Below are 71302 nucleotides of genomic sequence, written 5' to 3'. Positions count from 1 at the left end.
GCTGAGAATAGTATTTTAGGATTAATAAATTTTAACATTTAAGCCAATTCATTTGATGAGACACCTCTCCTCCCCTTTTAACAAGATTTATGTCCGTAATAACCTTTATATAATTTTAGTGCGAATGTGACAAGAATCTCTGGCAAAATTTATTAAAAATACATAAAGCGCCATATATTTCTGTATGCCTAGGATAAATTCAATATTTATGTTACCCAAATATTAATCATACATACCGCACGCGCTTCTGCTAAGGCAGCTTTGAGGTCTTCAAAGACAAACTGATAAGCAAATAATTGTTACAAAATACACATTGAATAAAAAATAAATAATAGGATACTTACTAATAAAAAAAATACCTCTGTTAGTAGCCTACTGAACCGTCCTTCAACTGACATCCTAATTTGATCATAGCACTTATCCTTATATCCCTTTCCTTGAACCTTTAACTTCTGTTGTGCCAGGTTTTTGGAAGAAGGCGCTGAAGAAGTAGATTTTCTGGAGTCCAAAAGGAAACAATCAACTAAGATATATATATACATATATACATATTTATTGATGTTTGCTCCATTCAACAAAGTTGCAATATAGCTTGAACATGGAAAAGGATTATATACAATATAAATATAAAAAATATTAATGAAAAAGGGAACTGATTTCAAGTACGAAGCAAAGACATAAAACTAAAATAGCTAGAGAGAGTTACTTGGCAGATCTTCGAGGATTTGAAATTACTGCCATTGCAGCTTCGCCCTCAGCCTCGGCGGCTTCCTCAGCAACTTGTTGATCAAAAATCTCTTGCATTTCAACCACCCTGGGGGTAGAAACGAGAAAATAATGCATTTAAATCCTTTTCCCCTTTTTTTGCAAAATTAAAATGAATGAGCATGTTTTATATTTTTCACAAAATTAAAATTTATTTTTCACACTTATATTATTCATGATATATCAAATTAATTTATGGAAAACAAGACAAATCTATTGAATTAAAAACATCCAACAAACATAAGAACAACAAGAGAATTCAATATCTAAAAATGCTAAAAGAAGTTTATCTTTATATAGAAGATAATGGTTTAAAAAAAGAAATATTGGTTTACTAAACTAAAAACAAATCCAAGAAGTGGAAAGACAATAGGAACACTTCAATATCTACGAATACTATAAAAAGTTTATATCCAAAAGACTGATTTCAGAGAAAAAAAAATATTAGCAGATCCAAAATTTTTTGGCAAACAAAATAAAATTATTATTTTTATGGTGATAATGATTATAGTGGAATGCTTTTCCAAATTGTCTAGATCACTTATCAATCACGAATCATGATATATTTCTCATCAAGATTGGAATATTTGAATTGGATACATTATTAAGAGGCCCAAGCAGTTGTCAACAACATACCTTAAAGCGCGAACAAGGGTTTGTGGGCTGCAAAAATATAGTACAAGTTTTTTAGAGTTCAGGACGAAACATTCACAAAACTTATTCTAGAATATCAAAAATATTTGAACCAGAAGGATAATCCCCAAAACTGGCAGGCTAGGCTAGTCTACCACCTAATGCTTATTAAATAAAAGCTAATTTTAAATGGACCAAGAAACAGAGGAATGAAGGAAGAAGTGGGAGGACTATATATTACAGACATCTGAAATGAAAAGAAAAGAGAGCTTTCATTACAGAAATAAGGCATTTTTTCTAAAAGGAAATAATTGAATGCAAATCATATTCAGTCCCTACTCCCCCTGGTTCATTTGGCTCTAACTTGGACTCAAGATGTAATGGCTAAACACAGGTATCGGAATTCCCACATTTTAGAAACGTAAAATAGAATTTTTATAAAATAAATTAAAAGCATTTTTAAATGTGTTAAAAAAAAAGATTTTAAATGAGTTTGAAGGTTTGACCGCCGATCCTTCAAGTTCGGTCATCGAAAGTGGCTCCTTCAACTACCTATAAAAGGCTTTCAGCCCGAAAACGTGACAACTCTTTTTTCATTTTTAGGTAGAGGTGTGTCCATGCACTCTTTTTTATATTTTTTGTGGAATATTTTTAAATCCTTTAAAAAATTCATGAGTTTTTACTTCAATTTTGAATATTTAAATTTGAATTTTAAATTTTAGCTTTTGGAGACCTTTCGGATATCGATTAGTCTCTTCTCCAAATCTTGGTTACTGTCACCCTTGTGTCTCCAAAGACCTAAGTTCAAATTCTTGTCTTTCTTCTAATTTCTGAAGGTTTTCAATAAGTTTTATGGGTGTTTTAAATGTTTGGAGATTGCATGCTAAGTTTAGATTCTTTTTCCTATTTTTGCTTTGAATCTTAGATGCTCAGGTGCTATAAGTGTTTGCATGTAGTTTTTAGGGCCTTTTAGTTGCTTAGAGGCTCCTAAAATTATTTTGGAATGTTTGTGAGCTATTGCATGTGAGAATCGGAGCATTTGGTGGCTGCATATTTAGATCAGAATCGCGTTCTGCCTTACTGGAGAACCCAAGTTCGGCCGCCGAAACAAGGCTCGGCCGTCGAACCTGCCTGTGGAGGCATCCATTTAGCTGCTTAACCTGTTTCGGAAGGTTTTGACCTTCGGATCTGTGAAGGACTTTAGGTCATCGAACCTACCGCCGAAAGTCCCCTGTCAAACATTTTAATGCTTGTTTTCTACGAATGTTCTTGTGTGTTCTTAAGGGTTATATTTGGTCCATCGTTAAAGTCCATCTCTATAAGATCGGACTTGGGAGACCGTAGAGTATTGCAGTGGGATAAATATTTCAGTATTAGACGTGCGTCAGCCAGAGGTGAGTAAAACTAAACTGAATCATTATTTAAAGAAATCAAACTTTTTAAGCATACTCATGCATCACAAATGTCATATATATGTAATTAGGTTGTTTTGCATTAAATTCCACAAATATGATGTATTACATAATTTATTATTGTTGTAGATGGATGTTGGATGACCCCTTAACCCTCGAGTATATTATGATATGTTATGATGGATATGGAAATTCAGGTCGAGACTCATTCTACGCCCTTAGCAATATGTAAGAGAAAGTCCAAGTCGAGACTCATTCTATACCCCTGACACTTTGGATATGTTATATTATATTATGTTTAAGAGAAAGTCTAGGTCGAGACCCATTCTATACTCTTGACACTATGAATATGATATATTATGTTTAAAAGGAAGTTTTAAGGAGCATCCGGTGCGGGCCGGACGCTATTGGAATCTATAGAGGGGTATTGGTGACAAGTACATCTTGATGTGAATTGTTTGTGTTGTAACGCATTCATATGATCATATATTTTATTGAACTGTTTTTTTATGTTCTGCTCACTAGGCTCTTATAGCTTATCCCTTTTCTCCTAACCCCAGGTTTGCAGGATCAGAGTTAGCTTGGAAAGTCTGCTAAATTGCTGATATAGCCTATTGTAATAGTATAGCTATGGACATGTATTAATTTATGGATTAGAATTGTGTTTTATCCGGATTTTTCCTTGTAATCTCTGCTTCATGATCCTTTTATATAAAAGTTTTTAAATATAATTTATGTTTGAACCGAATTTGAGGCATGTTATGTTGACCATACTGGAGCATTTGATGAGAGATTTGGTATGGGTTTTATATTTTCAGTTATGATGCATGCACAGGTTGAGTCTTAGTTCATGTAATGATTATGTTTTTGTTGTCCGTGTGATCATGTATGATATTATATCAGATATAACAGGATGTATAGTAAGCATGCTACCGGCTCTGGCGATCTTAAGTTGATCTGAATTCTAGTGCCAGTAGCGGTCCGGTCCTCGGATCATTACACTAGAGTCCTTACAGCTCTAGAAACAAAACCAGTTCCACCAAGCTAAAGATCAGAGGTCCCTTACTCCCCTTCGAATTTCAAAATTGACAACAGTGACCATACCTGTCTTTTGCAAGTTTGTAAAAGTTGTCAATATGACCCCATAGTGTCTTCTCAAAGTTCTCCCAAGTTCGATCTACATCTTCAAAATATTCTCTGGACATTGCAAAGATGTCTTAAAACCTCAAGCTAAAAAACAATGCACAATAAACATAAGAGTTAAATATGAACAATTTCAAAGGTTCTGCCTTTGTGGTTATCATCACAGCCATCTTCCAAGCATTGTTTGACCCCCCATAGTTAATGATTTACACTTTGAATACTGTTAGTGGACATTAAGAACAAAAGTATAACTGTTTCTCTTAACTAACTAAAGCAAATAGCCACTTAAGAGGCATTTAGGGCAAGAACATTAAAATTGTCCACTAAACTAGTTAGCAACTTCTTGATTCACTCAAGCATTGTGACTCCTAGTTCTGCATAAGTAGATCGGCAAAGTTTACATACAGATGTGCTACTTCAGCTTATCATCAAATTTGAATCTCCGCAATGCAGTTGAAGCGCTAGCAATAGCATTACAGAGTTATATCACAAACCAATCTTCTTTTATATTCTAAAGGTTTAATCACCTATTGCTGTTGACATATCTGCACAAAATGGACAGGAACTTGCAGCTAACGCAAAAATGAGACTTGGAGTAAGATAATACCTTAATCTGCCAACCTCTTCTTCATGAGATGCTGCAGCTGCTAGTGCAAACCTTCGCTTCCCATCAAGTGCCTTTAGCCTCTGTGAAAAATGGATGATTACTATACAGAATCGCATATAAATAAACAAGTCTAATGTGCAAGATCTATTTAACTCAGAATTTAAGATGATGAGCAGCATTCAGTTTACCTCATAAGTATTAACAATCTCTTTATCATCACTCAAAGAATTTCGTGCCTCGGCTGCTTCAACAGATATAGACATCATACCCTCAACATCCTAAAAAAAGCCAGCCATATAGAGAGAATAGATTGAAATATTGATGTTAAAATATTCATAGAAGTTGAAGCTATAGACACCAGAACTGCAGCTTACAAAGAATGTGCATTATTCCAAAATAAGTCAACCGCATAACAAGACCAGCCACCTTCTAATCCAACAATGCAATCCCGCCTATTAAATTTGAAAATTGAGTTTTATAATTTCTTGTTAGGGTATTTCAACCACACTTGCAGCGGAACCTTGCAGATTGCATCTTAGCATAAGTGTTAAGGAGCACAATTGCAACAAATGTAGCCACTCATTTGTTATTTTACTTTTATCAAATTTCAATATTGCAATCATGACTGAAACTTTAAGAAACTAAAGATTGAATGATAATGCCCACCTTTAATGTTCTATTTAGGTTATTCCTTGCATTGCTAAGAAGCTTTATCTGATCATGATTTTCAATTAAGTTTTGACATTCTAGGCAGTACCTGAAGCACAAGCCAATTATAATTAGACAAAAAGGCAGTGTAATCTTAGTGTGTCTCATCAAGAACATACTTTTCAATGGAAATAAAGTTCTCACGAAGCTGATTTATTATCTTCTGTGATGAGGCAAGGGCTTTCAATCCACTTTGAGCTAGCTCAACCTGCATTATACAGCAAGGCATCAAATTGTAGAACACAAAACATGATCCACAAGCAATACCCAATTTGAAATCTAGCTTTCTTCCAAAAGTTTCCGGACAATATCCCGTCTATATACCTGCTCCGCCACCATTGTACTGAGTTGCGCATCATTTGCCTGCAAAAAGAATACAATCCAAGATACATATGAGCATTATTCCTCCACATTTCGTGAGCACAGTCACCTCGTCACCTTACAGAAAGATCAAAAAACCATTGGCAAGTAGTCATACAATCAGTAAGCCAAACGTAATTAATATTTAAAAAAAAAAAAAAAATCTCAACAACACTCAGAATTCAATAAAGAAAATCACCATGGGAGACGCATTGAGATAAGAAACATCAGAATCCCAAATTTGAGATAAGAAACGACGACGAAAACGCAAAGATACCTGTTGGCGGGTAATGTAATCGGCCTTGATGGAGGAAATTGACTGCAAGAGCTCAGGGAGCGGCAAGAGCTTGGCAACCTCGCGCACGGAGGCTTCTTTGGCTTCGACTCCGAGATCCTCCCCCATCATTTTCGCAGAAGGATTAGAGAATTATTAACTGATAATGTTGATTTCTCTTTAAGAATCTTCTAATTAGAAATGAAAATTCAGTGCAAAATTAGCTGTGTGAAAGCAAGACGTAACGTGAATTGCAGAAGCGTAACTGCCTGGCCGGTTCGAACGTAGAAAACTTCAATAGTTTTTGAAAAATTTACTGTTTAGTACCTTTAATACAAGAAACCTCCTTAATTGATTCATAATTTTGAAAAACACATCAAATTTTTTTAAATATTTTTTACATTTTCTAACAATTAAGATGTATATATAAATTTGTTAATTTATTTTATTTTTTAATTAAAATTAAAATTAAATAATAAAAAATAAATTATTTTATTAAAACATATTTTTTATAAAAAATATTTTCTAAATATAAATTATTTTTCACCAATAAATAAAAATTAAATATTTTATTATTTATTTTTATAATATAAAATTTTAATAATTTTGTAAAAATATTTATTATTAATATTTTAAGTATCAATTAAAATTAATATAAAAATTTATTAATATATTTTAAAAATTTTAAAAATATTTTAATATATTTTTTAAAATAAATTAATTAATTAATGAGTGACAAAAGACTATATAATGATTTTTCTTTTTTTCAAGAAATGAAGACTTCATTAAATTGACCTTTTTATATCGCTTGTTTAAATTTTCTATTTTTTACCAATTAATTAAGTTAAGTTTTAATAATTTATTTAAAATAAATTTACAAATTCTATAAACTTTCTATAATAAGAATTTTTTTTGAATTTTTTCAATAAAATTTTGATTTTGTTGAAAATGGTACTTAATATGATTTAACAATCTCCGACAAATAACATGAATGAGGTGATTAGTGTTTAAAAATAATCAAATTTAACACTTAAATTAGAAAAATATTGAAATAAGAGAGCGGAGTAATAAACGAGTGAGATGAGCATGCCTAATGATTGTTTTATAACAACTTTCAACGATAGTATATGTGTTTCAAGAAGATGCTGCCAATGAAAAGAGGGAAATGCTATGTTCCAAGAAGATGCTACCAATGAAAAGAGGAAATTGCATGGAAGTCTGTCAGGGTACTCATTAGAAACTCATTAGGGCTAATTAATGCCCGAAATCTCATGAGACCTGAAAAATGTATGGAAACTCATTAGGGTTTGAGAAATATCTAGAAATTCACTAGGGCTAGTTAATGCTCGGAAAACCGTCAGAGCTGAAAAAATACCTAGAAGCTCGTAAGGGATAGAGAATGACCGGAAATGCACTAAGACCAAATAGCCCATCAGGATTAGAAAATACCCAGAAATTTGCCAGGGCTAGTTAATGCCCGCTAGGACTAGAAAATACACGGAAGCATGTTAGGGCTGAAAAATACCCAGAAGATTGTCAAGGCTAGTTAGGGCAAGAAAATGACCAGAAGCTCGCCAAGACTAGAAAATACTCGAAAACTCGCTAGGGTTAGAAAATGATGGAAGCTCACCATGGCTGGGTGAGGCAAGAGGAAGCTCAAAAACTCACTAGGGCATTGTCATATCGCTTGAATTAATTTTGGCCAAAAGATGGATAAGATTTTGGACTGGGCTGGTCGGCAGGGTAAGTAAAAAGAAAGCGAGGGCAGCGCGCGCTTAGCCCGAATAGAAGTTGACTTAATTCGACAGACTGCATTAAGGCTGCACAGTTCCACTTGAGACAATTAGTATGATTTACACTCTAGACTGTGACATATTTTACGACCAAGCCACTAGGAGGATATCCGCAAGATGACTGTCATCTTCGAATCTAAAGAATAAAAAATTAGCGAGGGACTTTTGATATTATATAATAATAGCCCAAAGAAGGCCATGTGTTGGCACTTGAAGATAGAGTCATGTGGCAAGAGTCTGATCAAGTGATATTCGGTCCCACCTCACCCTCTCAACTACAAGGCGCAATCCGATCTATGGAAAGAAAACCCGAACACCAAGACATCTAGCTCTTCATCAAAGACTCACCCTCCCCTAATGAGGCTGAGTCTTTAAATAAAGTTACTGTTGGCAGACATAATTCAACATATCCCCATCAAGTATGTAATCACGGGATACTCGATCAATTAGCCGACGAGATCCCTTATTAATTAGCCGAACACATATTGCCGAAATTACAGGAAATACTATGATTAACTCTCTCTTCTTACAGTATAAAAATCAGTGATCACAGAGACAAATATATGCAATTGTTACGCAACTATTCTTGAATTCTAAGTAATTCCTTATATTTGCTCTATTCTCCAATTTATTGACTTGAGCGTTGCAGTGACTGTCATTGGCACTCACCACCTTATGTTCTCTTTCTCGTAGATCGCCCAATCATAGTACAGTTTTGTTCCGACTAGGCGCTGACCACCTCATATTCTCTCGTTAACTAATCATCGCACAATTTCATTCGGGTCACATTAGAAATTAACTTTATTTTAAATTTATTGTTTCTACTCTTGTAGTCATTAATTTACTAGACAATTTGCTTTTGTATATAATCAAACTATTTTAATCTTTTATCATCTCTTATATTTTATATATACTTTATAGTCAAATACATATTTTTTAATATAATAATAAAATAATATCATAAATGAAATTTTATATATTATTTAATTAAATTTAATTATTTTCATAATTCAATAAAAACATATTAATTTTTTTTAAACTCCAAAGTACATTTCAAGGCCCTAAAAGGGCAAAATACAGAAGAATAGACTTAGATATTCGAGTAAAAAAAAAATAACCCAAACACCTCACTCAACAGAAAGTTCATATAAAATAAAATCAACCAACCCAAACTAAAAATCAAAAACCAGAAGTTGGAAAACCGAAAACTAGAAAACAACGTGTGAAGCAAATTGAAAACTGCCTCTGATTCCAACGTCGCTAATAACTACCAACTATGTCATAATCAAACCTACTATAAGCCAGATGGTTCCTTTAAACACTCAAAGGCATCAAATAGAAATAAAAAAAAACCCAATCAGGGTTGCAATATCCACAACCAAGATAAATACAAAGCACAAGTCAGATGGACAGTAAGGATATTTAGCAGTCCAGCTCTCCACGGCCTATGGAAAGCCAAACACATCTTAGTCGGACCGATCACACCCTAGAGCCACCACTATTGCAACACATTCAACAGAGCTCTACCGAGCCAAAAGAAAGATCCATTCGCGAACAAACTCCAACAACAGAAACAACCGGCTATATCATCTGTCTGCAATCTCAAAAGATACCAACCACTGAAGGGGAGAAAGAAACACAAACTCAAATATATCAAAACAGATCTACTTCTTCCATAATCTCTCATACAAACTCAAGATCTGAAAATAAAACTATACAAATTGTAATAATATAAGAAATAATTGGACAATTTCAATATATTTATCCATTGAAGTAAGTGTGTATATATACAAATTACAAGACCTTGTTAAAGCAACTCCTAATAATCCTCTATCAATTAATTAGTCTATAATTATGTAATCTCCTATAATTAGCCATTGAAGTAAGTGTGTATATATACAGATTACAAGGCATTGTTAAGGCAACTCCTAATAATCCTCTATCAATCAATTAGCTTATGATTATTTAACCTTCTATAATTATATACAAATTATGTTTACACTCTAACACTCCCCCTCAAATTGGATCATAGATATTTATTATGCCCAACTTATTAGAAAGATATTCTATTCGAGGCCCATTTAGAGTTTTGGTGAGCAAATCATCCAGTTGCTCTCCTGTCTTCACATAACTGGTAGAGATTAAATTTTCTTGAATCTTCTCATGGATGAAATGACAATCAACTTCAATATGCTTAGTCCGTTCGTGGTATACTGGATTGGAAGCAATGTAAAGAGCAGCCTGATTATCACACCAAAGTTTCGTGAGTGACACAACATCCATACCAACTTCCTTCAGTACATGATTTATCCATAGAATATCACAAGTGGATTGAGCCATAGCCCTGTATTCTGACTCGACATTGGATCTTGATACCATATTTTGCTTCTTATTTTTCCAAGATACTAAGTTTCCTCCAACAAATATACAGTAGCCTGTAGTAAACCTTCTATCACTTTTGGATTCCGCCCAGTTAGCATCAGAAAAAACACTCAAGTGCAGTATGTCCATAATCACTGTAGAGTATACTGAGTTTAGGAGTCCCTTTTAGATAATATAGAATTTGTTTTAGAGCAGCCCAATATTTCACCATAGGTGCAAACATGAACTGGCTTATAACGCTTACTACAAAAGCAGTATCTGGCCGAGTCATCACCACAAGGTAGTTCAGCTTTCTAACCAATCTCTTGTACCTCTTTGGATCATCATAAGGGTCTCCATCAATTTTTGTAAGACATATATTAGGAATCATTGGTGTTACATGGTTTAGCTCCCATCTGCCCAATTTTTGCAAGTAAGTTAAGGACATACTTCTTTTGAAACAGAAAAATTTCACTTTTACTCCTTAAGACTTCAATTCCTAAGAAATACTTATGCTGACCCAAGTCTTTGGTATGAAAACTCGTATGCAAGTAGTTTTTTAGAGAAGAGATCCCTATACTATCATTCCTTATAATGACAATATCATCAACATATACAACAAGGAGAATAATACCAGTATCTAAATTTCTATAGAAGACTGAATGATCACACTTGCTTTTTTTCAACCTAAATTTTTGAACAACTTCACTGAACTTGCCAAACCATGCACGGGGACTCTGCTTCAAACCATACAAAGATTTCTTCAAATGACAGACTTTCTCATACTCTCCCTAAGCAACAAATCCTGGTGGTTGCTCCATATACACTTCCTTTTGGAGGTCACCATATAAAAATGCATTCTTGATATCTAACTGGTATAAAAGTCAATGCTGAGAAGCAGCTAGGGAGATGAACAAGCAAACTGAGGTCATTTTTGCCATAGGAGAAAAAGTGTCAAAATAGTCAACGCTAGGGGTGAGCAGTATTCGGTTCAAACCGAAAAAACCGACCGAACCAAATTAATTTCAAAATTCGATTCGATTTTTTATTCAATTCGGTTGGGTTCGATTTTTATTCAAAAATTTTGATTATTTCGGTTCGGTTCGGTTTTGATTAGAAAAAAATTAAAAAAACCGAACGGAACCGATTAGTAATAATAATATGTTATTTCCAATAATACAGAGAAATTAAATTATATTAAGATTAAAATATTTTACTTAAATTTTAAAATATTAAAAATAAAGTGTAAAAACTAAAAAATTTATTAAAAATCGAAACCGATCAAATCGCACCGAATCGACCTGAATCAGACCGATTCGATTCGGTTTTTGACCAAAATCGGTTTGGTGTTTATAAATACTAAAATTTTAATTTTCGATTTATTCGGTTCGGTTCGGTTTTGAACTGAATCGACCGAATGCTCACCCCTAGTCAACGCCATAGGTTTGGACATAACTTTTGGTGACAAGACGGGCCTTAAGCCTCGCTATGGAACCATATGGATTGACTTTGATGGCAAAAACTATTTACAGCCCACAGCCTTCTTGCCAGAGGATAAATCAACTAGTTTTCAAGTATGATTTTCATCTAGAGTCTTGATCTCCTCAAACATTGCATCACACCATTCAGAATGAGTCAATGCCTCTTTAATTGTCTTAGGCAAAGAAATGAAATCTAGAGAGACAATTAAGGAGGTAGAAGGAAACAGGTGTTCATAAGACAGAAAGTTAGCAATAGAATAGATAGATTTACACTATTGTTTATCTTTACAAAAGCTAATGGGGAAGTTAAGGTCACTTGGTGGTGGATCTAATGGCGAAGAAGATTCTCATGCAAGACATGTATCATCAGGTACTGGTCTCCGAGAGTAAACTTAAACAACTGACGATTTAACAGGAGGCTGAGTATTAGGAGGAATGTTACCATCAAATTGTACAGCAGAAGGCATACTCGAAGAGGTCTCACCATCATATATAATTCTATAGATGAACCACTCATCGTCCTCCTCTTGATCAGGAGATGTTTGAGTAACAGGATAAAAAGGAACTTGCTCGAAAAATATTACATCTGTTGAGACCAGATATTTGTTGAGGTCTGGAGAGTAACACCGATACCCCTTCTGAAGCCGAGAATATCCCAAAAAAAACACACTTCAAAACTTTATGATCAAGTTTAGTCACATGAGATCTGACATCCCAAACATAGCAAGTACTGTCAAACAGTCGTGGTTTGAGAGGAAATAATAGTTTCTTAGGAAAGAGGACATTGTAACAGCCCAGAAACCGAACTGCTACAGGCGCTAGGATCCAGATCGGCTTAAGGCCACCGGGACCTGTAGCAAGCCTGCTGTGAACTCTGTGTACCTGTGAAATCCCATACATGATCATACATTTTCTGTAAACATTAAAACTTTCTCTGTTCCAAGGCTTAACCTATGCATACACTATCTTTACACTATAAACCCCTGCTAGAGCTCTCGTCTTTGCTCTAGGTGGGCTAACTCATATCCTGTTAAGCCTGGATTTTCATACATATAACCATAAAAGATCATGTATACAAAAGGATTACAACTCTGCTAAAACAAGACTCGTACATACACATGTCCATGCTAACTATTACATAACCCTTCTCTTCATTTGTACCCTGCTGACACCTCTGGACTCTGAACCTGCAAGACTGGGGTTAAGGGAGAGGGTGAGCTATACTAGCCCAGTGAGTAGTACATATAAAACATGTTATAAAACATGATCTCATGGAGTGCATCACAACACAAGTAAATCACATAATCTCAAACGGACTAATTCAAAATTCCCCCACATTGCCCGGCCTGCGAAGGAGCTCCTCAGGTCTTCATTCAGTACCCTATGGTACCGTGTGCCCGGCCCTTTCAGGGCTCCTCAGGTCTTCATTTAGGGGGCTAATGAATCCAAGCTACGCCCGATCTGTACATGCACTGATTAATGCAACATCTTCATGCTCACTAATGCAATACTATAAACATGGTATAAATGATGCATGAAACATGCTAAAAATGTTTGAGTTCTCAGATTAAAAGATTTAGTTCCGTTCCACTCACCTCTGGCTGACTCTGTACTGACTCTGCAGGGTCAGAAGCAGTGGTCACTACTGAACTCTTTGGTTCCTCTAGTCCGTTCCTACACAAGTGGACTGAAATGAGGGACCAAACTAACTCAAGCACATCTCTAAGAAACTCCCCAAAAACCCTCTAAAGCATCCTAGAACAATCACATAAAACATGCAAAAGAAAGCTGGACAGGGCACTTTCGGCGGCAGGTTCGGCGGCCGAAACTCCCCTCCAGAGACGAAACTCATGCATGTTCGGCGGCACCTTCGGCAGCCGAAAGTCTCGTCCAGAGACGAAACTCAACCTTCGGCGGCACTTTCGGCGGCCGAACCTTGCCTCCAGAGACGAAAGTCCAAATGTTCGGGGGTAAGCTTTGGCAGCCGAAACTGCCTCCACAAGGGGAGTAGGTTTCTGCCCAGCAGGCAAAACCAGGTTCGGCCGCTGAAGGAAGGTTCGGCCGCCGAACAGGTTCGGCCGCTGAAGGAAGGTTCGGCCGCCGAATGAAGGTTCGGCGGCCGAACCTTCCTTCGGCCGCCGAACCTGGTTTTGCCCGCTGGGCAGAAACCTGCTCTGTTTCATGCAAACTTCACCCAAAACCTATCCAACATGCATAGCAACTACTCCCAACTAGCATATACCATATAACATGCATAAAGAGGTCGAAACCTATCCTAACACCTCCAACAAACATATCAAACAACACTTAACCATGCTGATACACCAAAATCCTCAAAAACCTCCCTTAACCTAAACATGCATAACTACCCACAAAACTCCCATAAAACCTTCAAAATCAAGAAAGGAAGTTCAGGATCTTCACTTACCTCTTCCAAACAAGAGATTGAACGATCCCTACGTGGAGATATGGAGAAATCCTCTCTCAAACTCTCCAAGCTTCCAACCTTACTCTATGTCTCAAAAACTTCAAAACCACATGAAAATCCATCAAAACCATGAAAGATTTGAGAAAACACATAAATCACTCAAGGAAGATCAAGTCTCACCTCAGCTCGTGCAAATGGAAAGAAAATCTTATCCATTTGACCGACCTAGGGCCTTTTATAGTTGGCTGGCCAGACCAACTACGGCGGCCGAATGAGAACCCGAATGCCATGCACGTTCGGCGGCCGAACCTTGGCTTTTCTGCCTTGGTGCTTTTCTTGCAAAACCTTACTTCTTTAAACACTTTAAAACATGAAAACGCTTTCAAAACATAGGAAAACATAATCCGTACCCTTCCAGAGGATTCCGACATCAAAAATTCCACCGGACTACAGGACTTCCGACGTCGGACTCTAGCCGGGTATTACAGACATTATAAGGAGTATTACCATTTAGTACTGTGGAGGACATGCGATTAATGAGAAAGCATGCAGTAGAGACAACATCGGCCCAAAATTGTTTAGGAACTTGCATTTGAAACAACAGAGCTCTAGCAGTATTAAGGATATGTCGATTCTTCCTTTCAACTATCACATTTTGAGCGGGTGTATCAACACATGATGATTGGTGAAGAATACTATGTTGAGTCATATAAGCCTGGAATGATTTTGACATATATTCTTTAGTATTGTCGCTCTGTAAAATTTGCAGAGAAACATTAAATTGAATCTTGATTTCAGCACAGAAGGCAGAAAAATGAGAACACACTTTCGAACGATACTTAATAAAATAAATCCAAGTCATTCTAGAGTAATCATCCACAAAAGTGATAAAATATCTGAATCCAGTCTTAGATCTAACTGGGCATGGGCTTCAAACATCTGAATGAACTAATTCAAAAGCAGACTCAGCTCATTATTGACTCTAGGACTTAAAGAGCTTCGATGATGTTTTATAAAATGACATGACTTACATTCCAGTAAAGATGCCTTATGAAATTGAAGGTATAGCTTTTTCAAAACTGGTAAAGAAGGGTGTTCCAATCGACAATGTGCTTCAAACGTAGACACGACACTAGAGCAGGCAACAGACTGCGGCACCCATGCATCCAAAATGTAGAGATCCCCATATAGATGTCCTTTACCAATAATCTACTTTGTCAAGATCCTGAATGAGACAATGATCAGGAAAAAAGAAAACACAACAATTTAAGTCTTTGATAAATTTACTCACAGAGATTAAATTAAAGACAAGATTAGATAAACTTAGCACAGATGATAGGGTAATAGAAGGAGTAGGTTTAACAGTTCCAGAACTCTCAACATTATAGGTTGACCCATCAGCTATAATAACAGGAGAAGGTGCTTTATGAGATTGAAAGCTAGTAAAAATATGAGGATTACCTATCATGTGATTCGTGGCACTAGAATCAATGACCCATTTATATGAAGAGAAAATAAGACATGTTTTACCTGTCTCAACCGCTACTAAAAACGTTGGGATGATTTTAATAATATGAGTCTTACTATCAGAAATCATTTCAACCAAAACCCTATACTCCTATATCTTCAAACGGATTAAAGGAAGATAACAAAACCTAACCCAGTGAATAGTAGCCGTCGTGAACAGTACCCGACGTGAACAATATAAAAAACGCCTCCATCCAACAATCAAATGACAAACGAACCACAGATCTGACAAAGGGGCTGCAAAGCGATTTCAGCGTCCTCCTTAGATGGATGGTGAGGGACAAATATTACTCTAAATGGGTAATACAAAAGAATAGGAGTCCTAAATCTCTAAAAATTTAAAACTTAACTGAAAAAAAAAAATAAATCTCTACGGAAATGATTCTGATATCATGTAATAAAATAAAAAATAATTGGACAATTTTAATATATTTTTCCATTAAAGTCAGTGTATATATATACATATTATAAAATTTTCTTAAAGCAATTCCTAATAATTTTCTATCGATTAATTAGTTTATAATTATATAATTTCCATTAATTATATATAGATTGTATTTATACTCTAATACAAATAAAAATCATGATTAGAAGAGTTACCGAGATAAAGCGAGTCTCATCGCCAGAGTAAATCCGTTTATGACTATGGGCTCCTAATTGAAATTCTTTTCGATTTAAAAAAAAAAATTAAAATTAAGAAAGTTATGCAGAAGACTATATTATTTCAATTATACACATGTCTCCATCTTATGATGTAGAAAAGTTTGCCGAGGGCATGTGGCCATGAAAAACACATTGGCGGCTTAATGTCAATTAATGAAATCATTTGAAAAATGTGTTATTTTACTTTATTTTTTAAATATATTTATATATTTTTATTGTTTTAATTTTAGGTAGAAAGGAAGAAAAGAGGTAGAAAGAGGTGAGGATAACGTTGCTTTGCGAATATGATTACCATATAAAACAAACAATATTGCTTGGCGTAATGATTATTATTTAGAAAAATACATAAGTTTTGTGTTTTGGTTGTATCCTAATAATTTTATCGTACCCGTCTCCAAATTTGACTATAATCGTTATATATAATCATTTAATAAAAAATTTAATTTATAAAAAATATAATTATTTTAAAACAAATTATCTAATAATTATTTTTTTATGATTTTTTAAAATTTTAGATTATCTGTTTAAATTTTATTGAATTGTTATTGGCGGTGTGGAAAACGCACTTTTGTAATGAAGCTGGCGATGTCCCATTTAGAATAGTGCGATGAGCAGGTATAAAAACACTGGAGAAGTTGTCAAGTGGGATCTCAGGTTTCTGTTCAGTGGTCCTGCCAAGATTCTTTCTTGACAAACTCTACATCCTTATTTTCTACGACAGTACCATGTTTTTGTCAACCAACCAACAAATCACATTCTGTTCCATTCAAAAATATAATTATTTTCCCTTCTTAAAATATGCGAATATTTTTTATTTCAAGTTTTTTTTTCTGTTTATTTAGAACAAGTAAATGTAAAGAAAAGGAAAGATTGAAAAGTTAGATTCAATTAAGATAAGGTTATATTTTTTATAAGGCTTGGACCTAAGGTAGCCATTAAAAATTATTATTTTATATATTGAAATTATAGTTATAAATTAATAATAATAATTTAAAATATTTATACTTATTTTTATTATTATAATATTGACAATAATTTATTTATTTTTTCATAATGAATAAAATATGCAGTTAAAATTATAATTTTATTTAATATAAAATAAATTATTTAAATTCCATAAAATAATTTGTATTTAAAAAATATTTTCTAATGAAATAATTTATTTTTTATTACTTAATTTTAATTTAAAAAATAAATTTTATTAATAAATTTATATATAAAAATCTTAATAAGAATTTTAAAATGTATGATACATTACAATAAATTTAATATGCTGTTAAAAACTTAAAATATATTGCTATTTATTTATTATACTATAAGAAATATTAAAATTAATAGCAAAAAATTTTTATTATAAAAATTATAAAATTTACCGTTATATATGTACTGTAACAATATATATAATTGTTGTATGTTATATCATAAAAAATTTTATGATAAAATTGATGTAGTTAAAATAGAGCGATAATCGGTCAATTTATAAAAAAAAACGTAAAGTGGTTAGCGCTTATAGCAGCCATCTCGATAATTAAGTCAATAAATTAAAGATAAGTTCAAGTTAATAAATTAAAGATAAGGGCGAATGTAATATAATATTTTGAACTTAACCATAATTGTGTAATAATTGCTTGATCTTTATGATTATTAATTTTATACCGTAAGAAATTGGTGTTAATTAATGATTTATTTAAAAATATGATTAGTACTGATTAATAGATAGATTGTGTGATTGTAGGTGTAATAGAGATATAATATATAATATCTTTTAACGATAACTTTTCATGGACTATCACTTTGTAGGTTGAGAGGACGAATTTTAATGAACAGTGAAACCTAAAATGTCCGGGTCTTTTTTTTACTGAGTGGGATCCAGTATTATATGATAAGACTCTATATGACTCTATCTTCGAGTATCAGTACATAATTTACTTTGAGCGATTATTGTATTATATAAAAAATTATAATTACTGCTAAAAAAATATAATAATAGCAAAATATTATTATTCAAAAGACTTTTTGTTAATATTTAAATTTTTATTATTTTTATATTTTTTTATGCATTACCTCGAGAAATAATTATTCATATTAATGTTGCTATAAAATATTTTTCTCATTCTAATATTTATTAGTGTCGGTGCATATATATAGTCATACACAAGGATTACTAATATTTTCAAAGCATGCATAGAAAGCAATATGAACACAGTATTTTCCAGACCGGCTAAAGCTAGCCCTTCCTCCAATTCTTTTGTTTAATAATATTATTACCTGTGGGATGGAAAAATGGGTACGTAACTGTAAATTCAATGTATAAGCATTAAGCATGTGCAAGATAGCACTCAAGCTCCTTCTATAAATTACAGCTAAATTCAACGGAAGCAATACACCCCCAACTGGAAAGCAAGGCATAGAAGAAGAGAAAGCTTCATTACCATTTATTCAAGAGGAAATAAAAAAATGAAGGCAATCCCATGGTTTGTATTGGTAGCTTATATTTGCCTAGCTAGTAGTCTGCATTTCGGCTTGGTAGAGGCTGCTACCAAATACTATACCTTCGTCGTAAGTACTCTGTATCGGCTCGAGTATTGATTTTAGAGTTGTCTCGATCAAAATCTCTTAAGTCGATTTGGTTTGATTTCTCCTTACTTAATTTATTTGTTCTTTATTAATTCAATACTTTCTGTAAAATATAATTGGATTCGATTTTAAATTTATAGATTTAGTTGTCGTTCGCAAGTGTCACAAAATTTTTTCTGATTTATTAGAAATTTAAATATTTATCTAATTAAATTATGTTTTGGATTGATTATTGCAGCTCAAGGAAAGTAATTTTACAAAGCTGTGCAGCACAAAGAGCATGTTGACTGTAAATGATAGTTTTCCAGGGCCAGAGATTCATGTTCACAAGGGAGATACTGTGTTCGTTAACGTCCATAACCAAGGAAAATATGGTGTCACTATTCATTGGTATATATAATTAATAACTCTATTTATTATGAATTCAATTTTTTTTTCAAATATTTATTTTATTTATAAATATTAAATTCTCGACTTTACTTGAAAATAAATGAAATTGTAATTTTATCTTGAGTTTGAGCATGTGTATTTATCAATGTAATGACGTTTCAATTATTGAGTTGAGAGTTGTTAAAGACACAAATGTTACTTTGTCAACTCCTAAAACGTGTCGTAATCCGTTTAGCCTGTCTTTATTTTTTTGAAAAATTATTCACTAATTGTTCGGTCCAATTAATGTGCAAAATGCAGAAAAGACTATATATTAAATTATTAATGTCATTTTCTTTAATTAAAATCCTACAAATATTAGCCAGTCTATAAAGTAAAAAAGAATATAGTGCCTTTATTACCATGCCCGAATCCCTTGGATGTTATTTTAACTGCTTGCATTAATTTTTTAACCGTATAGATTCCCAAACGACTTGCCGTATGTGTCAAGTAATCAACCTCTAGATATATTTGCAGGCATGGAGTGAAGCAACCTAGGAATCCATGGTCAGATGGTCCTGAAAACGTTACGCAGTGTCCAATCCCAGCAGGAACAAACTTCACCCAAGAGATCAACTTTAGCTCAGAAGAAGGAACTCTATGGTGGCATGCCCATAGTGACTGGTCGAGAGCTACAGTCCATGGAGCTATCATTATTTACCCTCAAAATGGAACCACTTATCCTTATGTTAAACCTCATCATGAAGAAACTATTGTGCTCGGTATGATAAAATTAATGAGTGCAAATATATAATTATTAAAATTTATTTAATATATTATTTATATAAACATTTTAATTTAAGAATAATATAGCTTTTTTTCTTTTAACTTGATTTTGGGGGCATGCAGCTTCATGGTATAAGGCAGATGTGATGGAGGTGATCACCGATGCCCTTACGACTGGTGCAGACCCCAACGTCTCTGATGCCTATACAATCAATGGAGAGCCTGGAGATTTCTATGATTGCTCCAATGGTATGCCTGGATTTTGTTTTTTTCCTTTTTTACGGTGTTTTGCATATGCAAATTCTTTTAACAAACTTATTATCAATTGAAATGCAGAAACGACATATCGTTTGTCAGTCGAATATGGCAAGACCTATCTCCTCCGAATTATCAACGCCATATTAAACGAAGAAACATTCTTCGGAATTGCAGAGCACAACCTCACACTTGTAGGCACAGATGGCGCATACGTGAAGCCTGTAACTGTAGACTACATCGTCATAGCTCCAGGCCAAACCATGGACGTCTTGCTCACAGCAAACAAAACTCGTAGCTACTACTACATTGCTGGCTCACCTTTCGCTGATTCTATAGCCCCATTTGACAACACCACGACTACTGCAATTCTTGAGTATAAGGGCAATTATACTCCTCCATCATCAATCCCATTTCCAGTTTTGCCTTTTTATAATGATTCTGATGCTGCAGCAATCTTCACAGATAAGATTAGAGCTTTGAACAGTGCAGAACATCCTGTTAATGTCCCACAAAACATCAGCAGACAAATCTACATGACAGTGTCCACAAACATTTTGCCTTGTCCCAACAATTCATGTTCAGGGAATTCTAATGGAGATAGGTTGTCTGCAAGCCTGAACAACGTCAGCTTTGATACTCCTTCTATATCAATTCTCGAGGCATATTACTGGTATGTATTGCTTTTTGTGTTCCTGTATTAAATGTGTTGTCTCTTATCAGTTTGCGCCATGTATTACTAAACTGGTGGTTTCGATTTCAAAAACCGTAAAATGGCCGGATCGAGTTGAGCCACCTCTTGGGGTGGAGTTAGGCCTTGTGATGCATGAGGTTAATTTGAGATATTATTAATCTTGGAGGTCTTTAATTTGTGCAGGAACTTGACTAAGGATGTTTACACTACAGATTTCCCCGAAAAGCCTCCAATGTTCTTTGACTTCACTGGAAATGTGGACAACATTACGTTGTACACAAGCTTAGGAACCAAGGTGATAATGGTAGATTTTAATGAAACGATAGAAATTGTTTTCCAAGGGACCAATCTGTCGGCGGCCGAAAATCATCCAATGCATCTCCACGGTTTCAGCTTCTATTTGGTTGGAAAGAACACAGGAAATTTTAACAATGCCACTGATCCCTCAACTTACAATTTGATTGATCCGCCAGAAGTTAACACCATTGGCCTTCCCAAGAATGGATGGGCTGCTATCAGATTTTACGCAGATAATCCTGGTACGTATATATCTCTCTCTACATAACAAACAAGTTTTCCGACACCGGCAATCTTTATTTCACGGACGCCTGTGGATTCCAATATTATTTTACATTATAAATTTGTATAAACTTGATTTAAGTATAATTTTTCTTTTAATACCGATATATTTAATAAGTGGATTTCACTGTATAGAGATCAATTTCAGCAAAAAATCCGATATAAGAAATGTTTATATTTGATGATAAATGTGTGATGATTTTTCAGGGGTGTGGTTTATGCACTGTCATTTGGAGCGTCATGCAAGTTGGGGAATGGACACTGTGCTAATAGTGAAGAATGGGGGCACAGAAGCGACAAGCATTCGCCGGCCCCCTCCTTATATGCCTCCTTGTTCCAAGTCCTAGTTGTGAGAGGTCTTCATGCCTTGATCTTCTATTGTTTAAGTCTGTCGGAAAACTCTTGAATAATTATTTTATATATATATATAATTTAGTTACCATAATGTTAAAATGGTCAAGCCCTGTGTTGTAATTTTCTTCTTATTTTTATTTTTATTATCGACTATTTATATTGAGATGAAGGGCAATACAGTATAAGGTTTGGATAGCCCAAGAATTTGATTACGATGGTGGAAAAGAAAGATTTTTTTTTATGTAAACTATTTTCAATTTAAAATTTTATTAGTCTAATTAATTTAAATTTATATCGAATACTGAATATTCTAACACTTTAACTTTTTAATTAGTGTTCAGACTCTCAATTTTTTAAAAATTTCTTATAAAATTTTAAATATGTATGTCTCTACTATTTAATTTAATGTATGTCAAAAAAATATGATAATAACTTTTTATGAATTTCTTTATAAAATTATTTTCATTTGGATGATGTATTAATTCTTTAATACATTTGCGCATTTTCATAACCATACATAGAAAAGAGGCTTTCATATATTTGTGATCATCACAGTTACAATATTATGATAAGGAACAAGTAGTGTGCCCTAGCACACACACAAGTAAATCCCCTTCTATTTATTTATTTATAACTACACTATAGAAGAAGGGAGACGCCCATCACAGTACTTATGTTTCTTTATTATTTCTTAGTTCCCATTGCCTTGAGCTCTGCTGATGCTGCTCCAACAAAAAAAAAAAAAAACACATTAATTGAATCAAATCTTATAATTTTAGAAATCAGAATCTTGATAGAGTAAGAAAAAGAAGCAATTACCTGTTACAGTTGATGTTTCTGGAGATGGGAATGTTCATAACAATACCACACTGAGTTGGGAGTGAGGCAGCAGCCTGATCCTTCAAATTTGGCATACTATTGGCGGCTGTCTTCAGACATTCGCATGCAGCTCTCTTGTCGGAGACACTTTGTGTAAGTCCTTCCAAATTCCTTGCCCCTGAACAACAAACGTCTGACGGAGTTGTCGTCGATCCTGTCAAGAACGGGATGCAGCCTGACATGAGCGAGTTCACTTGCCCACAGCTTAGCTTCAGGGACTCTCCTGGCACCACCATGAACGTCTGAACCATGGCTACAACAGCCAACACACAAATCACTGAGCTGCACTTCATGGTTAATTAATTTCTTTGCTAGATTGTGAACTGGGAAGATTGTTTTGAGCTTGTTGGTGACTGTGATGTGAACTTAGAGGCTGAGATTTGATTGTATATATAGGCTGTTGAGAGATTACGAGGTTAGGGTTTTGTGGGACATGGACTGACGCATAAGAATATAATATTAGCTATAATTTTTTGGCTGATTCTTGTGGTTGGAAGCGTGAGTTTCCTGCCTAGCTGCCTTTTGGCTTTAAATGGCAAATATCTAAAGAAGATGAGCTCATGAGCTTTTGGATCTTATTTTCATTCTCCTAAACTAGACTTGGCATGGGTCCGGTTCGGATCATGATCAGATTAAAATCGAATCGGTCAATTTGTTTCAATTTCTGAATCAGACTAAAATTTTAGATTAAACAAATAATAAATCTAATTTATATTTTTTTATCTCATTAATTTTATATTAATTCTCTTCCTAATTAACTTTTAAAAATTATTTTACTTAAATTTATATAATTATATAAAATAAAAATTTTATTTCTCTTACCAATTTTAAATTTATTGATTTAGATATATATTTATTTTTGTCTGATATGTTTACTTTTACTAATTTTTAATTTCTATCTCTTTTTAGTTTTTTTTTTTAAAAAAATATATTATTATTTCATATATTTAAGATTATATTATCTTTTATTTTTTAACTCTATAAATTTTATACAATAATTTAGTATAATACTTTCATATAAAATATATAATAATTAAAGTTATAATTATGTAATTCTTATTTAAAATTTTTATAATTTTTATTTAATAAAAATCTTATAATTAATTTTTCTATATTTATTTCTATATATAGTTATATCCAACATAAGAAGTTAAGTCATTTTGATGCGAATACTTTTAGTTCTTTTGAATAATTTTAAAATTTTTCAATTTTAAAATTTTTTGTTCTCGAATTTGATTAATTTTTTCATTTGATAATTAACTAAAAATTTATTGATAATAATAAAAATAAAATAATAATAATAATAATAATTACGAATTTCAAAATTATCGTAAATAACCATTTAACAATTAATAACCTATATTTTATTATCTGTATTTAGAGACATAAAATATGTAGGTTATAATTTTATAACATGAATTTTAAAATCTTTAATCACTATAATTAGGGTAAGTATTCAGTCGGTTCGATTTAAAATCGAACCGAATTTAATACTGAAAACCAAAATTTTAATATTTATGAAAATCAAATCAAACTGATTTTAATCAGAAATTAAATCGAACTAAACTGATCTGATTCAGTTTGATTAGTATTAAACCAAAATTTTAATATTTATGAAAATCAAATCAAACTGATTTTAATCAGAAATTAAATCGAACTAAACTGGAATCAATTTGATTCAGATCGGTTTAATCGGTTTAAAATTTTAACAAATTTTTTATTTTTTATATTTTATTTTTAGTATTTTAATATTTAATTGAAATATTTTAACTTTAATATGATCTAATCTCTCTATATGATTGAAAATAATATATTATTATTATTAATCAGTTCGATTCGATTTTTTGAATTTTTTCTGATTAAAATTAAACTGAACTAAAATAATTATAATTTTTAAAATTAAAAATGAAATCGAATCGAAATAAATAGAAAACTGAATTAAATTTTAAATTAATTCCGTTCAATCGATTTTTTTTTATTTAAACCGAATAGCGATCGCACCGAATTATAATAGAAAATTTTAAATTAATATTGTAATAGAAAATTTTAAATAATTAATTTTTATATGAGATAAAATTTTAATACTTAAAACTTGAATATTAAAATAAATGTAATATTTAATAAAATAACTTAATTTTTATATAAAAAATATAAAATAATAAGGATAAGAAAGAATTTGCCACATATTTATAAGAGTTTTTTTTTATTATATATATGAGCAATATGTAATTAAATAATTTAGAAAGATAAGTGATAAATATATCATAGTTATCCTCAAACTGGTGTTGGATAAGATATAATTAGACACAGCTTGTCCTAGTGTTGTTGCTCAAAATAGAAAACTCTAGATCCGTATAAAATTTCAATGTTTTCAATGTGCCAACACCGTTATTTTTATGAATATTTACAAGGATTTTATCAAGTCTGACCGAATCCATCGTAAATTCACTTTACAAAATTAAATACTTTAAAAATTAAGTCAAATCGACTGATTTTAATTTTTTAATTCTAAATAGTAAATTTATATTAATTTTTAATTAAAATTAGTTTTATTATAATAGTTTTAAATTACCCTGAGTAATTTTAATAATTCAATTATTTCTTTTTTTTTAACTTATATATATATATATATAATTTTGTTAATTTTATTTTAACAAATAAAATAAAATAAAAATTATATATAAAAAAATATAGGTTATTAAAAAAATTAATTTTATACTAGCTTTATTCAACAATTAATTTGTAGTTAAGAAACTTTTATTTATAAATTTTGAACAAATTAATATATATATATATATAATTATGAAGAGTTATTTAATTATACTTTTAATATTCTCTAAATTTTATTATTCTATGAATAAATTCATTAATAATAATAAATAGAAATTTTATAATATCATCTCTCATAATAAAATTATAATTTAATATATATCCTTATTTAAAAAATTTAATCTTATTATATTTATATATATATATGTTTTAACATTCCCTTAACTAACTAAAATTAATTTAAAAATACAATTATAATCTATTTCAAAAAAATTAAATTTTAAATAATTAAATTAATTAATTTATAAATAATTTAAAATTTTAAGAACATCCCTCTTTCTATTTTTATAAATAGAATAGATAACTATTTAAATAATAATTAATGAAATATTAAAAAATTTTGCATGACACAACAAATTGTGATGTATTAATGTTGCTCGGCTTTATGCTGCCGATTGAGAAAAGGAAGGAAAGGAATGATTAACAATGGATGGAAACCAAGGAGCTGAGACTCAGTTATCTAAAACCAAATGGAGACACTTCATTATTACAACTTCAAGTGTGGCCATGTGGGAAAACAACAGAATCCATCCTGGTTTTGAACTGGCAGAGGTTGTCCAAACTCAAGAAGCTCTGAAGATTGCCGACAACGAACAAGAGCAAACAATGTATAGTCACGCTACTCACCACATGTTCTACACCTTCATTGAGTCTTCAAGTTTTCTTTCTTTATTTCGTTTTCCTTTTTTAGAATATTTTGTTTTTTTATATACAGCACGTGGATAGAATTGAGAGTACTATTTTAGTAAAACCTTCCTTATAATTGAGCGACTCATTCATCGGGTTAGAGTTGTGTATCAAAATAATAAAATTAAAATTTAATAAATTGAAAAAAATTTATTAATCTAAATAATTTAAATGTTGTTGTTAATTCATATTAATATCCTAAATTTTTAATTTTGAATAATTAAATTAAAATTTTAAAATTCGTCACAATTTTAATTATAAGCCTTATTTTATCTTAAATATGAAATTGTCACTTGTTATTTCATGTGGCTTTCTTTATTATTTTTCAATTAACTAATTTTTTTAATTTATTAAATAAAATAATTTAAATTTTTATAAATTTATATTTATATTTTAACTTTTTTTATTTATTTTAAAATACTCTAAATATTTTTATAAATTTATGTTTATATCTAAATATTCAACTAGAAATACAATTAGTAGGATATACAAAATATGAGCGGTGGGTCGTAGAGTTAGCTAATGCATCAGTACAGGAAAAAAATCAAATTAATCAGTGTATTTCTTTGCCGCTTTAGTTGCAAGGGAGATGATAAAATTTGACCAAACAACGTAATACAATGCGACGATAATAAAAAAATAATGAATAAAAGAATTTAAATTTGAAAAGAAAATAACTATTTATTTCTTCCTAACGGTTTCTTCTTTAAACTAATTTTTTTTATCCATTATTTCTTTCTTCGCTTCTGTTTATTTAGATTTTATTATTTTTAATTCAACCAAAACTGTAACAAAAATTATGGACCGATTTAGTATTTTATTTTTTATCTCTATCGACGCCTTGGCCAAAGAAATGATCAATAATTTTATAGATATTTTGATAATTTTTTTCTCAACTATTAAATATTGAAACATTAGGTTATAAATTTGAATTACTAAAAGGTTTGAATTATTTTATCTAATAAATGAAAAAGATTGGAATATATATATTCATATATAAAAATGTTAGAATTATTTTAGTCAATAAATAAAAAATATAAATTAAAAAAAATTGTCTAATAGAATGATAGGGTAGCAATATTAAATTTTGATGAAAAAGCAATTTAAGTTTTTAGTTAAAATTTAACAAATCTTAAAAATTTGATTTAATTATTTAAAATTAAAAATTTAAGATTTAAATGTGAATCAATGAAATTGTTTAAATTATTTGGGTTAATTCCAATTGGAAAATTGTTTATATAATTATTAAGTTTTAACATACTCTTTACTAGAAAATTATTTGGGGGAGAATATAGAAAGCCCTTGAATACCTAGCTATACTCCTGATTCTTCCGGCAATGGTCTGAAGTCTCCATTTTACTCTATGTTTTGTTGCATGTCTCCATATTTCTCCAAACTTAAGATGTTTGAGTAGGCAGCTCTTCTTTCTCCTTCTTGCTTGCTCGACCTTACGATTAATCGTAAAAAATGTAATAATTTTTCCAAGCATTGAGCCTTTTGGGGGCTAGAAGTGAAATGTTGATAGAGATGAAGTGGCTGGCGATTGGAGTTTGAAAGTTTTTGGGTCTTTTCTGTTGCCCTAAAAGTCTTTAGGTTTAAGTTTGGGTTGGGCTTAGAGATTTGTAACAAAGTTGTTTTAATGGTTTTGGGCTTTATAACTTAAATTTCATAGCAATATATTTAGATAACTTAATATTATTGGAATACTTAATATTCGATGATAATAAATATACTGTGATGCGATAAAAAATGAGTTCAACTGCAGCTAGTTAATCTATAAAAGAGAAAAAGTAAGGTAATTAGCGTCTATGAACAACAACTATGACGTTCAAGTCAGTAAACTGCTAGAAAGGGTTATAGATATCTTTAGCTTAGAATGAGTGTCTAGAATGTGTATATTGAATTCTATATATATTTACTTTTATACCGTAATATTATGGAGTTAGTTATCGAATCTTCTAAAAATTCTATTAGTATCGGCTAATATATAAGCGATTTTGTGATATAAATAAAAAATTCCGCTATTATAGTTGTTATAATAAATCCATAATGGATTCGGTCAGTCTTGATAAAATTCTTGAAAGATTTGATTTTGAATACTAAATTTGAATTTCTTTTAAATTTAATATTAAAATATTAAATTGGATATCAAACTCGTATATTTTTTAATTATTTTTATTTGACATTTGAGTGTCACTAATATTGCAATAAATGATGGCATTGAGATCAGTCCAAGGAAAGAAGCTGATGAGCACCTTGTAAATATCATTTAACAGTAATTTTGTTTCATGAAAGAGTAGGCCGATTTAAAAAATTACAAGTCTTAATATACAGATTTTTTATTTTATAAATGAGACTTTTGCGATCACATATCATAATTTATTTAGATTTTATCGTGTGATTTTATTCTATAATAACAACTCACGACTTATTTTCGATTATTATTATATATTATAAAAATATTTTATACTCAACATTCGAAATTGAAAATATATAGGAAAGCTAATATGGTAGCGGATTATCTTGCGAATAGTGCGCATGGTGGAGTTTTTGATATGAATCTTATTGATTTGCCTTCATCTAGTATTAAACTCCTCTTGAATGCTGACTGTATAAATGTTTTTCATGATCGTATAATAAATTAAAGGACTCTAAACCTCTTTTTCAAAAAAAAATAAATAAATAAATTAAAAAATTCAAACTCATCTCACTTGCATATTATCCATTAAAATAACAATTAATCATTTTCTGATGTAATTAATTAGACATTTAATTATTAATATAAAACTAATAATAAATAATTATATTTAATAAATGTAAAATGAAGTTGAAAAATTAAACAAAGGCGGAGAGAATGTCCACAATTAGTTTGACTACATGGCCGCCTTGTACTAAAAAAAACCAACATTTATGTGACCTTAAATATCTGTATGATTAGTCCAGCTATGTCACTTCATTTTGTTTTCTATATTCTCTGCTTATTGGACTATACTTTTTTTTTTTTTTTTTATATTATGTTAGTTTTTTTTTATAATAAAAATCCATTAGTTGAAAGTTTGAGACTAAAAAAATATAGCCAACTCTTATAGAAAATTTAAGAATAAAGGCCCACAATGTAAAAGAAGCATATTAAAGTCTAAAGAAACTCTAGATCTGAATGATAACCTGAAAAAAAAAAATTCAATTCAGTTTTTTGTATTCACAGCATCACCTTTTTTTTCTCCAAGAGATCACTAACGGCTCAAAAAGTCAATTGCCAACTACAATTTGTTAAACTTCAATGATAGCTATAAAAGTTATTAACAATAAACTGAAGTATCGGAAAATGTACTCTCGCAATCTGCCGTTTCATTTGGAGAAGAAAAATATATCCAAAACTAGTTGTCGTATTGAAAAAGAGGTGCTATGCTTCTTGTGGCTCAAGAACCGGAAGCACCATTGCTCTAAGAGAAAGGAGTTGTCAAACACTACATGCGCTAACATAATGAATCTAGAAAACAAAGAAAGAGAGGAGGAAAGAAAACTCTCGCAATCACGTTGTAAAATCACCACACAATTCAGTAGAGGAACTCATATACAACTACAAAAGAGAAGAAAATGCTCTTTTTCGTTGTTATCAGTAAGAAAGTTTGAATTAAAAAAAATATTAAAAAAAACACAAAAATATAACACACAAAATAGAATACAAAAACAAACTTTCTCTCTAAACTCACATGCCAAAACGAAAGGAAAAATAAATAAAAAAATTAAAAACAAACATATTCAAACGAGGAAAGAAAAAGTAAACAAAGCTGTCCTATCCAAAATAAACCGGAACAATTTATATTTTCGATAAAAATAGACCTCTAATCTTAAAAATAAAGAACTTTCATATAAATTCTCCCTCTAAAAATTTAAAAAGAGATCTAAAATCTTGTATTAGGTCAATTTATTAAAGAAAATATTTACAATGAATATTTATTTTATCATCAAAATCCAACTCCCGATTTTATTTAAAATAAAAAAAATCAGATCACCGATATCATGTCATTACTTCATAAAATTAATGTCTTAAAATACATATTATAACGTAAAAACGATGGGCCATTTTCTTCCCACGTTGCTTGCTGGAGCTAGGCAGCTAGAAGCAGCACCGACAATTTTGAAAAGCTAGCGGATCATCTCCCTGGATTACATATCTACAAATGAAATAATACATTATAATTAATTAATTAATTAATCAATTAATTAACTAATTAATCTATATTTTGGTGTGTAATCAGTCTGCACCCTTCAACGAAGCATGAGTCAACAAAATCCCACAACACTGATGTCGGCAGGCAGCCCAACAGGCCGGATATAGGCCTGCATTAATATTAGTAATTATTATTAGAAGTGGCCGGAACTCGGGGACGGTTCTAGAATGAACCGACCGGCCTATGCACCTACTTATCGACTATAATCAAAAACCCGCAGGAAGAGTGTAGAAAAAATATCCTATTTTTTATAAATTAATATTTAGTATTATAATCCTTAATTAATATTTTTATATATCGATTTCTAGTTCTTTAATTATTTATAAATAATCTTATACTTACAAATTGATTGCTAAATAATATTGTAATTATTAATCTTGAGAATTTCAAGACTTATTTGTAAATAATTATATTATTAAGGGATCAACATGTAAAACTACAAAGATTTATTCATAAATAATTATAATATTCATGAATCAATTTATAAAATATAAGAATTTATTGATGAATAATTATACAATATTTAAGAATCAATTCATAAAATATAAGAATTGTTCATAAACAATATAGATCGTTCATAAATAATATAATACAGAGGAATCAATTTATAAAATATAAGAAATTATTTATAAAAAATTGTGATTGATAAAAATCTAATAATTAATGCTTTTATTAATTGTAATCGTATTTTACTATTTAGTTTATTTAATATAAAAAATTTATTAATTAATTTATAGTTTTATAAAAATATCTATTAAGTGTATTTTAAAATTTTTATAATATTTAACGATTAAAATTATAAAAAAAATTAATTAATATAATCTATAAAATTTTAATAATATTTTTATATATTTTTTAAAATTAAAATACTAATTAATGACAATCTCGTGTTAAATAATATTTTTAAATTTTTAAGAAAAGGGAGATCACCTGACGAATGGCAAAAAAAATAAATGTATACATATAAAATTTCCTGCACAATTGAATTGCTTGAATTGAAATTCAAAAGTACTTAAATTTAGAATCGTACTAAAATTATAGACGTTAATGAATAAGGTATTTTTGGATATTTGATTTAATATAAAATAGATTTAATTAGTTATAATTAAATTTAAAACGGTTTTAAATTTAAAAAATAATACTTTTTATGAAAATCGGATCGAATTAGAGTTTTATTTATAAAGAATACATTTATATAAATAATTAATTTAATATAAAAATATATATTTTATAATAATATTTATTTTTAAAAAATATTAAACTTTTTAAATGAAAATTATTAATAAATTTTTTATATATAAATTATTAATTAAAATATATGATATAAAAAAGTTTAAATTTTATTCTATAATAATAATTAGATTAAAAAATTAAAATAATTTATATTAATTTTTAATTAAATTTAAAATAAATTCAAATATTATTAATAGAAATGAAATTCGAATTCCAATGGTTTAATTTTCACATTATACTAACGTTTAAATCGTTATCTAAAAACCAGGTTTCTTAAGATCTAATAAGGCTACTTTTAAATTCTAGTCAGGCAATAGATTTTGTTAAGTAGCACAATATAATAGTAATACAACAATAAGAATCACAAACTTTTCTTACATAGTCAAACTTTTTTCTTACAATATAAGACACACACACTCTTCTAAAAACAAAGAGATGAAGACCAGACTAATTCAACAACTTAAATTACTTAAAAACTTCAAACACCATTAATTACTATGTCACCCATCTCACAGACATTCTTTTTTTCACAACCACAGTATTTAATATTCATACACATCGATCATCATCCCCAAATCATCTTAATTTCTTTATTTTTCTAGGCTTTCACAACACACAAAAGCCCCCAAAATCTCACAAACTCAATTCTTTTATCACTGTTAACCCTAGAAAAACTTGAATCCATTTCTGGGTATGGCCACTGCAGAGAGATGGTTCTTCATTTCACAAGACAGCTTCAATACCTCACTTAGGTCAACTGGGTTCGCAGTGTCTTGAACCCATTCAAAATGCTGCACCAGCTTTGCCACCCACAGGTTCACTGTCGCGAGCCCTAGGTTCTTGCCAGGACAAACCCTACGCCCTGCACCAAATGGTGCAAGCCTGAGGTCAACACCTCTCACATCCACATCTGAACCGCTTACACTTTCCATGAACCTTTCTGGCTTGAAAACCAATGCGTCATCCCAAACATTTGGGTCATGGGTTATGGCCCACATGTTGACCATTGCGACTGTGTTGCTAGGGATGACCATGCCATTGCTTAGGTGGACGTCCGACGTGGACAACCGGGCCCATGATAGGAGGGGCCCAGGAGGGTGCACGCGTAGGGTCTCCTTGACCACTGCCTGAAGGTAGGGTAGTTTAGAGATGTCAGAATCTGTGACACTCCTGTCTCCTACAACGAAATCAAGCTCGTTTCGAAGCTTGGCTTGAATATCAGGGTTCAAAATCACCTCCGCCATCGCCCATTCAGTTAGAAGTGCAGTTGTATCAGTGCCACGAAAGATCATTTCCTGCAAATAACAAAGCTCATTAATATTGGGGGGAGGTGGTTTGATTAAAGGAAGTAAAGAACTGAATACAAACCCATAGAACAGCCACCATATCATCCTCTTCAAGCTTCTCATCTCCTTCTAAAGAGAGCAAGACATAAACAAAATCAGAGTTATCAGTAATCTTTTTAGACATTTTAGTTTGATCATGTTCTTCTATAATCTTCTTTACGAGTTTCTTGACCCGAGGAACAAGAGCTGAGCATCTTTCTTTGATATGACAAGGATCGTAGAAGTAGTTCAGCAATGGAAGATAATCAGACCAGTTAAAAGCACCCAAGAGCTCGAACCCTTCCCTAACAATTTCTTGCAATTCTTCAGCCTCCTCGTTGCACTGCGTGAGATCATATCTTTTGCCGAAAACAGTCCCCATAATGTTATTAAGAGAAGCATTTTGGAGGTGTTTAAGCAGATGCACAGATCCATTGAGGGACTGTTCATTATGAATGTCACGTAACATAACAGCACAATCAAGCTGGCGCCAAGGCTCATGAGCCGCTATGCGCTTGGGTGCAAACAAATGAGTTGAAGCAATTCTTCTCAGCAGCCGCCAGTACGCCCCATTTGGAGCAAACCCAATAGCTCGGCTAAACATAAGGCTCTTAGCAGACTGCTTAATGGGACGATTAGCGAAGTGAGGAGAAGTCAAGATTTCACGAGCAATTTGAGGATCAGAACTGACAACGGCAGGCGTAGATCCTAAGCTAAAAGCCATAAGCTTGGTGGCTGAAAGTCTTGAAGCCATGCAAGCAAGAGTACGGTGAGCCAAGCCATGGCTCAAACTAAACAAACTACCCAAGAATGGCAGACCTTGAGGACCCGGGATTGGAACATCCCCCATTTGGCTCCTACCATTTTTCCATGCTAGGCCACCATTTGAAAAAGCCCAAGTTGAAAGCGTAATAACAAAGAATGACATAAACACAAAGAACAAGAACAAAGGATTAAAGAGATTTTGAGTCTGCAACATAGCTGGGAGCGTAAACACCCACCAACTGGAATCCAAAGAAGGGGACATATCCATTGAAGGAGAGAAAACAAAGGGGAAGAAGAAAGAGAGCACTGCGAAGAACAGGCAGATGGAGCTCGAGAAGAGTTAAAAGAATGGTGGATAATGCAAGCAGAGCTTGGTTTAAATAGTTGAGCTGTGCTGTTACGTGTTTGCGTGAAAATGAAGGGATTTTGCACCCAGTTATGAGAAAGGACAGCGGCCAAAATGTAATTAGAGGAAAATTAGGGGGCTTTTTGAAAGAGTTGTGTATATCTTACTCTTTCAAAAATATCTTCTTGGTTTATTATTGGTTAGGGAAGACTAGTCAAAGTTGGTCAGCGAGACCAGTTCAGTTTCAGCTTTCTAATTTGTTCCTATCTTTGCATTCATTTTCTGTTTATCAACTATCTAAGAATCTTAGTTCTCTCAAATAACAGAAAATTCAAGACATTTAAAATCTGTTTGCTAATATTGCTTAAATTACTAATAAAAAATTATGTTAGACATATTAATTATATTATAAAAACTAATTCTAATTAGGTTCTAAGCCTTTTTGCTACCGTTATAATACTACACATATTATTTTAATCTATGATATTATAAGTAATATTTTAATTTAAATGATAAAATATTTATTTTATATTTTTTCGAATTGTAACTATCTTTGCTGTTCCAACAAAACAAATATATATATATATATATATATATAGACCACTGACTTCCACCTGTGGAAGAGCTTTTGACAAATTGTATATGCTATGATCACTCGTTCTCACTTGCATGATTCACGTGTGGAACCTCTGTCGACTCTCAAGAATGAATATCTCAAGACTGGCAGGGGCAGATGTGCCCATGAATGTAGGATCCTCACCCTCCCATCTCCTAAAATATCAAAACCTAGCTACACCATTTTCTTCTCTTTCTTTCACTTTTCAGTGCGTGTGTTAGGGCAGGAAGCGAGGTGGTGGCGTGTTGTGTTGGGTTTGCTAAAAATTTTCAGTCCAAATATAAGCTGATGAGAGTTGCTGCATGCACGGCTCTCGAGGCCCCCCTCCTCACCCCAATCCTCGTTCTCTATATACTCACGTGCACACCCTCCGGCCTCGAAGCTTGCTTGCTTGCGTGATTCTCAAGTTCTATGTAGATTTTGTTCACTCTCTCTCTCCCAATCAACCTACTCTAATCCTAACTCTTAAGGAACCTATTCTGTATAGGCTTTAATCTTATGTCTCTGCTTTTTGTGCCCTGTTCATTAGCAGTTGAGCAAAAGATCGAACAGGGAGTGGGGGCTAGAGAGCGAAAGAAGAGATGGATATTTCACTTAGCGTAATCTTACCCACATCTTCACATGTTGCACACAGTAGTTTTCTTTAAGATCTTTTCTGTGTCTGTACATCTCCCATAAATCAAATGTCCTGAGTGTCGACAGAGAGCAAGAATTAGTCCTCATCTATGGTGACACTCTGATCTGATGGACACTGATCATGAAATTTACGTCCAATTCTCCATAATTGGTTATTAAAACAAAGCAATATATATTCTAAGCTGTCTTTCAATTTAAATATCAACTATAATTTATTATAATTTATACTGCAACTGCATAATTTTGCAATTAAATATTAAAAATCTTCACTAAATTTTTATAATTAAGATTAAATATTTAGTCTTTATATTTTAAAAAATCCAATTAATTTTTTTATATTTTAAAAAATTATACTTTTAAATTATTCTATAAAAAAATAACTGATTTATTTTGAAACTGATTAGGGAAACTAAGTTATATAAATAGTTAAAATAGATAATTAAAATACAAGAATTAAATAATATAGATTTTAAGGTTAAAATAAACATAGTTTGATTTTATAAAATATAAATATAATAATTGTGTTTTGAAAGGATAAAAACTACAATAATTATTTATTTTTTTAAATACAAACGCTTCATAGTATGCATTTTAAATCTAATAAATAAATTTTAAATAAAAGTAAATCAGATTTAGTTTAACTATGTTCTTTTTTTTTTGTTAAAATTTTATTTTTTTCGTTAAGATAACGAAAATATGAAACACATTTTTAGGCAAGCATACGACGAGACATAATTTTTTAAAAAATATTTATTAAAAAGTTATAATTATGTAAGACAACAACCATTATGAATTATACGCACAATATAGGTTAAGAGTCTAATAAGTTGATGCACGGTCTCACCTATGAAAAAATAGATTCAAATAGCACCCGATTTTTCATTAAGACTCGCTCTCTTTTAAATAAATTAAGTTATATAAAATTTCTATTAATAGAAATAATTTAATAAGATCCTGTTATATCTTTAATTAAGGGATTCTTAATTAATTAGCTCGTGGAATTTTTTATAAATTAACGAGCATCGGCTGAATTTATAGAGAATATTATAATTAACTTTATTTTTATATAGTATAAAAGTTAATAATCGCAGATATTAAAATACACGATTATTACACAATTACTCCTGATTTTTAAGCGATTTATTATTTTCTTTATTTTTTTCAATTTACTGAATTAAATATCAGAATAATTATTAATCATTTCACTTTGTTTACAAATTGATTAATTGTAATTCTATTTTGACCACATCAATAATTAATCAATTTGAATCCTAAATTTAAAATTAAAATTTTAAAAATTAAAGAAAAAAAATATGGAAATATGTAGCAACTTGCCTTTGCTTGGCTTCGAGGCACCGTAGAAAATGATGATCAAGCTTAGTATTTTGATATATGTGCTCATCAATTTTTAGATTTCCCAACTGTAACTACTCGGTTTTCAACCATTTTAATTTGACTCCAGTACAATCTATATATATAACAATACTCTTCACTTTTGAAAAATCAATAAATTAATAACTAAAATATTATAAACTAATAGTATAATTTTAATTTTAATAAATTGTTAATTTTAAAATTTTAATCTGAAAATATATTTATAATATATTTTCATACAAAATAATATTGCCGAAATGAAGTTGTATCATCATGGGCTAATTTATAAAGAAAAATATATGTATTTATGACAATCACTCTCACGCTCAAATCAGTAAATTGAAGGAAAATGTGAATATAATATAATACTTAGAATTAAAGAGTAGTTATATAAAAATTACATATGTGAATATAATATAATACTTAGAATTAAAGAGTAGTTATATAAAAATTACATATATTTATTTATGTGATCGTTATTTTTTATACTATAAAAAAATAGAATTAATTATAATATTTTTTAAAAATCTGGTAATAATGTGACTAGCTAATCGGTAAAAAATTATCGCTAGCTAATCGATAAAGAAATATCGATAGCTAATCAATTAAAAATTTTGCGATTACAGGTGTAATAAAATTTGTTGGATTGTATCTGCTAACATAAATTTTATGTGAATATCTGATTTTTTAAGAAGAGTACGAGTCTTAATAAAAAATTAAGCGTAACGGTATTCAAGTCTTTCTTTCCATGAATGATTCACGAATGAGACTGCATATATGCTTATTTTATCCTCTCACGTGACCCTATTTTATATAATGCATAATTTATTTTAAATTATTAGATACCATCTATTATTAAAAATCAAAGTGAACTGCGAAATTTTTATTTTTGTATTATTTTATAATTAATGTAAAGTAATTACTGCAAATTATTTTTATATATATTTTAATTATATTCATAAGTTAATGATAACCATTTAATAACTATTATATTTATTTCTATTGTATAGTGTAGATGAGAGATTTTTTTATAGTGACTAAAAATTTGAGTAAATTTTATACTAAAATTTTAATTTTATTACACACAAAACTTGTCATTTACAATAACATGTTATTAGGTAAGTATAAAAAAATTGAATTTTATGCATACCAATTTTAGATTATTATCAAATTATATATTTTCTTATCCAATAACAAATTTCACATTTACTTTTAAAATACTATTTTCTAAATTCTAAAATGTAACAGAAGGCTTTTTTTGGATGGTTTAATGTTCAGATCGAGTCTTATGCATGGGCGTGATCTAGGGGTGCCCAGTATACGGTTCAAATCGAAAAATCGATCGAATTGAATCAATTTAAAATTTTGATTCGGTTTTTTATATATTTCAGTTCGGTTTGATTTTTAATTTCAGAAATTTCGGTTATTTTAGTTGGATTATATTTTAATTAGAAAAAAATTAAAAAAATCAAACCGAATCGATTAGTGATAATAATATATTTTTTCAATAATATAGAGAAATTAAATCATATTAAAATTAAAATATTTTAATTAAATTTTAAAATATTAAAAATAAAGTGTAAAAAATAAAAAAATTATTATAAATTAAAACTGATCAAATCGAACCGAATCAGGTCGGTTTGGTTCGGTTCGATTCGGTTTCTGACCAAAATCAATTCGGTTCAATTTTCATAAATACTAAAATTTTAGTTTTTCGATTTATTTGATTCAGTTCGATTTTAAATCAAACCGACCGAATGCTCACCCTAGCGTGATCACTATTCTTCAGTCATATATTTTCTCTTTATAATCCTTTTGTGATCTTGTTTTAGTGTAAAATTTTAACAGAAAAAAAAATATTACACTAAAATTTATATTAATTATAGTCTAGACTATAGAGATGAGAGTTTAAATGCTGAAGGTTAAGATATAGACGTAAATTCAAAATTTTTATCAACAATATTATTATTAGTCAATGGATTATGAAAAGTTAGCCACCAAACTTTCCTTGTAAAGTGTGGGTTCAACTACTGTGTAAATATCTAGGCCCTTTTCATCCCAAGTAAAGAACCTTCTAGGTACGCTTGGCAAATGGTTTGATTTAAATCGAATAGCCTATAAATCAACCGGAACATGCCGGTGGCCGGCCTACTTCTAGGGGATGGCTATAATTCCTAGATCCCACCATCTCTACTCAATGTAAATTGTAAAAGGGGTTGGAACTCCAAGTTCTTGGTTTGATAAAAGAATTCATAAGAGATTGCAGGAAGATTCAAAGGCCAAATCCTCATCTCAAATTTCCATTTTTTGCCTTTTTGTATATCGAACTCTTCTTACCACTCTGGCCAAAAAAAAAAAAAAAAACTCTTCTTACCACTCAACCTTAAGCTAATTGGCTCTCTCCCTCATATAATTTGCTCTATTTTCCAAAATAATTATTTTATTAATACCATGATCTCATAGATTTTCCAAACTTTTATTTTTTTTAATGTCAAGTGTTTAATTATATAAAAAAATAATGAGCATAATTAACAATCCAATTAAATTAATAAGAAGTTACAATTAAATTTAAAAAGAATTATAAATAAATAATCTCAATTTATTATATGTTTTATTTTTGTCAATTACAAGTACAAACTTGGTGGGTTAAGGTTGAGTGGTAAGAAGAGTTTGTGTTTTTTTATAATTTATTAATTAATAAAATAATTTCTCTCTATATATAATTATAGTATTAAGGAAGAAAGTAGTTTGGAGTAGATTAAGGCCCAAGGGAATGAAAAGTAGTGAATGTGTGTTTTGCCTTTTTTTTTTAAATTGTTGAAATGTGTGTTTTGGCTTTTCACATGACACATATTCTTTTATACACACACATACGTGTCATCTCGTGCAGGCCCACACGTCAACTTTATGTTGTCTTTACGGCATCTTAAAATAGATCGATGTTAATTTCAGCCAATGAGCTTTGTTTAGTAGTGATGCTAAGTTGCTTTATCAACAACAAAAGAAATTCTTCCCATCAGCAAAATCAAAGTTACTTGCCTTCTCCAAGTCCAAACAACAAGTAACCCTCACCTAGAAATAACAAAGACTTGCAAGAAAAAGGGAAAGAAAACAAAAATAAATCAAAATAGTTGCCACCATCCTCCACGACCAAGGTGAACTATAGAGAACAGAGACACTGTCCAAATGCAATGCAGAGAAAAAAAACACAAGTAAAACTAATGACTTGTTTGGTTGGGCGTAATTCAACTAGAAAACTTCAAGTTTTCAAAAAGTACTAAAATTGTGCATATTTGGTTGACATTTTTGCTTAACTTTCTAGAAAGTTGAAAGCATTTATTTCCTTTGTGTAGGGGAAGTAAGTTACTTTCCCTCACTTAGTTAAATTACTTTTTGAGAAATTCACTTCTCAGAAAGTAATCAATTTGAGCCAAACAAAACCCAACATAAATCATAAAGAAAAACACAAACAAGAAAATGGCAAAATCCTAACTAGATCCCAAAGAATCGATCAAACTTTCCTTTCTTGCACAGTATCTCTTCTCGCACTTTTTCTTTCTCGCGACTCTTTCTCTCTCTACCTTAAGTTGCTTTCATATGCTCATAGTCTTAACAAAATAAATATAACAATTAATAGAATTTGGATCTCAAGAAATTATTTTAGAAAGGGAGAAGCAAAGAAGTAAAGTAGTGGTGTTATTCGGCTTTTTCTGTTTTCTATGGCAAGAAAAGTCAGGTTTTTATTCCATCCAGCAACAGTTTCTTTCTAACTTTCACTCAATTAGATTTTGTGAATATTGCTTTGTTTGCTAGCTCCAGTAATTACATGTTGTGAATTTTTATCATTTTGCTTAATTTTGGGTTTGATGAGTGTTAATTTTGCAGTGTTAGTATGGATGCGTGATCACTAGAAAACTGCTTCTCTTACTTTAATTGATTGCCATGGATGTTTGCAAGAGCTAGTGGAATAGACATTAAATGCGAGTTGTCTCAAATATGATCTCTTCACAGCTATGACAAACTAAGAATATTGTGGCATTGTTTCTTTCCTAAAGCCTTGGGCTTCTATGTTAGTTTTCTTCCCTAGTTTCGTTTACTTGCTTGGAGTTGTTTTTTTTTTCTTCCTAATTTCTAGAGCTGGAAACTGAGCTTATTGTTGTGTTGTTGTATCATATTTCTTTACTCTTCCATCTTCCCTTTCGTCTGTTTGTCCGTGCCATAATAGACGATCGTTGCTGTCAATGAGTTGTTGGGCGCTTTCCAGAATAGCATTTTCTTGAATACTCAAGATCTGGTTTGGGCTCTCTGTGGGCTTTCAGTGAGTTGTTTTCTTCTTATCTTGGCTTTATTTTATGGGTCATGGCGGGCCGAGTGTAAGAATCTTTTGTTCAATTTGGGTTTTCAATATAAGACTTTACATGATAAAAAAAATCAATATATTAAATTAAATTTATTTATTAAATTTCATTTATTTTACAGAAAAGATTGGGTTTGGCTGAGAGCAGTAGACCTGAGTGCACAAAACTCACAAGCCTCAAATACAGCTCATCCCTGAGCTTGGAGACTTTGCCAGTGATTTGTGCACCTGAGGCCCCTCCCCACCACCAAACTTCTCCTTACTCCAACCAGCATAGTAGCAGCCTTTCAACTTAGGCACATGAAAATAATCAAAGCAACATTCATAGACTAAAGCAGATACAACTGTTTCTACAATACCACTTGAAATGGCACATCGAAACTGGCCGTCGGTGGCCATTACATCCAAAGATGTTACGATTTTGACAGGACAACAACAATCTTACTTGCATCAAAAAGATTATTCATATTCAAATGAACAGACACGTACAGGCAAGATAAGCCACAATCAATTTGCAATCTCAACAGGCTCGAAACCTTTCTCGATTGATGTCTTTATTGCATCCAGTACGAGTTGTGTCTTCCTACTGCGAGTCGGCCACGTTTGGTCAGGTTTTGCTCCATGTGCCTTGATATTTCCAACCAACCGAGCAAATTCTCTCACCATGCAAGCTTCCTGAGGGAGATCTACGAATACCGTGTTCTGGCTCGGCAATGGTACCCATCCTGTAACGAGTTCATTGAACCAAGCTTTTGAAGTTGCTGTGTAAGAGGCTTCCTTCTCAGTAAAAGGAATGATGAAATCATCAACATGTAAAGTTCCCTTTGTGCCAATTGCAGTAACAAACGTTGTCAAATGTGTTAAAAAAGAGCAATGCAATACTGCTACTTTGCCATCTTCCCAATGTAGAGACGCCCCACAGGCCAAAATCACCCCGGCTTCATTTAAAACAGACCCGCGCAAGGCTATAACAGTCTTTGGCAGTTCATAATCAGCGGCCCAGAGGGTTGCTCGAATAGTATACCACCCAGCATCTCCAAGAGCACCAAGACCATCAAGATCTGGCTTGACACGGATGTCATTCTTCAGAAAATCCTCATCTGCGGCCAATGTAAAGGTACTGTGTATCTGGAGTACCAACATAAAGATTTTTTAGAAGAACCAAAACTTGAACACAATATATTCCTCATCTGAAGTTTGAAAATATAACTCACAGAACAGAATAAGCAAATATCTTTGCAAACTTTAGCCTGCAAACTACTTTAATTCATACGAAAATTTAAATCATAACACACAGGCCACTTAAAAAAATATTAGTTATAGAATTATCATGAGATTAATCAGGACAATCTAGCCACTATTTAGGACATATTTCTAAAAATGACACATGCCTTGATGAAACATCAAAGTAAAGATTTTCAGCAAGATTTCAAATCAAACCTTCATTCATCTCTCTTCTAGAGCACCAGTGGTCAGGGGCCCCTTATGTTTTGGTTCCAGTTCAATGCAGTTTAAGAAAATCTGACAACTGACCTTTTTTCCCTTTCTCTAAGGAAAATACGCCTATTCCAACCGAACTGGCTCAGTTCCAGTTCAGTTTGGGTCTAATTACATGTTTGAACCAAAACATGGCCAGGTTTACCACCATATATCTTGCACACAGGCCTACCTCATGAAGGCTCAAAAACACATTAAACATCCTAAAAAAAGTAGTAAAGGATAAATACACCAGAAAAGGAAATGCCCACTTAAACAAGAGAGTAAGTATGCAGAAATAAGCTACATAATGACCATAATCAACTTATCAAACATTGGGAGAAGGGGCTATTGCCTCCACCAGGCCACACACTCGATGTAAAAAGTCAAAACCATTCAGCAAATCTTATACCCTTCATTTGGAATCAAGAATTTCATAAGAATTCAATTCAATTGTTTTCTAACAATTCTCTTGTTTGGAATGAAAAAATTTTAAATCCTTTTAACTTAAAAAATTTTAATTATAAATGAAGTTGAAATCATGTATGATTTTTCAAGAATGTAATTGAATTCTTTTCTTACAAATGAATCATGCCAAACAAAAGGATAAAATCCAGGTTCACAACAAATTCGGGTAAGTTAACCCCATATTGTGCTTGCTTTGGCTTCCAACCCACCAAAATCCAACATATTATGCTTTCAGTTCTGGATAATATCAAGCATGGACAATGAAAGCAGGTGCTTCTCAAAGGCCAAACTCAATTAAAATGAAATTTCGGACAGCAGAATTTAGGAAAAAAGACTCCAAGCCAAGCATAGGGCATATTAACATACTGGTGGCAGTACACAATATGCATATGCACATATATCAAATCACTACAGGTGTACCATATGCATCCAATCCTACCCCATATGTGAAACCTCCAGATTAAAGAAGAAAAAATTTACCATATGTGACATCCCAATGCTTCAGAATTCTTCATATGCATAAACAGGGTGTTCAACACATTTAACATGTAATAAACTGTATCTTACCTAGGTTATTTAAGAAAAAAAGCCATGAACTTAACCAGAAAAGACCAAACAAAATAATACCTTCACACCCCCTCCCCCCCACCTCCCAAAGAAAAAAGAAAGAAAAAAAGAGTCTACATAGACCTGCTGTGCACAAAAAAGAACTGATCAAGATAACGGAGATGCACTGGATGACACACTTCTATTTCTCAATTATTGACAAAAAACAATCACACAAAAATTATCATAATGATCATAGAAAAGGAGAGAAGCAAAGAGAGAGACAATGAACATTAAAAGAAATTTTCCATTATACGGTCAAATGCCTATATTCCAGTCAAAGCCGCTTGTTTTTTCACCATGAAGCATAAAGTCACATGCACCTAGTTAGAGCCGCTTGTTTTTTTCACTATGAAGGATAAAGTTATATGCACCAACTTGTATAGTTGGTAGATTTTACAAGAGTGAATGGGAGAAACTCAACAATATAAAAGTATCCCCAATAAATGGAACTTTGCTAGACTATCTGAAATAGAATATCATTCCATTTGTTTGATTGGATGGAAATGGAACTATCTATATTTGATATAATTAATAAAAGATGAAACTGAATATGCTAATTTTCTCATTTATTAACATTTTTTTGAATCTCTTGCATCAATTAAAGGAAAGATTCTCAGAAAATGAACCAAAGAAATCATTTTTTTTAAAAAAAGGAGAAAAAAGGAATCAAATTTTTCATAATATACCTTCCCAGCACGTCACATTTGCAGGTTGGTTATTAATCTACACTGATCTAGTTTATGATGTATTTGGAAACCCATATTCAAAATGAAGAGCAAAGCAGACCAAAGAATAAAACTAACAACAGATGACTGTTTTGATCCTTCGAATAACTCAACCAATTTATGAGATCTCATACATATCATACAGTATGATGGATATACCCATAGCACGTGCAAGAAAATTCAGGAAAATTTTCAACTTTACAAGACTTAGACAAACAGAACAAATTAAATCACATTGTTAAGCTCTCACTAGTCATTACAAAATCAACTTAGACATAATAAAACTAAAAAAAAAAAAAAGGCAGGCAATTTCAAGTAATTGCTTTAACTAATGAGCTCTCAGTGATACTGTTGCTGTCTTGAGGCCATGAGATATCCACTTCAAACTCCAAGAGCAATTGTAACCCAAAACAAAAAAAAAAAACTCACTTGAAAGCAGAACTACCAAACCTTTACCTTCCATTCTACAAAATACTTTTTTTTTTCTATTTCCTATAATTGAGCAGAAATTCAGAAACTATAACGAAAATAAAGAAACCCAAAAACAGAAAATAGAAAAGCGCACCGTTCTGAGTTCTCCAAAACGCTCCTTATCAGATAAGAACTCTCGCATCTTCTGGGTTCTGGGATTATGCATCCACATGGTACCATCCATAATCTGCACTCCATTAGCCTCGCAAGCACGCAAAATCTCATCAAACTCGGCAACATTGAGTCCCACAGGCTTCTCCAACAAAATATGCTTCTTCTTCTGAGCAGCCAAACAAGCCCATTTCACATGAAGGCTGGTGGGTAAAGGTACATAGACGGCGTCGACAAGTGGGTCGTCGAGGAGGGACTCGTAGGAGCCATATATCTTGGCGTCGGAAGGAAAATTATTAGCTTTAGCAAAGGCCGCCGCTTTTTCCACAGAGCGGCTGGCAACGGCATAGAGGTGGGCGTTGGGAGCGAGGGTTATTGCTCGAGAGACCTTTCGGGCAATCTCTGCGCAGCCAATTATGCCGAAACGGATTAAGGTTTCCGCCATTTATTATCTGGGGAGCTCCGACCAAAATAAAAAAATCTATTATCTGGGGAGAACGATGAAGGTGTTGTATTGTTGCTTGGGTCTTGGCTGGAGGGAAAGGGAGATTATAAGGTATCTTGTCATTATCAATATCTAAGGCCTCGTCAGTTGAAGTTTCTCCATTTCCTGAGAAACTATATTTTCCGGGAAAAACATATGCAAAATTGGTTACTCAATTTCCTGAAAAAGTACGCAAAATGAGTCTCATGTTTAATAAGAGCAAATATCAACGAATTTAATTTTAAATTAAGATGAAAACTAAATTATTAAAATTAAAAAATTTAATAAAATTATAAAAATTCGTATAAATTTAATTTTTAAAGTTAATTGTATTTAACAAAATCAAATTTAATTTTATAATTAATTTAACAAGAATACATCCCACCTTGATTTATTTCATATTTTGAATCTTTATTTTATCTTATTGATATATTTTTTAATTTATTTTTAGTAACATAATGAAATTTTAATTAAAAAACGGTGAAAAAAAGTTTAGCTAGCATTGAAATTAAAAAATATATATATAATAATTAACAATAAATTTAAAAATCATTTTTATTTTAAATATTAAATTGTTATATGAAAAATTAAATATATAAATACATTACTTATATATATTAAAAGTTATAATAACATTAAAATCGTACCGGATTTCACCTTCGAGTCAAAGGAGCCGTCTCTAGACAAACACTAGAAGCAAGAGGAAAGGGTTAACTATCGTGCAAGCCCTCCCATCCTGCTTTTACCGGCATACAACGGATAAGTCCAAACTAGCGGCAGCTCCATATGAAGAAATACTAAGAAAACAAACAAAAAGTCAGGGCCAAAAACAACTTCCTCTAAATGAAATTAACCTATCGAAAACAAGCAAAATCAATAAAAATATTTAAATCCTCATCTGGGTGAGAGGAAGAAACCCATTCTGAGCAAAAGAAGGAAGTCACCTCTACACAGTAGAGCATGAGTAGCCACGAAGTCTGACAGAAGATGATGTATGTGCCTTAGAGAAACTCTCACCATTTATAAAGAAAAAGAAAAAATCCTCTATCTATAAATAGAGAGATAAAGCATTTCATGTGCCCATATTTATAAGAGTTGATAGCAAAGTGACAATACCATTTGTCCCACAAAATATTAGCGTCTGACTTTAGGTCTCCCAACTATTTAGCAAGTCGAATTCACCATTAAATTTTGTATCAAACTAAATCGTTTACAAAACTCCTCTAGTTGGAGCATGATATTTTGACTAATCACAACAAATATACTCTAAAATAACATTCTTCAAGATAATTTTTCCTAATCCGAATTTATATAAACCTGTAACGACCCGAAAATCGGACCGCTACCGGCGCTAGGATCCAGATCGGCTTAAGGCCGCCGGGACCCGTAGCAAGCCTGACATGTAACCTGTAAACCTGTTTAATCCCATACATGATCAACAATATACATAGAAATTAAAACTTTTCTTTCATACATTCTATCATACACCAAACTCAACCTGTGCATGCACTGAACATAGTCATAATCATAAACTTGACCCCTCTGTGGGATCTCATCAATGCCCCCAAAGGGTGACATAACATGTATTGAGTTGGTTTACATAAACATCATAAAACATCTAAGATCATGTATTAAAAGGGATAACAACATCATAAATGCAATGCAACATATTCGTGAATTCTAATGCAAACAACCTAATTCATCACATGGCATTCATGATGCATGAACATGCTAAAAACTTTATAATTTATTTGTTTTAAATCGTAAAGGTTTATTCTACTCACCTCTTGGCTAGCTTTGACAATGACTGAAGTAGTTGACTCACTGCTGGGGTCCTCGGTTTATCGGGTCCGAACCTACACAGGTGGACTCAAATGAGGGACCAAACAACTAGAACATAACTCTAAAAACGTCCCCCCAAAACCCCCTAAAACATCTTGAAACAATCATGCAAAAACATGCAAAGGAAGGCTGAACATGGCACTTTCGGCGGCAGGTTCGGCGGCCGAAAGTCCCTCTAGAGCCGAAAGTCAGGCAGGTTCGGCGGCACCTTCGGCGGCCGAAACTCCCAGACAGAGACGAAAGTCTCCTTTCGGGGGCAGGTTTCGGCAGCCAAAAGGCTTGCCTCCCCAGCCATGTTCGGCTGCCGAAAGTCCTTCGGCTGCCGAACCTGGTTTCTGCCAAAGGGCAGAAACTTGGCTCTTCTATGCACATTCGCCCTCCAAAACTTCCAATCATGCATAAACCTATTCTACAACACACATACTCAAGCATACAAGCTCCTAGGGGCTTCAAACCATCTAAAACCCCATCTACAACACATCAAACAACGCAAATCCAACATACATTTCCCATAATCCAACAAAAACCCAAAAACTCATAAAACCCTACACATGCATTTCTACTTCAAGAATCAACTTAAAACTTGTTAAAAACATATAGTGAGCTCAAGATCGGCCCTTACCTTTTGAAGATCGAGAGGAAAACGACCCTAGCTCGAAGATGGGAGATATTTGAGTTCTTAAACCTCAAAGCTCCAAAACTTGCTTTAAACTCGAAAATCTTCAAAACAAGGTGAAAACTCATAAGAAAAGCATGAAAACTCGAAGGGAGAAGCTCAAAACAGAGGAGGGGCGGTGGAGAACTCACCTTGGCCGAAAACGGGAAGAAAAGCTTGTCCGTTTCGGCCATGGGGTCCTTTTATAGGGCTGTCCTTACCACCTTTCGGCGGCCTAACGTGCCCCCACAACGCATGCAAGTTCGGCGGCCGAACCTTGACTGATTTAAACAAGGCTTTCGGAGGCCTCCCAAAACCTCCCCACGTTCGGCGGCCAAACCTGGCAAAGTCTCCAAGGCCCTCTCCACTCAAAACTTAGATTTATTTTCATTAAAAACCATAAAATACATCAAAACATTTTATGAAAACACGGTTTTACCCTTCTAGAGGTCTCCGACATCCGAGATTCCACCGGACGGTAGGAATTCCAATACCGGAGTCTAGCTGGGTATTACAAAACCCATAATACTATTTTTTTCAAATATATTTTAGTTATTTTACGTTCTTATTTGTTATTTCTTTATTATATTCGAATACATAAATCACCGGTTCTATATTAAAAAATAAATATATTTTCGAACTAACTTCACCATAAATCACGTTAGCTTATGTAAGAAAGATTAGGTATTCATGCACCATTAGCTTTCTCGCTTATTATGAGTAAGCTAATTAATTTGTTAACCTAAGATTCTATGATAGGACCATCTACTTTGTCTTTGGCTTTACCTCCTAAACTTTTGTGTGTTGGATGGGATGAAAAATATTTTTTATAAACTTGTTTGGCTAGGAATAACTCAATTAAGAAATTTTAAAATTTTAAAAAATGCTAAATTTTATTTGTTTAGTTAGCAGATTTTTTTTTTATTTTTCAAAAAGTTAAATTTTTTTTTTAAATTGTAAGGAAAATGATTTATTTCACTAATCTAATTAAATTACTTTCTATTGAATCTCACGTTGATTTAGTATAAGGGTAATGTGACATTTATAATAAGGTTTTAATTACTCTATTTTTTTGAATTAAATTTTAAATTTATAACAAATTTAATAGGGTATGAGAGTTTTTCACCGATATTGTTTTTTCATAAATATGTTATATTTTAATATAATTCTGAATCGATTTGACATAAAGGTAACATATCTTTTATAAATTTATTTGAATTAAGCAAGACCTATGATAAAGCGAGATGAATGACGATGATGTTTTAAAATTTTTCACATCTACTAATTTCTTAGATTGAAAAAGGGGAGATTTTGAATGTTATAACAATATTGTATCTTTTAACATAATTTTCTAAAAAATAAAGTGACTATTACTTTACTTGCAAAGACTTCATCCAAAATATAATATTAGTATATATATATATTGTGAGGAAAATTACAGTTAACGGAAACTCAAAATATTAAGATTATTTTAGTATTTTTATACGTCAACTTTAATAGTTATTTAATAAATATTTAAATTAAAAAAATATTATTTTAAATATTTAAATTTTAAAAAATTACATTTAAATATAAATTTAAAATCTCATGAATTTGATAAGTTGGATTTAAAATTTTTTGTTTTAAAAAATTAATATTTATTAAATTATAATTAAAATTAGCATTTATGCAATTTATCCTGTAGCAGTTGTCTTTTGCTTATGCTTCTTCAACTGGAAACTGCAAGGGCGACATCTCAAGGTTGGCCTACTTGCCAACGAGCTCTTTGTCATCTTCTGTTCCTGGTGAGAGTTTGTGTCTATAAGCAATGGCAACGCGAACATCTTTCAATAAAGAGGATATTAATACTTCTTTTCCAATTTAAAATGGTGTTTGATTTGGCCAAAAGCTTAGCATGTGATACAGACAAAAGAAGGGAAGGAGAGAAGAAAAAGCTATAGAATAGTGTAGTTAGTAGTTGAAACAATCCCACATCGGGAAGAAAAGAAGGGAGTTAGAAAGAGTAGTAACTATAAATAATAAGCTACATCCAACTAGTCTCCATACTTACCTGGACGGGGTCAATGGGCGATCAAGAAGGCTCATGGCCTAGGTCTGTGACCTCCATTGCACTTTGGAGGGGTGCAGGCCTAAGGTCTCCTCAAAGTAGGAGAGCCTACGTCATAATTTGTGGCAGTGGGGGCCTGCGTTCGCGCGGCCCCTATCAATTTATTTCAAGCTTTTAAGTTAATTCAGTACAGTATTACTAGAAATAAATTAGATTTACTTTATTTCTTAATTCGAGGGCAAATAATGTTTTACTTCAAAAATTTTACGGAATTTAGTTTATAAAAGTTAATTATATGAATAGATGCATCTACATTATTTTCCTGTAAATTAATGTAATAAGATTACATATTTTGTTTATTTTACTATTTACAAAATTATATTATTTTCTTAATATTTTAAAGTGTTATTATGTTGCTAATTTCTTAATTTAATAAATTTTCATAGGATAACTATTTTATAAAATATAAATATTATACTTTCAAAAAAAAAATTACAAAGACGATTATGATTATATATATTTTTCAAAATTGCTATTTTTTGTTAATATTATTTTTTAACATAATTAATTATTAAAAATAAATTCACTATAAACTTTTTGAAAAATTTAATTACTATTTTTTTTTATAATAAAGTAATTTTTAATTTATTTGAAATATAGTTTAAAGATTTATGACATCTTCAAATTTTAAAAATTAAAAAATCCAAATAAATGAAATAAACTATTTCTATATAAATAAATTCGTAACTTCAATTTATATTTTTCGTTATAGCTCAAATTTCTTTAGCGTGCCCCATATTCTCTCAGCTATACCATTTTTCCTCCCATCAAAAATTAAGAGTTGCTAAAGATTTCTAAGCTGGCTTAGCTCGAGGTGGCAATAATAGAAATCCATTGGAAAGATATCTCATCCAGGTTGAAAAATCAGTGCAGTTGGGACGAAGCCTTTCATCGAGATAACCTCCAGGAACGCTCATCGATGATTAGATTGGCTCTTGTTGGTCTTCCCTTCACCATCTGGAGGAGAACTCGAAATCGAAGTGATAAATAAGAACCCATAGCTAATAAAAAAATAAAAAAATAAATCGGGAGTAATCAATTTTTTTTATTTTAATATTTATAAATATTAAATTTATAAGTTAATTTGATCAAGTACAGTTATTATATTACTTTTATTTAATTTTAAAATTTTATTATATATTTTATTTAATAATTTAATAAAATAAATGTATTTATAAATTGTGTAAACATCGTCCGCCCTCATTTGATTTGTTCCATTTCCGCTGGCTAAAATCAAAGTCACCGAGAATATCAACCAACAGAGGAGTCGAAGCATCTATGTTTACTCTTCATAGATGCCACACAGCCAAAAGAAACACAAAGGTTAACTTAGAAAAAAAGAATAGCAACTCCGTCACTAAAGATCCATCGTGGGTAATTGTTAGACAGAATGAAAGTAGGGTCGAACAGAATAAAAAAGAGAAGACAGAGCTCATAAGGAACCAGATGATCCTGCAAAAAGTGTCATGAGCGTCCTAGAGAAATATTCAAAACTCAAAATGCTGAAGAAGGGCGAGTCACTAGAAGAATGATATTATCGACCTTTTGGCTCCACCTGTGAGAACAGCAGACAAAAACCACTATTCTCCCTGTGCATGTAGTTAGCAAAAGGCCATGAGGTGGAAAATGAGAGAGGGCTCTAGCTCTTCCTCCTTTGTTCTCATTCTCTCTTCCTCTCCTTATCTCTTTCTTTTAAAAGAAAAGACTAATTAGTTATTTGTTGTATTTTTTTCTCCACATGTACCTGGGTAATGCGATGTTTTTTCTAGGAACGTACGAGCATGCAATAACTTCTCAATTTATTTACGGAAAGTAATTACGTGTCAGCAGAAATGATTACGTGGCATTGTCCCGTGAACACGTGTCACCAGAGACTCCTACGTGCCAGCGAAGAACACTAGCGCTCCCATGCGAAAACAAACAAGGGTAAAGCTCAAGATTCTTCCTTTGTGGCTAACCATAAAAGGAAAGCGAAGCAATCTTCCATCTGTAGGCAAATCCACTTTTGGATTCTAACCATCTAACAGGAACGATGGAAAGTCCCTTTGTGGGTTGGGGTTGGAAACGTAGAGGAGACTTCTCCTCCGACGACATGTGGAACCCATATGGCGGTGGATGGGGCTCGATAGATTATCGTGGTGATCTCGGCGGCGGCACCAGAGATGAAACCAGTTCCCTGGCTCATGTTAATGTTGACTGGCGTGAGACCGACAATGCTCATATCTTTCGTGCTGATCTTCCTGGTTAGCGATCCCTTTCTATCTCCCATACCATATATTTACGTACTTAAGGATTCCTGCCGAGGTTTAACTTCTGGGGTAATTTTTTAAAGGTGAATTATAGAAAGATATAAAATTGGGAACTTTTTGGCCGTTTCCCAATTTATATCGGCGGCCGATATGGTTTGAAAATAGAAAATATTTTTGATGAGGGATAGAGAAGCAGCTTGTATTGGTTGTGCAGTAGGTCTCTGTGCGTTATTATCACCTGTGTTAGAACTTGCGAGGACTTTGTTGAGTAACCTGAATGAGGTGTGTAATGGACGCAGGGGTGAGGAAGGAAGAGGTGAAGGTGCAGGTGGAAGATGGCAACATACTGCAAATAAGTGGGGAGAAGGTGAAGGAACAGGAAGACGCAACCGACAAATGGCACCGTGTGGAGCGTCAGCGAGGTGGCTTTGTAAGGCGGTTCAGGATCCCGGAGAATGCTAACGCTGAAGACATCAGATGCAGCCTTGAAAATGGAGTCTTGACTGTCACTGTGCCTAAGAAACAAGCTGGCCAAATCCAGCGTGATGTTAGGTACATCAACGTGGCCTAGGTTTTTGCATCCCTAAACCTGGTCTAGGCAAGTTTTTTCATGGAATAAGGGAGATGTGGTCTAGTAGAATATGGACAAGTGATTTAGTTTGTGCATGGAATAAGGGATGTTTATGTGTGTGAAGGTAAAGAGTGTTGTGTTTTGGCCAGTTGAAGAGCTGTTACATGAATTATATTGATAATAATAAGCATTGGCCTTTCGTTATTTATTTAATTTTTAAAATTTTTATTTATTTGCAATAATTTTAGTTTTAATTTTACTTGTTTTTCTTTCAGAATACTTGTTATTTAAAATTAAATAATTATGCCAAAGTATTCTGCTCAGGAAGAATGAAAGAAAGAAGTAATAGGGGCATGTACAGAGATCACTACAAGAAAAAAAATATTATAATATTAAAAATTAGTCATTTAAAAACATTAGGTTATTTGAAATATGGGCGGCTCCTCAAAAGTAGATTAATGTCTAATTTTGATGGACTCAGAAATTTAAAAATATTTACATTATTTTTAAGTATTTATCGATAAATTTAGTAAAAATGTAAAGTTTATTAAATTTAGTCTAATTAAAATTTTATATTAGTTATATAAAAAAAATTTAATTTTCTATTTATATAAAAATTATGAAGGAATTTATTAAAAAATAAAACTTCGTTGAATACTAATAATTTATTATATAATGAAAATATAATTTTTAATAAGATATAATTTATTCTTTTTATGTATGCGTGGCAATAACTTAAGGACAAGAATTTCATTGTGTAGGGTAACTTAGGCTTCTAGGATTATTACATTAGGTCACAATGAGGATACTCAAGCATTGCAGCATGCAAGGTTGGTATCGACCATAAGCCGCAATAACTGCGAGCTTCACCTCTTGGCTTCGCATTTGATTGGTTCTATAGGAGATCTGAGTGTATCGGATCTACTCAAGGGGCTCAGTACAAAAGATTCATTCACTTTGAAAAGCTCATATTTGCTATCCATTCTTAGTAACTTTATATATGTATATGTGTATATATATATATATACTTGATAATTCAAGTGACTTTTTATTTAAAAAATTGCTTTAAAATCTAAAAATCGGTTCAAATTAACAACCAAGAATTCGATTGAATAGAACGAAATAGTAAATGAATCAAAATCATATCAAAATTTTGATTTGATTCCAGTTCTTTTAAATTTAAGGACCTTTAAATTGGCCTAATAAATTTCTTAAAAATTCAGATATGTCATTGTAATCCTCCTCGCTATAAAAGTTTGGTAATTTATATATTTAGCCTTCACAAAAGTCACTAAAATCTAGGTGGCCAAAATACCATAAAAAGATTCAGGTTGGGTTACGGGGATACATTACATTCTTGGTAGTCATCAATTCAGGAACTCCCACGTTATCAAACAATCTTGTCCATTCTGGTCCCTGGTTTAAGATGGCTTTTTTATTATTATTATTATTTATTTATTTATTTATTTTTGTTAAACCCATTTAACACAATCAAAGAGAAAACAAGCAGTAATCAGATAAACATGAAAATATTTCTTTATGAAACATAAAAAATTACAAAACAGAAGTCAGGCAGCACAAATAGAGATTATAAATCAAAGTAGCAACTAGAGAAGTTCTACTCATTAGCAAAATACTACAAAGTGAAGCTAAGCTAGGACACCAGTTGGCAAAGCCACTCCTTGGAAGTGAGAAAATGTTCAAGATAGACAAGAAGGTTATAAAAACAAAATTTGAAACTCCTGCCGCTGATAAATAAGGTTTACAAAAATTTCTTTTCCTTTTCTAATAAATTATTCTTTCACATATGATTATCACAAGCTAATTAATGTTACAAGGATGATATAATGCTTGTGCATTTCACATCCAGAACTGGATATTACGTGAACTGCCATTTTACATGAGTAGAATATTAGATGAATCAATGGCAGGCAATTTTCTTCCAACTAGGAAGGATCCTGCAATGTCAAGCAATAAATGGTCAGAGAGTTACCGTGTGACCCCCTGTCATGCTTGCTATGATGACTGTTGGTCTCGCCGAAGTGCTTGTTGGAGCTGAATAACTTGTTGTCGCTGTTCTGGTGGCAGTGAATTCAACTGCTCTGGTGTGAGGTTCAGCACTTGCTGAAGTAACGCAGACTCCACATCTGGTGGAAGCTGCAAGTGAGCAAGACAAAGCACTTTTAGCTTTTGCATCAGTGGAACCACAAAAGCATTTTCATTTTGGGTAAACCATATTAATATACATTGCAAAAAGCACAAAAACACCGCAAGTAAAATTACTATTATTCCTCCAGATTGAGAGGCATAGAATGCTTATAGACATACAATATACTAGAAGCCATAACTCGGTACAGCAGGTAATCCTCTATTCTGTGGAGATGCAGGACTCAAACTACTCGACAGGCTTCATTTGCACTTCAATTATAAATAGTCAGGAACTCAGGATAAGAAAGATTTACCTCCAAAGCACCAAAATATTTCACATTAATTAGACAAAATTTTCGCAATCCAACCAAACCAAGCATGCAGACCCTCCAATAAGAACATAATGCATAAAAATCTTCTACCGTCACTAGAAGGGTGTTCCTTTTAGAAGAGATAATCTGAATCTGCTCTGATCTCAATATTTAAGATAGGACACCTTTCAGGAGTTCAACCCATGTAATTGCACTTGCTGCAATTATGATAGCTATAGTAATTATTTTTGCAGCAAAGAGCTTTACAACTTACTGCTTTTTAGGACAAGATTGCTATTGTCCATAGCCAAATGTGCATAAAAAGAATTTCAAAACAAGAAAGGTTTACGAATGCATTCAACAGTGATTTATCTGAACTTTTTTCAAAATTATATTTTGACAAGAGAAATTCATTGTAAAAAATTACTTTCTATAGCTAAAGACTAAAGAGAATTCATTCTAGCGTTTATTTAAAAATTGCTACTAGGAATAACATGTTTCTCAATAAAACCAAAGTAATAAATGTTGAACAGTCCTAGTCTCCTAATCATGATCCCTTTGCTACACCACTTCTCTGTGCCTAAACTCAGTAAATTATATTGAGAGAAAAAAAAGTACAAATTTCAGCGCTGCTTAATGCATTATTGGAACAAGAATGATACTAGGAAACTTGGGAATTATATTCCACGTAAAATTAGGAAGTTGTCTTTCTAGTATCTAGGAATTCTATTAGTATGATTACAATTGTTATCATTATTTAGGAAAGTATTTTAATTGTTTAGGAAGTTTATCATCTTATTAATATTCCCAATTAATGCTAATCCTTATTTGATAAAGGTTATAAGCTCTATAAATAGAGCTAATGAATAATGTCTATTATTCAGTAGCTTTGGATTACAATAACTACTTGCTAATAATACATTAAGAATTAGTCCAAAGAATTTGTTCATTGTTTTGCCTTTTTACTTTTCTGGTGCTGCATCACTATTACCATCTATCTAGCTAAATTCCAAGTCTGAACACAAAAATATACCATGTGATTGCCAAATAAAAGATATAAAGCATAAATGTATATAGAGAGAGTATCTATTTCAGGACGGCAATACAGTATGCAGCAATTGCATTGGGAAATAATAGTGTTGGTGAAGTTAGTGCTACGACAAGGAACACAGTATTGGCTAGGAAGATCCTTGAGAAGCTTCCATCAGGAATTAACTAAAAGCTGCACTTGTTGCGAGCCTCCTGCACAATTCTTTTCCTTTCCTACCATTACTTCCTTCTTTCCTTTCAATATAACACCTAAATATGTTGCTAGACTTATTAGAACAGATAAATCATTCATTTATTTCAATTCCAAAATTCAATCCAAGCTATCTGCATAAAAAGTGATTTTCCTTTTTCTGTTTTTGGTTTCTGAATTCTGAGTGCCACAAAATTTTCACTTCATCAACATGGGGAGGGAGGAAAATGGCTAAGAACTTTCTCAGCCTAAATCATGTTTTGAACCAATTAGTTAGGTTAATGTTGCAACAGGTTTGTCTTCCTTTTTTTCTTCTCTCTCTCATTTTTCAAGGATTTTGTCTCACCTGAACAGAAGAACCAATTATCTTAAGCTCATGTCTACATGACCACAATTTATAAAATGAAATGCAGTGGCAATGAGAAGGCCTAAAACTTCAAGCTTTTTGACACAAGCCCAAAGAAGAACTTCCAATCAACATTTAAGAATCAGAACATCCGAATATACGTGTATGCACCACTGAGAAATTCATGGGCATCACCAGAATAGTGCATCAGAAAAACATAGAAGAAGACCATTTGCTATTTGGGAGATTCAAAAGGTCAACGAATACTGAAAAGCAAAAGGAAAGGATTGTAGTATTACCTGAGGAACTTGTTCCTCAGAATGATGCAACTCTTCTGGCTTAGAAGGTGGATTTGCAGGAACTGAACTGACTGCCAATGCTTGGGAAGGTCCTGATACAATGGCATTAGACACACCCAAAGTCCCTGATACGCTAGACATGCTCCTTCCATCATTCAATTTTACCAGCTTTGAAGGGCGAGTAATTGGTTCTTTAGAATCATTAACAACATTTCTTTGCATGTTTAAAAATGCATTACTTCTGTGGACCGGAGCTGTATCGTCAGGAGCATGAACAGATCTATCAACACCAGCTCCAGTTGCATCTGGAATGCCTGATGATTTTGGGGGGCCAGGCTGTTATTGTAAAGTACATTAGATATCAATAGGAGTAATAGTGACCAAAATTTAAAAACAGATTTTCACATTCGTTCATATCTATCATTTTGATACTAATCATAATTCAAAAATTACCTGTTTGTTAATGGAGGAGGATTCATTTTTCCACATGCAAACTCTTTAATAAGCAAATGAGAATTACCATCATTTTCACCTCACTTCCTCTTGAGAGATTGATTTATGGCATAAAATTTCTTTACATTTTCTTTGTCTATTTTCTATTCATTATCCCAAACAATGTACAATAATACCTTTCCCCTTAATTTTTCTTCCATTCCCCCCTCCCAAATATAGTGCAAATGTTTGTCTAACACATGAATAGAAAATTTTCACTAGTTAAAAAAGCATTCAGTTGCTGCCCATAAACAAAAGAAATATACAAAGTGAGAATGACCTTACTTTTCTTATTGTGAAAATAAAAAATGATCATTTCCAAATTCAAGAATACCTCCACATATTTAAAATATTGAAGTAAAAAAGAATTGGAATGAGCCATTCAGTATAACTTATGGGCAATTTTCATCCAAAGTCACTCAACTTTTAGTGTATTTGCAATTTGGTCACTCAACTTTAATTTCTTTATTAAAACTCCTCAAACTTTGTTTTACTTTCATTAAACCCCTTTTTACCTACTATTACAAGTTTCCAGGTTAAAATAAATAAAAGAAAATATTTTTCTCTTTCTCATCATCTATTTTCCATTTTTATACTCTCTCTTCCCTCTTTCATTTTACTTCTCTTGTTTATGTATGTACTCGCACAACTTATTGATTATTTATTATTTTATTTCAATAATTTAATTAATATTTTTATATTTTATTTTTGAATCACACTAAAAAAATTATTAATAATAAAAATATTAATTAGATACAATTTTATTTTAATATTAATGAATAATTTTTAAATATTAATTTAGATAATTTTATAGATGAAGTTTTAGCATTTAAGCAACTGTATTGTGCATATTATTTATTAATCTATTTTAAATATATAATATTTTTATATTTAAAATAACAATAAAATTTTATTAAAAATAAATTATTTATTAATTATCATTTTATTTTAAAGATTAATGAATAATTTTTTCAAATAGTTATTTACATAATTTTATACATATTTATAACAAAATTAATTTTAGATAATTATTATTCTATTTTTATGGAATAAGACTTTAATATTTAACATTTCAAAATACTTTAAAATAATAAATTATAAAAAAAATAGAATAAAATAGAACCTATATATTATATATATTCCTTTGACTTTATTAAAAAAATGTAATAAGCGATGATTATCAGAAATGTGATGTTATTTTTAGCTTTTTTTATTAATTAATGCATAAGGAATATTGGTTCAAGAACAAAACAAGAAATTATTCTGACTATCTTCAATTTTTTTGCTCTTTTGTTATGGGAAGCAGTAATAATTTTCGGTAACTCTAAATTTATTTATTTTTTTATACACTGTAAAATGAAATTGTGTATTTTTAGGAGGGAGAAACGAAGAGAAGAGAAAATATATAATTTTTTTTTTTTGTTGTTGATAGAGAGAAAACAATGGAAGAGATTAAACTGGAAACTTGCAATTACAGGTAAAAAAGAGTTTAATGAAAACTTAATAAAAATTTGAGGAGTTTTAAAAAATAAATTAAAGTTGAGTGACCAAAATGAAAATACACTGAAAGTTGAGTGATTTTAGGTGAAAATTACCCTATAACTTATATATCTTCTTTCTTTCATCCCTTCTTAATCCAAGGTTGGGGTGCAACCAGGATCTTTCATCATAGAAAACAAGACTCAGAGAGAGAGAAGCGGGGTGTTACTTCCTACCAACGTATACACATCTGATTCTTCTTCCTAAGCTGGATAAAATGAGGTGCTAGCAAATTTCCGTACCTGGAATGCATCATCTGCAGAAGGATGAGATGCAACAGATGATTGTATTGATGCACTTGGAAGGACCATCTGAGAGGTATGTCCAAAATTTGCAGTTCCAACCCGTTGTCCCGAGTGTTGTAGCAACGAAGGTGGTATTTGTTTGTTCAAAGATGAGGAATTCGCCACCTGAGTTTGTGTTCTAATAGAGTGTATAGGCAGAAGTGGTGGGACTCCAGACTGGCCTGGTAATGAGGATTGTTGAGGAACATTGCTATTTGCATGTTGTGGAATCTGAGTTCGAGGCTGCATGGGCTGTGGAGGTGCGGAAAATTGGTTTTGAAGCAAAGAATTTTGCGGCAAAACAGAGAATTGGCCTTCTTGCATTTTGGACACCAAGCCAGATTGTGACCTCTGTGCAAGTGGAGGTAACCCAGGAAGAGTTTGGATTGATGACTGTTTACCCTGTTGAGTATCTTGTAAGGTATGGAGAGCAGGTTGACCTGGAGGCTGCCGAATATTTGGCATCTGCAACTGCATAATCCAAAAGCATATCTTAGAAGCACAACTGCTAAGAAGTGACGACCAAATTAAATTATTGTTTGGGTTATTGAAACAAACCACTTGTGGTGTCACCATTCCTAACATTATTTGTGCCTGTAAAAATGTTAGACAAAGGTTCATCAAACCAAACAGTATATATTCATCACAATAAATTACAAAAGCAATAAATAATATCAGAATTATAAGCATATCAAGTTGTTGAAAAATAATTGCATGCATAAATAAACTCAATGCAATATCACTCCTGATTCCTGAAGAGGAGATTGGACCAATGACTGCAATCTTCTACTGCAATTAAATATAGAACAGAGAACATCCCTTAATTTCCAATAAAAAATAAATTAGCCAGTTTAAATGGCTTCAAGGACTAGGCTAACTGTACTGCGTTTTAGTTAATACACAGTTCTGGAAAGAAATATGCATAATAATGGGACCTCTAAGCTTATTAGGAACAGCCAGTAATGAATGAGTACCTGAAAAAGAGCTTTTGGCAGCTGTGGTCTCGCAAGCAATAGCTGGCGAGCTTGCTCCCTGTTTTGTGAGGCCATTACCTAAGCAGAACAGATACAAAAGAAAAAAAAAAAAAAAGAAAAAAGAAAAAAAGAAAACATATAACCAATAGATGCAATTAAGGAAAACAGATCAATTGTGTGTTTTACTTAAATCCATACCTTCAGCTCTGACATGATATCATTCAATTGACTCCTAGACATTCTGGCCAAATGAAGAGTTAAGGGATCACTGGCTAATGCTGACTGACTCTGTAAACCATTTTGATTTGACTGCATGCCAGTCTGAGTACCACCTAAAGTTCCTGCCATGACAGTTGCAGCAGTTATAGCTATATGGAGACCAATCGGCTGATGCTGAGCGGATTCCCCAAGGATTGCTGGACCCCCTACTTGTTTCTGAGGGTCTGTGATGTACAAATTGGATATATTACTTATTTATGTGAAAGGATAACTCAGCATATGAAATTTGGAATACAAAGATACTAACCAGCAGTTGCAGCTAGTCCAGGCCCCCCACGACCCTGCAGTAAATGTAATCCTTACCATTAGTATTTTGACCCTACAATAAAACTGGCATTTGAACAACCACAATTACTCCAAGCATGATAGATTAAACAGATAAGGGATTTAACAAGTCTGTAGCAGCGTAGCTACAATAATCCAAGTGTCACCAACGCTTTTGAGGAATACTAGTTTCACAAATACTGCTTGCTTATTCTTCCTTTAAACCAGCTTTTGACATTGTTGGATCCCACGTCAGTTGTGGAAAGGGGTAACGTGCCCCTTATACGGGCCATAGGCACTCCTCCCCCTTGAACTAGCTTTTGGGGTGAGTTAGGGCTGACCCAAATTTAACATGATATCAAAGCTTCCCCATCCGATATTGGGCCTCCTATAAATATGTCACGCACCAGTAAAATTCTGGGCGTGAGGGGGTGTGTTGAATTCCACATCGGTTGTGAAAAGGGGTAATGTGCCCCTTATATGGGCCATAGGCACTCCTCCTCCCCCTTGAGCTAGCTTTTAGGATGAGTTAGGCCTGATCCAAATTTAACAGACATCAACCTCCCTCCAGCATAACTCCAGACAAGTCTACACTACCCTTAAGATCACCGGCAAAGCTAGCGGGCCTATACCTACTTACTTTTCAAGGTTCAATGTCAAAGTCTTAAGCACTTGAGGGATCTGCTGTGGTGTGGCTTAATTACTTCGTCATATATTATTATATTGCAATTTATTCTAGATAATCATGATATATCTGCAGCCTCCACTGGTGCATCTATTATTCATGACCAAGATGGCACTACGCATCCCAAATTTTAGTTTCTTCCACAAAGTACATTAAGATTTGATAGCAGAAGGAAAATATTACTTCATAATTCATTTGTTAAAATTTTATACTAATTTTAATGAATCTGAAAAGTTCATTGTTGATTAAAACTAGCACGAATGCTTTCAAAAAATTTTTGAATACATTATTTCAAACTTGCACAGGCCTCCAACTCATTATTGTTAACTTTTCCAAGAGAGCAGAATTTCAAAAACATCTTTAGCATAATTGTGCATTGATTACAGCAAATCTATTTCCATATCATGTAAAGGGGAAGCAATGACTTGCCAACCCCCCCCCCCCCCCCAAAAAAAAAAAAAAAAGAAACCTATGTTGCAAAAAAATCAAATTCAATACATAAAGATGCATCTCAACCACCTGTAACTGCAAGCAATCACTACCCAGATAATCAGTGCTCTGTTAGGACCTCAATCTGTATTTCAGTAGACACTGGTGCCCCCTTTAAAATAATTGTTCCCATAGATCAAGATAATATCTTTGTGAAAATATTACAAGCAACAAATGCAAAGGAATGCTTTATCCTTGAAAGAATAAAGACCACAAATAACTCCTACTTAGCTAACAGCAGAAACACAATTTCAAGCAAATAAAAAAAGCAGCAGTGGGAAGTGGCAGCATACTTTTTATTGTGCTACTTGTGCCAAGGGCTAAAATAAACTAGAGAAATACAACATCCATCATTAAGGACATTGCTCAAAATCTAGTAACAGATTTAAACCAGTTAAAGCATCTATCCATATTTTTACACCATTCAAAAGCCAAAGTATGTATATGCATCAAACAGAGTTGTCATATTGAGGAATAGTAATAGTAACTATATTGTCCCCGCAAAAATAAAAGCTCCAGCTTAAAATATTGAAGCAACAAAAAATTTAACTAAGGCAAATGGATCGAATAATATCCAACCAAGGTAGTATTATCATTGCTATTGTGCATCTCTAGGATACCTCTATGGTAAATGAGTGCCTACAACTCAGGTAGTGCAATGGGTCATAGCATTAGTTGATGTTTTATGCTGCAAGCCAACTTCAAATATAATTCAACCTTCAATATCAAAATAATCAGGTACATCTCAATGAACTTGAATTGAAAAAATTCAAAAAGCTATAAAAAGAAAGGGAAAAAAAAAAGAGCTCCTTAGCAAGGCCTTAAACTTAATAGCTGGGGTTGGCTTAGTTGATACCCGGACTTAATTCCAAGTAGGGATCAATGGCTAAACCCTAAACCTTTTCCTGAAACCACAAAAAGCAAGAAGGATAGATCTTAAATTTATAACTTTACCTGTTCTCGATTTCTGTCAGCATTTTTGTCATTTTCAGCAAAATCAACCCGTAATTGCCTGCCATTGATCTCATAACCCTGGAGATTACGGCGAGCACTTAGAGCTGTCTCTTCATCCTTATATTCACAGAACCCATAACCTTTTGGTTTCCCAGTTTCTCTATCAATGACTAACCTGAAAAAGATAATTATTTAAAAAACTATTGCCATGGGAATAAAAAAGAAATTAAAATACCGAACAGTTCAGTTTTCTCATAGGCAAACCACCCATTCTACTGGATAATAAAAAGCCAGAGATTTTGTTGAATTGCCATGTGTTTCTTATAGTATTGAGTATAACATTCCCTAGCAGACACGTCTTGAAGAATACTATTTAAAAACTCGCAATACTATTAAATAATGGACTATAGACTGCTCCCCAGCTATCCCTCTTTGTATTGAATTGTGACCCTTATTTCATGATCTGTTGATCCTGCACAGATTTTCTCAGTGGAAGGGAACTTCTATCATTGCCTACATACATTCACCAAGTCAACAATTTTATTAAAGGCACTGACTGCACCTACTGTTTCAATAATAGCTCATCCAGCCCCAGTAACTTTACTAGTGCAGCAGAATGTTGGATTTGCTAAGTAGATTCATTTGATACATTTCTTTAGACCTGGTGATACGAAACCAAGTACATTCCAGGTGTGTGGGAAGTACAAATCTGTGGACAAGCTGCGCAAAAATTCCCATCTCCTATTAGGAGAACTGATGAGCAGGAATTGAGTACAACCATTTGAGATGTTGCATATTGCCGTTGCAATACATAGTAGTCACCAATCCTTTCACTCTAAGCATCTACCAAGGCATTCTTGAGCATGCTGATCAGTGCTCGAGCACAATCATCTAACTTAACAATAGTTGCTCATCCTTGTTTAACAATTAAATTATTCCTTTTACTCCTCCCTCCTCTTCTCAATAACTTGTATAAAACAAAAAAGTCCACCAAAAGTAGATCCGGCATAAATAATTTCACGTGAGAATTCCAGTGGGGTTTGCGCGTTTGGTGAAACGGTACTGCTAATTTTAAGTTGCCTAACAATTGAATTGCATGATGAAGTACAAACCACCAGAAAAGATAAAACCTTTTCAGATATTTGCAATTAATCATCCACAGAACAAAAATGAACGCAAAACTTTAAATTGTGCTACCAACTCTAGGGCAAGCAGAAAACAATTCGGAAACAATAGCTATTTTATTTGACATTGTAGATTGAAAATAAAAATCCTGACCTGAAAGACACTACAGGCCCAACCTCTCTGCAGATATCAATGAGCTGCTCCTCAGTAGCGTCATATGGTATATTGCCAACTGTACCAAATACCAAACCAAAAACCAAAATCTTAAATTTCAAAAATAGTTCGCATAAACACAATATTTCAACCAAAAAACAAATGAACAAACAAACTTTGAATCCCTGAAATCAGTTCGGGATTCAATTCGCAGGTACAATATTTTCGATTCGATGCGAATAAAGAGAGCTAGAGGGAAAAAAAAACGTACCAAAAACGCAGCGATGCTGAGAAGCGGAAGCCATGAAATTCTAACAAGAGAAGCACAAGGTGAAGCGCTGCTTCATCTTCTTCCTTCTCCACATAACTCTTCTTCTAACTAAAACGGTGCCGTATTGATGGATGTCTTTCTTTAATACATAGAATACGCGCAAATTCCGACTATGGATTGGATATTGTGGTTTCCTCCGGCGGATGCAAGAGAAAGGGAACGATTGGAATCAGTTTCTCTGTGTGTATTATTCTGTGAAGGCAGAAGCAGAACGGGAGAATCTTCGTTCAGTCCCGATTGAATGAATGCCGGACGGGAAGGCAACGGTAGCTTCGCTTCGCTATAGTTAATTTTAGCTAGAAAAGAAATCTGTGATTCCAAAAGTCCACTTACTGTGATTGATTCTCGTTTCAATTCCTTTTTCTGGGCTTTGACTGTTCAATCCTCGCATGTAAAGAAATTAACAAAGGGGGAAAATTGTTAGAGATTTTTTTTGGAGGACCAGAATTCCCCCAACATGAGCTTAGCAAAACGCCGCCGGTTTTATGCAAAGAATTGTCGCAGGTTTAGGACCATGGCATAACTTAACCGAAAATTACCATTAGCTTTCTAAAATTTACTAATTTATTCTTATTTTAAAATTAATTATTAAAATATCATTATATTTTATAAAATTTAATTTTTAATGTTTTATCAAAATAATTTAATAATTAAAATTTGAAACTTAATTGTGGTTGTAGTTTGATGTAATAAAATTTTAACACTCTAAACTTTTGTGCAAGATTTAATTAAATCTAAAATGAGTTTTTAATTCAATAAGTTAAGCTAATATCACAATAAGAATAAAAACCACAATTTAACTTTACCTCGATATTAATTGAACTGCGCATCTCAGTTTAATGTTTTATACTAAATTCACTTTGCCTTGTTTAGTATGTATTTTCTTTAAAAAAAAAAATTGAATTTTTTTATTTATTTAAAATTAATTTAAATATAATAAAATTCAATTTAATTTTTTATGTTAAATAAATTAATAATAATTTTATATTAATTTAATTTACTCATGATTTTTATTTTTTTAAATTAAGTATAACTATTTATTTTTATAAATAATAATTATTTTTATCACATTAATTAAAAATCATTATTAATACTTTTATAATATTTAAAATCTAAATTTACATTAAAAAACAAAAATAAAGATTTTAAAATAAATTAAAAAAATCTCAAAAGTTAACTAAATAATTTTAATATAAATAAATATATATGAAATACACAAATAATAAATACTTTATTATAAAACATATATATAAATTTTAAAATATAATTTTAATAAAATATAATTACTTTTCCATTGATTTATTTAATAAATAAATCAGTCATGTAAATACTTACAACTTACGAGTCGTATAAACTTCTTTTGACTTATTAAAACTTCATTTATTTTACCAAAAAAAAATATATTTTCTGAAATTTAAATCACTCAAAAAAAAATAGTGGATAAAACATTTTTTAATAAAAAAATATTTAAAATATAATCATTTTCCGACCCTTAAAGCCTTTATTAAAAACTTTACATATAAAATTAAACAATAAAATATAAATTATTAATTTCAATTTACAAAAGCGAAAAATTATCACAAATATATGATTATTGGCTTTCATTATTTAATGAAAAGACAATAATTGCGAAGACAAAAGCATCTTCAAGAGAAATCATAATACGTAGATTATCACAAAAACATCTTGATTATAACTTATACTGAAGAGGATCATATCAAGAAAATTCGCTAAACGGAATCATCAGTAAAAAGATCATTTTAGTCATAATATAATAACAAACCCTAATAAACTCTGACACCCCACTCTTTTTTATATGTACACAACCCATAAACACTAGATCCTGAACCGAATCAATCAGCTAAGATCCACCCAGTTAGGCATAGAAACATGGATAACTGTACAAGAAGGATTCCACCCCCCCCCCCCCCACCCCAAGTATGCAGTTGCATCAGCCTAGAAATATAAAAAGAAATAGGTAGCCTTCCAATTCTTGTCTGGAGCACTTCTCACCTACTAATGAGAAATTCTTCTTTTACATTTCAAAATCTACGTTTGAAAAATGGAACCGTGAGAGTAAACAATTGCTTAGCTTCTATTTTTAATTCCCAAACTTCCCATAAGTATGATTTCAGGAGAAGATGGCTCTCTTCAACACACTAGGTCCGGACAAAACCCACAAAATGGCACATAATGCTCCTAGAATAGATAAGATAAGGAAACCCCTACTAGTTCCACCAGCTTTATTCGAATTTGCAGCACGATCGCTGCTGATAAGATTGTCATTATTGATATTGTTGTTTTTGACATTCAGTCTTATCCTGCTGAAGCTCGACATTCGCTCAAAAGCTTTATTCACCAAAGGAGTCTCGCAAGCTGATGCAGGAGTAGTAGGTATTGATTCCACAAATGTCCACAAAGCAGAGGAGAACCAACCAGTAGCACCACCATCCTCTCCACTACTTTGATTCTCATTAGCTCCAGTAGGAATACTGGAAGATTCATGTGCAACACCTGAACATGACCCAAATGGCGAAAGCTTTAGACTACATAAATTCTAATAGTCTATTTCAACAGCATAAAAAGGAACTACTTGTACTAGAAGAGCTCTTGAATCCAGCGCAAAGTCCCACTTTCAGATAGGCTTTACACCTTGAGGACCATTCATCTGATCAAGAGCTCTGAATGGAAGGGCTACCATGACAGCAACTTTGTCCAAAACAGAAACCGAGTGAAAACGTGTACCAAGTGGAAAATGGGAAAAAATGCATTGAAACTAAAATTCTAACTCATTTATACCTGGAGTTGGTTGAGAAAGAATCCCATGAGTTGTTTCTGCAGTAACATGGACATTGCTTCTCTGATCATCCACCCACAGGTGTGCTGCATCAAATGCTTCCGGCTGCAAGTAATCCACATCATTTACTGCTGAATGTGGCTGTAACTGGTAGTCAACCTGATTTGCCATTGAATGGAACTGCAACTGGAGACCAACTTCATTCACATGACTGACAGGCCCCATTTCATTCAAAAACAGTTCAGCATCATGGTACAAGTCAAACTCACTCAGTCCATCAAAATCATCAAAACTTAAGTTGTTAGCAGTTTTCTCATTGTTCAATAAAGTAGGTTCTGGACCAATAAGATCATCCAATTCCAGGAAATTATCTTCACAAAGCTGCAGTGCCCCTTCGGAGCTATGAGGACCAGATGTGGGTTCAGGTACCTCAAGTGACTGAAATGTAGAGATAGCTGACTGGTTGAAGTCCAAGCTGTCCCGCTGGACAGTTTCAGGTGACAGAGAGATTGACTCAGGAAAGATAACTTCTCTGAGGGATGGATCTACCAATATACTTTGGGTCTCATCTTCACCAGCAATCTGTGAAAGTTCATATAAATCAATCTAATATATATCACAAAAGCAAAGAAGAAAAATATAGTAAAATAAGGAGACTGTAATAGTAAAATGTGACTTTCTTGATGCACTATTGAAGCTATTTTATCTCAACAATTAGTGATCTCACTCAGACACAAAATCAGTTCAGCCATTTTTGCATAGCTTAGATGACATGAGAATATATATCATATTTAGAAAAAAAAAAAGTGCTGCATCAGATATTGCATGGCAGTTATATAATAGATGCACATGCTATGATAAAGTCACAAACCACTAGAAGAACAGAGGAAAGGGGGGAGAAATAGAGAAGGAAAAAGAAGAAGCAGAGAGAGAGAGAGAGAGAGAGAGAGTTTAGGAAGAGAGGATCTATCATTGATCTTTGATGACCAAGTTACAACTCAAATTCTATATTGAAACTAGAAACTCACTCAGGTAACCAACTACCTAACACACAAGCATAAAGGCACACATCTAAATATACAGCAAGTACATTTTAAATTAATTCAGGGATAACACGTAGGAAATCAATAAAACAAAATCAATATGCAACTGACCTGGAGTAGTTCACTAGTATAATCACAATCACTTATTTGGTTCTGGTCAAATGGATTTTCATCAGCAATTTGTTTCATGAAGTCCTCAATACCATTTAATGGTTGCTCCACTTGAACAATAGCCTTTATGGCATCAACAGGTGGAGTAACTACATTAGGCTGATTAACAGGAGTATCAGAGTTATTTGCAACTGCATATTCATCATCAGCCCAGTCTTCTTCCTTAAATGGCGCTCCATACTGCTCTCCGTTCTTAGGACCAGGTCCACTTTTCTTGTAAACCTTGTAAAGTGCATAATAATCCTGCCATGTAATAACAGTTTTAATTAGCATGATTGTGAAATCAATAAGTAAAACACAGCAAGACATTCAGCTGAGAACCTGCACATTCAGGCATCTTTTGAGTTCCTCTTCATCCAAAGTGTATTCATGCATCACCCAGTCAGTTCTCTCACCATTAGGAGCCCGGCCTCTATAAAATACTAGGGTCTTCTTCAATCCAACATTCCGAGAATTGCACTTGATAGTTCGGTCCTTTCCTGTAGCTTTCCAATAGCCTTGTCCAGTCGCTCTATTTGACCTTGCTCCATTAGGATACTTCCTGTCCCTTGGACTGAAGAAGAACCATTGCCTATCTCCTGTCTTCAATACGGATTGACCTGAAAACATTGTTCATTTGTAATTAAATATAATTACTGGAAACATTTGAAAATCAAATTTAATTCCATAATTCTTACATGAAGCAAACAAAATCCATTGGATCATCAAAACCAATCATTACATTGAATATACATAACCAACTAAATTAAGCAAATTTCTGAACATCTCAAAACCAGCACGAAAAGCAAAACTGCTTCCTCAATATCACTAATTCAACCCAAATATTAAGGTAATGTTAGTCAGAAGGTGACTTTAAGCCGGTGAAGTTACTCCATTTCTGACTTGGAGATCAGGTTCAAGCTATGAACAGCACAATTCAACTAAGAGCCACGTTGTTGCACTAGAACCTCTACAAAATGAATGGGCATAAATTCACTTAAACCCATCAACAATTTAAAAGATAAAGCAAACCCACCGAGAACCCAAATGAAAGGATAGCACAGTTCAACTAAAGAGCTGTATTATTGCACTAAAATCTCTGGAAAAAAGCAAACACACAATTCTTTTTTCCCAGAGAAATACTCACGGAGAGCTCAATATCCAATCAAATATTAAAAAAAAATGGAGAATCATTTAAGTCAACGGGCTTAATCTCTGATTATTCATACCCCAAATTGTGAGGAAAAACAATTTTTAGATAGATCATAGAGAAAAGATCTGTTATCATCTGATGAAATCAAAATCAAACCAAATAAGGAAACGAAACAAAACAAAATGAAACGGCTATATAGCTCAAACAGGAAAAAAACATGTCAACATACACGAAAAAGGGCAAAAATCAATACTTGCAAAATTATAGTGCTCTACCAGGTAACTCCTCAGGATCCCACTTGTAGACATCAAGCTCGCGTATGATATCAAGCTGTAGCCGTCTCTTACACATTTTCCTCTTCAAGTAATAAAGAACCAGCTCCTCATCCGTTGGGTGGAATCTAAACCCTGGGGGCCACACCTTATCATCCCCTTCTTCACGATCCAAACAGGAAGCCGATGTCACCGTCATAGTTGATCACTCGCTAGTCACTACAGTCCGAACTAAACAACGGGAAATCTTAAAACAGGAGCAAAAAAGAGAGTTCCAATTCCTTTTTCGGCCAAGAACAGAGGTAGCTACATGATTGATTAGATTTTGAGGGTTCAGAGATTTGAGATGAGGAAAAGGGAAAGAAAATTTTAACCGACACAATTTCTTTTTGGCCCTTTTTCCTTCTTGGCGGTGGATTGCTGGGCACGCAAGAATGAGATATAAGAAGGTTAAATAAAGTTTTTTCTGTGATGGGCTTAGGCCTATGGTGATGATGAGATAAGGCGAAGCTTCTTGGAAGTTTTGGGGTTTTAGTTAAGCCGAGTGTACTGTATGTAGGATTATACTGTATGTATGTCTACGTCCAACATAAAATTTGGTTTTGGGGTAAAATTTTTTTACTTTTATCAATTAAATAGTAAAAAAAAATTAAAAATAAATTATTTATTACATAAATATCTATATGTTATTTTTTGAAAAAAAATATTTTTTATTATATATCAAAAAGTATATTTTTATAAATACAGAATATATTACATTTTATAAGATCCATTAAATTATAAATAAAACATCACATAAATCATTTTACAAGTTCAAATTAAATTAAACCACATAAATAAAATCAAAATCATATCAAAATAAAATAAAACAGATCAAAAGCAAAATAAATTAACCTGTCCAAATTTAAAAAATATTGAGTAAATATATCTAAGTCACACTATTATAATATTCTCGATCAGAAAATAAATACAAACTATAAGTAGCCATGCAATAGAGCTAAATAAAATAAACTTATAATGAAAGCGTTACGCATATATCAAACTCATAAAATACTCTCGAATTAAGTCTACAAAGTCACGCTTTCTAAATTATAGTTGAAGTTAAAAAAATAAAATAAATGAAAAAATAAACATATTTCACAGCGAGGGAGGAAT

General features: G+C 32.3%; 8 protein-coding genes and 1 non-coding gene across 14 annotated transcripts in view; 3 read left to right on the top strand and 6 right to left on the bottom strand.

Annotated features, from left to right (window-relative positions):
- LOC110608633 (exocyst complex component SEC6) overlaps positions 1-6185 on the bottom strand; it is a 16142-nt gene extending 9957 nt beyond the window's left edge. Inside the window, exons 1-12 of one of the 5 annotated variants that reach the window (XM_043954327.1) lie at positions 5906-6040; positions 5593-5706; positions 5413-5476; positions 5227-5317; positions 4935-5012; positions 4749-4838; positions 4561-4640; positions 3915-4007; positions 1402-1428; positions 707-814; positions 360-498; positions 237-281 (exon numbers count right to left, since the gene is read on the bottom strand). In XM_043954327.1, the coding sequence (XP_043810262.1) occupies positions 237-281; positions 360-498; positions 707-814; positions 1402-1428; positions 3915-4007; positions 4561-4640; positions 4749-4826 (570 nt within the window). In that variant the 5' untranslated portion in view covers positions 4827-4838; positions 4935-5012; positions 5227-5317; ... (1 more) ...; positions 5593-5706; positions 5906-6040. Of the gene's footprint in view, positions 1-236; positions 282-359; positions 499-706; positions 815-1401; positions 1429-3914; positions 4008-4560; positions 4641-4748; positions 4839-4934; positions 5013-5226; positions 5318-5387; positions 5477-5592; positions 5707-5905 lie in introns of all 5 variants that reach the window. The other 4 variants (XM_021747901.2, XM_043954325.1, XM_043954326.1 and 1 more) reach the window with 4 other exon arrangements.
- Positions 6186-18524: 12339 nt separating this feature from the next.
- On the top strand, positions 18525-21857 carry LOC110608592 (putative laccase-9). The gene is made up of 7 exons (XM_021747860.2): positions 18525-18714; positions 18971-19122; positions 19639-19883; positions 20011-20136; positions 20224-20815; positions 21020-21375; positions 21623-21857. The coding sequence occupies exons 1-7, from the start codon at positions 18613-18615 to the stop codon at positions 21760-21762; spliced, it is 1713 nt and encodes a 570-aa protein (XP_021603552.1). The 5' UTR covers positions 18525-18612; the 3' UTR covers positions 21763-21857.
- A 430-nt stretch (positions 21858-22287) lies between these two features.
- LOC110609863 (non-specific lipid-transfer protein B) lies at positions 22288-23087 on the bottom strand. Its single transcript, XM_021749689.2, has 2 exons — positions 22589-23087; positions 22288-22491 (listed from the first exon to the last, which is right to left on the bottom strand). The coding sequence occupies exons 1-2, from the start codon at positions 22939-22941 to the stop codon at positions 22461-22463; spliced, it is 384 nt and encodes a 127-aa protein (XP_021605381.1). The 5' UTR covers positions 22942-23087; the 3' UTR covers positions 22288-22460.
- Positions 23088-31975: 8888 nt separating this feature from the next.
- LOC110609798 (cytochrome P450 78A7) lies at positions 31976-34106 on the bottom strand. The gene is made up of 2 exons (XM_021749609.2): positions 33001-34106; positions 31976-32927 (listed from the first exon to the last, which is right to left on the bottom strand). Exons 1-2 carry the CDS (start codon positions 33988-33990, stop codon positions 32298-32300), a joined length of 1620 nt encoding a protein of 539 aa, XP_021605301.1. The 5' UTR covers positions 33991-34106; the 3' UTR covers positions 31976-32297.
- A 7252-nt stretch (positions 34107-41358) lies between these two features.
- On the bottom strand, positions 41359-45570 carry LOC110609630 (uncharacterized oxidoreductase At4g09670). The gene is made up of 2 exons (XM_021749361.2): positions 44895-45570; positions 41359-42179 (listed from the first exon to the last, which is right to left on the bottom strand). The coding sequence occupies exons 1-2, from the start codon at positions 45354-45356 to the stop codon at positions 41559-41561; spliced, it is 1083 nt and encodes a 360-aa protein (XP_021605053.1). The 5' UTR covers positions 45357-45570; the 3' UTR covers positions 41359-41558.
- Positions 45571-49934: 4364 nt separating this feature from the next.
- On the top strand, positions 49935-50096 carry LOC122723163. Its single transcript, XR_006350102.1, has one exon. It is a non-coding gene; the product is annotated as a U1 spliceosomal RNA (small nuclear RNA).
- A 1601-nt stretch (positions 50097-51697) lies between these two features.
- Positions 51698-53009, top strand: LOC110609836 (17.4 kDa class I heat shock protein). The gene is made up of 2 exons (XM_021749660.2): positions 51698-52242; positions 52548-53009. The coding sequence occupies exons 1-2, from the start codon at positions 52032-52034 to the stop codon at positions 52817-52819; spliced, it is 483 nt and encodes a 160-aa protein (XP_021605352.1). The 5' UTR covers positions 51698-52031; the 3' UTR covers positions 52820-53009.
- A 1320-nt stretch (positions 53010-54329) lies between these two features.
- LOC110608484 (cleavage stimulating factor 64) lies at positions 54330-65204 on the bottom strand. Its single transcript, XM_021747726.2, has 10 exons — positions 64673-65204; positions 64402-64480; positions 63124-63298; positions 60979-61012; positions 60651-60895; positions 60453-60530; positions 60037-60072; positions 59437-59949; positions 57164-57499; positions 54330-54976 (listed from the first exon to the last, which is right to left on the bottom strand). The coding sequence occupies exons 1-10, from the start codon at positions 64704-64706 to the stop codon at positions 54836-54838; spliced, it is 1671 nt and encodes a 556-aa protein (XP_021603418.1). The 5' UTR covers positions 64707-65204; the 3' UTR covers positions 54330-54835.
- A 1198-nt stretch (positions 65205-66402) lies between these two features.
- Positions 66403-70588, bottom strand: LOC110608483 (NAC domain-containing protein 17). 2 transcript variants are annotated; one of them, XM_021747724.2, is made up of 5 exons: positions 70151-70588; positions 69065-69342; positions 68684-68986; positions 67532-68111; positions 66403-67246 (listed from the first exon to the last, which is right to left on the bottom strand). In XM_021747724.2, exons 1-5 carry the CDS (start codon positions 70344-70346, stop codon positions 66864-66866), a joined length of 1740 nt encoding a protein of 579 aa, XP_021603416.1. In that variant the 5' UTR covers positions 70347-70588; the 3' UTR covers positions 66403-66863. The 2 variants fall into 2 exon arrangements, with proteins under 2 accessions (XP_021603416.1, XP_021603417.1); XM_021747725.2 differs by having other exon boundaries at positions 70129-70323.
- Positions 70589-71302: the final 714 nt, after the last annotated feature.

This window comes from Manihot esculenta, chromosome 2, assembly GCF_001659605.2.
Source record: "Manihot esculenta cultivar AM560-2 chromosome 2, M.esculenta_v8, whole genome shotgun sequence".
Classification (NCBI taxonomy): Eukaryota; Viridiplantae; Streptophyta; class Magnoliopsida; order Malpighiales; family Euphorbiaceae; genus Manihot; species Manihot esculenta.
The sequence above is the reverse complement of the archived record's forward strand: the minus strand, read 5'-3'. Positions and strand labels throughout refer to the sequence as shown.

Coding starts and splice junctions, on each gene's coding strand:
- LOC110608592 (XM_021747860.2), top strand. CDS start 18,613: ATGAAGGCAATCCCATGGTTTGTATTGGTAGCTTATATTTGCCTAGCT. Junction 19,123..19,638: donor TATGGTGTCACTATTCATTG/GTATATATAATT, acceptor ATATATTTGCAG/GCATGGAGTGAAGCAACCTA. Junction 20,137..20,223: donor TTTCTATGATTGCTCCAATG/GTATGCCTGGAT, acceptor ATTGAAATGCAG/AAACGACATATCGTTTGTCA.
- LOC110609863 (XM_021749689.2), bottom strand. CDS start 22,941: ATGAAGTGCAGCTCAGTGATTTGTGTGTTGGCTGTTGTAGCCATGGTT. Junction 22,492..22,588: donor AGAAACATCAACTGTAACAG/GTAATTGCTTCT, acceptor TTGTTGGAGCAG/CATCAGCAGAGCTCAAGGCA.
- LOC110609798 (XM_021749609.2), bottom strand. CDS start 33,990: ATGGATATGTCCCCTTCTTTGGATTCCAGTTGGTGGGTGTTTACGCTC. Junction 32,928..33,000: donor ATATGGTGGCTGTTCTATGG/GTTTGTATTCAG, acceptor TGTTATTTGCAG/GAAATGATCTTTCGTGGCAC.
- LOC110609630 (XM_021749361.2), bottom strand. CDS start 45,356: ATGGCGGAAACCTTAATCCGTTTCGGCATAATTGGCTGCGCAGAGATT. Junction 42,180..44,894: donor GTTTTGGAGAACTCAGAACG/GTGCGCTTTTCT, acceptor TTGGTACTCCAG/ATACACAGTACCTTTACATT.
- LOC110609836 (XM_021749660.2), top strand. CDS start 52,032: ATGGAAAGTCCCTTTGTGGGTTGGGGTTGGAAACGTAGAGGAGACTTC. Junction 52,243..52,547: donor CTTTCGTGCTGATCTTCCTG/GTTAGCGATCCC, acceptor TAATGGACGCAG/GGGTGAGGAAGGAAGAGGTG.
- LOC110608484 (XM_021747726.2), bottom strand. CDS start 64,706: ATGGCTTCCGCTTCTCAGCATCGCTGCGTTTTTG. Junction 60,896..60,978: donor TGGACTAGCTGCAACTGCTG/GTTAGTATCTTT, acceptor TGTACATCACAG/ACCCTCAGAAACAAGTAGGG. Junction 54,977..57,163: donor CTGAGGAACAAGTTCCTCAG/GTAATACTACAA, acceptor GCTCACTTGCAG/CTTCCACCAGATGTGGAGTC.
- LOC110608483 (XM_021747724.2), bottom strand. CDS start 70,346: ATGACGGTGACATCGGCTTCCTGTTTGGATCGTGAAGAAGGGGATGAT. Junction 68,112..68,683: donor ATACTAGTGAACTACTCCAG/GTCAGTTGCATA, acceptor GAACTTTCACAG/ATTGCTGGTGAAGATGAGAC. Junction 67,247..67,531: donor TCTTTCTCAACCAACTCCAG/GTATAAATGAGT, acceptor GGTCATGTTCAG/GTGTTGCACATGAATCTTCC.